Consider the following 69,623-nt stretch of genomic DNA (forward strand, 5'->3'; position numbering starts at 1 on the left):
TATAGGGTTCTCTGCCAAGGCAGACCGTCTTTCTATTCTTTTTTTATGACCTCTACGACTACAAAACAATCATTTATCTGCTGTTACGTCAGACTGGCTCATATTTCAACAATAGACCCTTCATTATAATCTTAGTACATTTACTTAACTTAATGCAGACATGGTTTATTTCCTCAAAGTTTGCCTGTGGAAATCTTATCCTAGAAGGGTCTTTCATTTTTAGAATTACTAGGTGTGCTAGAACTTGAAAGGTTGTTTGTGACGTGTTTCAGCTCGCTAATTTAGTCTGAAAAGTTTAGAAAATGAGACAAGATGGTCTGAATAAGAGCTACTCTGCACTCTGATCCTGGAGCGTTTAAATTCATGGAGTCATGTAAGCCAATGCGTGCTGGGCATATGTATGACACAGCAACAAAATCAAAAACCTAAAAAAGTATTCAAAGGGTTGCCTAGTGGTTAGTGAGCGCGCCCCGTGTATGGAGGATGTAGTCCTTTAAGCAGGCAACCTGGGTTCAAATCCAACCTGTGGCTCCTCTCCAGAATGTCATTCCCCGCTCTCTAACGCCCCGAATAAATCTCATGTAAATAAGTATGTATATATATATTTACAGATGTGAAAAGGTAAAACATTAACCCCCCCCTCCAAACCCTCTTACTTCACCTCCAGGGTTCTGAAAATAAATATCTTCTGAAGTGAAACTGAATCATCAGTTAAGTCTTGACCTCAGGCTGGGTACAATATTATGAGAAAAACAACAAAAGTTCAGGTGAAAACAAATTAGTTTGTGTTGTTGGCGGGTTTTTCATGTTTTCAAAAAGGCTTCTGTTACCAATCATGTCGCACCGTATGAACACAATCGTGTAAAATCCACTCTCTCTTTAGGTTTATTAGGATTCCACACAGTTCCACACATACTCAGTATTTACATAGGTACATGTTGCTTTACATTACCCGGTGTAAGGTCAGGTTTGATCTGATTCTGGGGATAGAAGTCTATCAGACAGGCTTCAAGGGTGTCACAGAATTGAACAATGCATTTAACATGTGACAGAACAACAGAAGCTTCATCCGTTTTCTGAAAGCTTCTTGTACTGAATGTATCGGTCCATTGGGTTCAAGCGTGCTGCTCTCAGTCCATGTCCTCTTCAACAGTCTGCGTCTTCACCTCGACTGCTTTAGGAGCGATGTAGGAGCCCATCCCTGCCGCTCTCTCTGCCTCTGCCTGGGTGTACGGCTCCTCTCTGAGCTGTTTCAGCCTGCGTGGTGGAAGAAGGAGGGGGAGCTTAAGAGCCAAACTATGTCACAGTGCTGCTCCAGCAGACAGATTCATCTTTCGAGTTGGAGTCAGGAGAGATAAGTGGACAACATGGATTATGCAGACGGATATGGTGCCTTACCTTTTTTTGTGCTGCTTAGTTTTGAAATGCTCCTTTAAGGATCTCATGTCCACAAAGTATCTCCTGCAAGACATGATGTGACACTTAAAAACGATAACTGCAAAGACATTTTTTAATATAGACTTCATTGAAAGGTAGAAAAAAAACATCATAGCAGAAGTGGCAAAAGAAGGTTTCTTCACAGCGCACAGTACTGAATGATTTCTCAGATTACTTTTAAAAATCAAGCGTGTTCTTGAGGGGTGTTTTTTTTTTTTTCCCCATCTCAGAGTTGTCTGCTCAAGCTTTTATTCTGCAGTGTCTGTGATATCGAGGGCTCGTTTGAAGAAGAGATCTCGAGCACTGCAGATATCAGAAGTACAAAAATAAGACGACCAGTCACATTAAAGCAAATATGGAGCGTTTCAGAAGAGATGAGATATCTCCAAAATAAAATACCTCCAGGGTCTCTATAATATTCTTTAAGTCCTGTTTCTAGTTACACACTTAGCAGTATGTGACTTTTTATTATATTGTCAACAAGTTTGCACAGTCCTGTTCTCTTCAGGTTAGGATAATACTTTATTGATCCCCAGAGGGGAAATTCTGGCGTTGCAGCAGCACAGACAAGTAAACTCAAAATACAAAATACACATTAAACAGAACAGATTAGATAAGATAAATAAAAATAAAAATAGGGGGTATATACAAGTACAAAATGAATGATGAAGTTAACTATGCAGGGAATTGAGACAGTATGTGCAGAGAATGACAAGATAAAGTGACAAGTGATGATTAAAGTGAGGTTAAAAAGGTAGAAAACAATCAGACATATCTGGTTCTCTAGAGATCTCAAACTATTCATTTTCATTTAATTCAGGTGTCAACTAAAACTAGACTAAATAAAGACACAGCACGACTTCAACCTGACTTTCATTTCCTCTCTTCTTGTTCCTCATTCATTTCTCATCCACCCTAATCCGTCCATCTCTGCCATTAATGGATCCTCTCTTCCATCTGCATCAAAGGTGATCGCTTCTTTGCTGTCCTAGCCCTAAACCTCTCACATTAGAGTCCAATCTATCGGATGTGCCGTATTACTGAGCTGTCGAAAACAATTTCTTTAAGACTCCTCTTTGTAGGCAAGAACTCCTTCCAATGCACTGGTGTCCAAACTTTTTTTCTTGTGTTCCAAAACTGTCGTGTTAGAATCGCTCGCGGGCCACAGGTTTTGTTTTTTAAAATATAGTTGAAAAAATAGTAAAGCTTTGTAGATCAGAATCAAAAGGCTCGCTAAAGAAACCCTTTAATAAAAGATAAATCAAATATTTTGATTTCTTCGTTCTACTTTATTTGTTTTTTTCTCAGAATCAAACCTGTAATGTGGTTTATGTTTTTTGGAAAAGCTTTCTGCATTTAGCTCAGGTCATTAAATGGTTAAACAACAGTCCGCTTGTTTGCAAAAACTGTGCGTACGTTTTTCTTTCTTCTTGAAAAAAAGTAAAATCTGTAGATTAAAAAAAAAAAAAAAAACAACAACATACATGTCACTGAACATTTTCTATTTTAGGAATATTGTTCAGCCCTTGTTAACATGAAAAAGAAAAATAAGATAATTTGCCGATCTTAATCGAGGCCTCGAGCCAAAATCTTCTGATTCATAAGAGCAGTCGGACGTCACTTCCGGCTCGTCAGAGTGACCACGCCCCCGTTTGGGTGAAAACAAGCCCTGAGGATGTATCGCCGGTAGATTAGAAAACACTGGTAGCCGTGAGATTAAACGCGATTGCGAAGCTTTTTGTACTTCAAACTATTTTAAAAACACAATTTAGTATCGGGGTTTCATTTACAAAGGACAAGGGAAGGTAAAAGAAGAGCTGTGTGTGTTTGGACTGAAACTAGAGAGGATTAAAGTGGTAAATTGTGGGACCGCTGTCATGGTCCTGCTGGCTTTAAGGCAGCGATCGCTCCGTGACAGAAGAGAAGACTTAACAGATTCTTCACACATTTATTCACTAATGCATTATTTAAAAATAAAGATCCCTCTCGGGTAACACGGTTAATAATTACTCACCAGGTGTTTAAAGTCAGTATATGACTCCTTATGACTCGTTTTAGCAGTTTGACGGAGAGAGACTGAACAGACACTCACGTACATGGTTAATTTTAGACCGTTGTGATGCCGATCTCTGTTCAGAAATGTCATATTTTAAATGTTTACATCACTGGTCATCAGATTTAGGCTCATACTTAGACTTTAAATCGGTAATGACCCCAACTTGTCTATTAACCGCCATTCATTCAGATGGACTGATTTCACCCAGAGAGGGGCGGGGCCGGCATCGTTTGGGCAAAAAGTACCCGGATGGGTTGCTCTCATGAATTCTTCAATTGAAGTCACGGGCCGCAAAAAATCCCCTCAAGGGCCCGCGAATGGCCCTCGGGCCGCACTTTGGACACCCCTGTTTTAACGCTTCATTACTGTGTTATGATTTAGGTTTGTTTTGGTCTGTCTTCTTTATTTCTTTTAGTGTGCTGTGAGTATTGATTTAGTTTTTATTACATGTTTATGTGTGTGTTTTTTTAAATGTTAAATTAAAGTAAACCAGTTTAGTGCAGAGTCATTAATCACAATGTATTGTTAGAATAAAAACATGGCATTGAGTCCATTAGACAGACACAAAGTGAGACTTACGCGCAGTGTAAGCAGTAATGTTGTGCACATCCAGTCACGTCGTAGTCCACCTCCTGGTGCAGCAGCTTGGAGGCTGTATCAGGCTTCATGTCTGAGTGGATCTGGTCCAGGTCTTTGGTCCGACGCTTGGTCTTCCATGTCTTTGCGATGTTCTTTTTCTTGTCACTCTTGTGGTTTCCTATTTGTTTGGACTTTCCCATGGTGGATCCTACAGGTAGGTAGAGATCAAATTAGAAACCTGTCAGAACGCAAGTACAAATCCAACCAGCTGACTCCTCTTGTTACTTTACTGCACGGTGACTAGAAGACAGAAAGTCCGGATTTCTGCAGACCTCGAAGTTTAAATTAATATCTAATCTTGAATGACTCCCAATAAGGTTTCACGATGTTTCCTTAATCTCAGGAAACATCGCGATAAAGCAGATTAACTCCTAAAAACACACCAGAGTGAAATTGTGTTGCTTTGCTTACCTTTAACACGTGTGGCTACGGGATGAATTTACTTCGAGCACATCCGGGTCAGGAAATAAATCAAACACTTCCCTGTCTAACCAGAAGAGGGCGCCAAATACAATGTAACAAAAATAAAGGCAAACATATACAGAGATATATAAATATACAATTCTGTCGATTTGCTAAATCATCACCAGTGTGTTATGCATTTTAAATAAATGATTCTAACTTTATTGAACACTTTGTCAGAGTCCTGTTATTATTTTCATTTATATTTAATTTTTCTTCCTTTACCCCTTTATTCTTAAGTCTCTTATTTATAGGAGTTATTCGAGTCTGTAAAATGTTGGGTACTGTCAATGTAAAATATTTTTCACAAATAAAGATAAAATCTCTGGTACAATACATGTTGTTGTTGTTGTTGTTGTTGTTGTTGTTGTAAATGATGATGATGATATCTGCCTCATCATAATGAAAGTAATACCTCCATATGGGTCAACCAGGAACTACAAAACACAAAAGTCAGTTGCATATGCTCATACTTTTTGCTGCCCTGACTACCAATAAATCTTAAAGGGGGATCAACGATTGAACTGTTTGATCGTGTTGTTTAAAATAATTGCATACCTTGCCTCAATGAACTGTTATTTTCTTTATATTCCCTGTTAAGTGGAAGAATCAGGTCACTTTTTAAAGCTATAGAGAGTCTTACTTTACTTTCTGCTCGTAATTGTTATTGTCAACTCGATTTGTTTTGATCAGTAGTTAAAATAATCTTTCTTAGAGATAAAGAATCATTTCTCTAAGGCTGGGAAATTAATCGAGTTTCAATTTCCTTCATGATTTTGGCTCCCCACGATCATGATAACAAGATAATGGAGATTTAACGATTACTGCTGCATGCTGTGTTACGTAGTTTTGTTAAAAGGTTTCATCATATGTGGTAAAAGTTTTTGTTGTTATAATTCAGCAACAAGATTGCATCACCACTACCTCAAAAACATAGTAAATGTATTAATTTATTTGTATTGTTTTTAGATATTGTTATTGTTATATATTCATATAGGCTTAATTGTCATTTTCTCCCTTTTTTGATGTAGGCTATTGCTTGTTTATCAAAGTGTTCAGAATTTTAACATGTTTTATACCAAACTGTATCGTATTTAGGTTTGATAAATTCACAGGATTCAGATGTGCGGCTGTGGTTCAGTGGTATAGTTTCCGGAAGGTTGGGGGTTCGATCCCCGGCTCCTGCAGCCACATGTCAGATGTGTCCTTGGGCAAGACACTTAACCCCAAATTGCTCCAGCTGCTTCGGTGGTGGGCGTATGAATGTGTATGAATTGGATTAGTTAATACTGATGTAGTCTTTTCATAGCAGCCCTTGCGATCAGTGTGTGAGTGGATAGTTGGGACCTGTAGGGTAGAAGCGCTTTGAGTAGTCAGAAGGCAAGGCAAGTTTATTTATATAGCACACTTCAACAACAAGACAATTCAAAGTGCTTCACACAAGACATCAAAAGCATCATGACAGAGGAACGAAAAGAAACATTAAAATAGAACAGAAAATCCCTGGAATTATTAAATCTGAACATATGTTCAAATAAGAATAATTCAAATGAAATTAATTGAAATAAATAAAGTAAAAATATAAAAAAGTTAAAAGTTACAGTGCAAAGTTAAAATTTAAAATCTTATTAAAGCTGTTTAATGAAAGGCAGCTGTGAACAGGTGTGTCTTCAACCTGGATTTAAAAGAGCTGAGAGTTTCAGCAGACCTGCAGTTTTCTGGGAGTTTGATCCAGATGTAAGGAGCATAGAAGACTAGATCAGCGCTATACAAGCTACATTTTCCATTTACCATTTAAAAATCAACCAGTAATCATGTTTTTAATTGTGATCTAAATAAAAAAAAAATCAGGTACAACTTGACATAAAAAACCTACCAGTCATTATTTAAAAAAAAAAATTTACCATTTAAAAATTAACCAGTAATAATGTTTTTAATTGTGATCTGGTGGTACAACTAAACACAAAAACCTACCGGTTATTAAAAAAAAAAAAAAAATCCATTTATCATTTAAAAATTAACCAGTAATCATGTTTTTAATTGTGATCTAAATAAAAAATAAATCAGGTACAACTTGACACAAAAACCTACCAGTTATTATAAAAAAAAATTCAATTTACCATTTAAAAATTAACCAGTAATAATGTTTTTAATTGTGATCTGGTGGTACAACTTGACACAAAACCTACCAGTTATTATTTAAAAAAAAAAATCCATTTAACATTTAAAAATTAACCAGTAATAATGTTTTTAATTGTGATCTAAATAAAAAAAAATCAGGTACAACTTGACACAAAAACCTACCAGTTATTATTAAAAAAAAAATCCATTTACCATTTAAAAATTAACCAGTAATCATGTTTTTAATTGCGATCTCAATCAAAAAAATCAGGTACAACTTGACATAAAAAACCTACCAGTTATTATAAAAAAATTCAATTTACCATTTAAAAATTAACCAGTAATAATGTTTTTAATTGTGATCTGGTGGTACACCTTGACACAAAAACCTACCAGTTATTATTTACAAAAAAAAATCCATTTACCATTTAAAAATCAACCAGTAATAATGTTTTTAATTGTGATCTGGTGGTACAACTTGACACAAAAACCTACCAGTTATTATTAAAACAAAATCTATTCTCTAGGCGTCCCAGTCCAGCCCCCTCTTACGGTCTGCTCTGCTGTTTAAAGAGAAAGTTAAACTGGCGAACATCAATATTCCGACGGCACTTGAAGGCGGCGTCAGACTGCACTGCATACGCGCCGTGGCGGAGAGGGAAGATGGCGGAGAATAATGTCGAACCGGAGCACGAATGGAGCGACCGGGCCCTGGACACGGCCGAGGATACCCTGGTTGCGATGGAAACCTTACTGGCCACCCTGAGGGCCTTCGAAGACGTGCTTAGGCAACAAGAAATATCCACGGCATCCTCCACGGACTACTGCGACAACTTCTGTCAGGTAATGTGTACATGCAACAATCGGAGCTAATAATAGCCTAGCGTTAGCATTAGCTCACTGAAAGGGGGATTGTTTTTTTACTCGCAGCCCGAAAAGCTAGCGAAGCTTTCACGGCTGCCTGGCCCGTTAGCTACCTGACCAAGTTTGTGGTTCGTGTGCAATTGCACCGTGAGTGTTTTTGCTCCTAATTGCCTAATTCAATGCAAAAAAGCAATACAGCCATTATACAGCTTAATGTCAATGCATCGTTACAGTGGTGGTGAAGTGATTTGTTGCAGGCTGCAGCGTTGAAATAAAAACGAGTGGCTTCGTTTTATTACAAAGCCTAGATGGCCAAACAGGAATCATTAAGATATTAGCATGCACATTGTTGTATTCTGCAGAATATGCATTATTGCATGTGTGTTGGGCGGGGCTGCATCGTTGTTAGTATATCCAAATTAGCTCCTCTGTTGGGGCGTACAGTGTCTGCAAAATGGCAGTTTGGTGGTTTTCAGTCTGTTCTGCACCTGTTTATTTTTTTATTTGTTTTGTTATTTAGGTCTGAGTTTAAGTATTCTCACCTCTGTTCAACATATGACAGTGTTTCTGCTGTGGTGTCATTTCTCTGTCATCAGTAACATACCTTTATGCTAAATTATGAGGGAAAAATGGGGATAGGAACTTTAGTTTCCACAATCTACAATCTACAATCTACAACCCCTTATCTGAACCATTTATTACTTTATTATAACATCTTAAGTCAGGAGTGCATGGTTTATAATCACAGCTCCAAGTGAAACTACAACAAGCAAATATATTTGCATAAATACAGATTAATCAAATGCCTACCACACTGACAGTGGAGTGTGCTGCTGAAGGATAGGATGTTTACTTTAGGTGCACTGGTGAATTAAAAAGTAAGCTTTTTTGTCAAATTTCTAATCTTGAGTAAATTTAGATTCTGCTTGATTTTGAAACAACCGTGTAAGCATTGTGTTGCATCTATTTTTATGTTGTAAGTCGGAAGCACTCTGGATGTAATTAGCACATTTGAAAGAGGTCTCTGGTGGTTTATGAGACTGTGTTCTGGCTCCCTTTGAGAGGATGCTGTTTATTTAGACTGAGGGGAGTTCATTTGGTGCCTCTGTAGACACGAGCATCAACACCAGCGAGGTTTCTGCTGTCTGGCAAATGGGACTCCTGGGAGGATGATAGTGGTGGTGATTGTCATGTGTATCTCTCATACAGGTGATGCACTACTGCACCCCCCCCACCCACACACACACACACACACACACACACACACACACACACACACACACACACAGTAAAGACAACATTTACCTAAAAACCCAGCTGAGACCTCTTTTAAAAAAATAAGGAATCAGATCAGAACTTTTTTCTGCATCTCCACATTTTTATTTTGTTATAATTATGGGGGGAAAAAAAAAACATGGTTGCATTTTGTTGTAAAGCAAATGTACTAAAGAAGCTCTTGATTCATTACATTATTAGATATTATTGAAAGTGTCTACTTTGCTGTCAAATGTTATTAGTTGAAGTTTGATAAATAGAAAGGATGTGACACTACTCCTGTCCCCTTGCTCAAACTTTTGGGGGTTCAGAGTTGTCATATGCTGTTCTGTCAAGTCCCCTCAGACTCAATCAGGAGAACCTCACACCTGACACAGTGTCAGCTGGGATCAATCAGGTACAGACTAGGATCACCCCCATGTGGAAACCCCCCCCCCCCCCCCCCCCCCTCTGTTTGCTGTTTTCTAAGTACTGTTGCTCGATAACTTTTGCCTTTAGTGATTGTTTGAATGTCTGTGTGTTTGTGTTTATAGGCACTGATGCACTATGCTGGGAGCAGGAACTCCATGGAGCATGGTCTTCCTCTACTCGAGGTCTACTGTCTGTCCATTAACTGTTTTGCTGCTGCCCGATCCCACCTCACAGCGGAGTCCGACAGAGTGGCCCTAGTTTTGAAGAGACTAGCGTTGTAAGTACTAAGACACCAACATCTATTACATGACAACACATTCTCCACATCCTTCGACTCAAAGAGGAGAATCTGTCAGAAGGAACAGCAGCATAGTCTTTTCTTCGCCACACTAGTTTGAGTTTTGTTAATGTATTTTGTTTGCACCCTTAACCTTTTGTGTTGTGTTTCATTTGTATTTGGATTGAAGGTGGAAAGGTTGGGTTCTCATGCATCCTCCATTTACATAACTAGATGAATTAGTGGTGTTAAAAGTATGGCTGCACAATCTCTAAAATATTCAGGCTTTTTGTTTTTAAATGACAAGTTTCTCCCAAATTATCTCCCATAAATATCCGACTTAATTGAGAATTCATGTCTCATTATTTGTTTAAAAAATGACTGTCATGGATGTTCACAAGGTTCCAGAGGTTTTGACATATTTGTAGTTTTCCTGACTGTGTAGCAGGTCGTGCTTAGTGGATGTTCTGCAGGCTTGAGTTTGATCAAAAACCTAACTTAGAGAATACACAATGCTTTTGGTTTGGTGAGGAAATTCTCTTTTATGATGTAATATATATTTTAGATTAATTAATCCCACCTTTTAACACTCTGTTGTTGAACATGCTACACACACATGCAGGCAGAAATACACACACATGCTCAAACAGGATCCTATAGCCCTAATGTGCTCCCCACAGCGAGTGCTTCTGAGCTGTTGGGTGTTCAGAGCCGTGCTCAATGGCACTGTGCAGTGCTCAGGAAGTCAACTGGCACCTCTACAACTACCAATTTCTAGTCTAGGTCCACGCCAGGACTTGGAACTGGCGACCCTCCGGTTCCAAACCCAAATCCCTTCCGCCCCCTATTCTTTTCACATTGAAAGATCCTACAAATCGTCATTTACTTTTGATTATATCTTTCTATTTTCTTGATCTGTCAGGGCTCTATTTTAGGAATAACACCTCACCTAATGGGTGATAAAATATTCTAATACTTTAAACTGGAATACATTTCTACTCAAGATGCTCTGATCCCTAACTGAATCACATTTTTTTGTCATTTGCACTGAAGAGAGAGTTTTATATTATGACTTTGAGTAACATTTATTGAATCATTTAGACCTCCAATCATCATCATCAATCAGTCACAGTTGTTCACCAGATATTGTGAATACAGTATTACAAACATAACTTCACTTTGAGGGGATGAAAGGACCCAAAAATGTAAGAACTCAAATTCAATCGGTGGGGTTATAACCTCAGTCAGGTCTGTGTTTTTTCTGCCCCTGAGGCAATTTGTTCCATGAGGTCTAACACATCGGAGTAATATATGACAAAGAAGCAGTCTCTTCTCAAAGCTGTAACTTACATTTTATCAATAGTAAGAGTTCTAAATCAACAGTGACTCATCATATAGTGAACCCACATGAAGGACACAGGCTCACACTGACTGACAGAGATTGGTTGTTACTTTGGATTAGATGAGTTTCACAGTGTGCTTTAAGATGTATTAGAGGGTTCAGGCTGCAAATGACAGGCCGTCTGAAGGAATCTGCTGATGTGAGGTAAATTAGGTCGGTCAGAGAGCCCACGTGAAGGATGGGGGTTGTTCCAGTTTATTTTTAAGCTGAATAAAAAGTCTTTCATGAAGAGCTTTTAATTGAGACCTTATATTAGATCCAGTAGAATGTGAAATATGTGAGGTGTCTGCTTATTCTGCCTTCTTTCACAATGTTTGAAGAAGCATCCTGAACAGTAATGCAGATCTTAAAATGACTTTCACCATCAGACAACATGACAAAACTTAAAGTCTGTTTTAGAAGAGATGAATACACCCAAAGTTCACACTTGTAGAGACTCAGTTTTCTAGATGATTTATAAGCATAATAACTTGAAGAGCCCATGGTGATGTTGTTTCCCTTTTCTTTCAGGAGCTGTTTTGAACTGCTGCTGTCAGTGCCTGAGAATGAAATCCCATATGAAGCCTGGGTTCAGTTCCACCAGTCTGTTCAGGTAGAGCTCCATTCAATACATTGTTTGCTGACCGGTTACAGATTTTAAAATCCTGGAGGAAAAGTGTCAACAGTTACAAAACCATCAAATGCCATTTTCGTATGTGAGAAACAATGATTTAGAATCAGGATTGTTTTTGTCCTTGGTGAATGTTATCTCAAACCAGTCGATAGGAGGCTGTTGTGTCTCATATTAGAGACAAGGTTAAGGATTACCGATAGATAATACTCAGAGTTATCATACATGGTATTAAAGCCTGTGGGATATAGATATACATGTCTGATAATGTGTGTAATTTCTCTAAGAATTCCACTTTCTGATTATTCTCCATAAACAATAAAAAGATAAGCTGTGAGGGGCTCAACATAGCAAGGTCACCTCGGCACAAAAACATGAGAAACTGCTCCCGACGCCCTTCTTAAAGCTCACCAACTGGTGTTCACAGTCTGTGCTGTAGCCTCACCTTGGTGTCAAGTTGTGTACTTGAAATGAAAGTAAATGTAAGTAAAGGCATGAAGTGTCTTTCTCATCAATGTGTGAAAACAGCTTAGTATTGATGTGAAGAGTATTTGGGTCTCATGGTTCAGAAAGTGCCTTTTGTTTCATCTTAAAATTGGCTGCGTCTTATACACTGGTGCTACCAATAGCTGTCAATACCGCGGGAACAGCCGCCACCATCACACACTCCACATGCCTAGAAGCAATTGAAAATGCATCCCCATTCATTGTGTAACGCAGCCTGTTTGCACACTGTGCTGGGAGAGATAGCGACACAGACCAGACCTTTTCACATCTTTTCTTCATCACGAGGTCATAATCATTCATTTACAGAAAACAATGATATATTGTTCCGTATATAAACCTTGTCGGGCGCTCTTTTGATTATATTAAAGTTAAAGAGTGACCAGCGGAGTCGGGCAGGGAGCTCGCAAGCTAGGCATCTGTGCTTCACAACTTTCACTGCAGGCTGAGAGCTCGACTATTGTACTGAGGGGTGCAAACTCCACAAAGTGAAAACAGATGGAACTAAAAGAGCGATAGAGCTGCACAGAAACTGCACGTTGTGGACTCCGCTGAACACGATAGAAATCGTCACGGAGAACGTTAGTTTAAACTTTTTTTTCTCTTTGAGAGACCTTCAAAAACAGACTGCGTCTTATGTACCGGTGTAATTTATATTCTGGATTTATGGTAATATAATTGCCTTATATTAACTGAAGAGTTTACTGTACGCTACTGTATACTGTTAGTTAAATATCCATCTGAAGACAGCTGATGCACCATGAAGTGTCAGAGGAACGCGTCATCTCTCTGACATTACGTCTTATTACTGTTGTTCTCTTTGCTTTAAGATTGTGTCCAGCTCACTCTTAAACTGTAACTGTGTTATATTTGTCTGGATTCTTCACATAAATAATTCTGTTTGATGTTATTATTAAGAAAATGTTCAAATCTTTGTCAGCACTATTGACAACAAAGGAAAGTAATTTTTAAAAGTTGGCAGCTTTAGCTGAGCAGTGATGAAGTTTCATTCCCAGACATGAGCAGTTCAAAGACTGAAATGAGGCCAAGCTAAACCCTTCATCTGCTCTAAACAAAGATGGGTCCAACTAAATATTCCACATGACAGTATGAGAGATGCTCTTCCGCTGACTCTGTGTAAGAGAAATATCGATTAATTTGTTTTTCGATTAAGTGAGACATTTTTTGTGTTACTTGCAGATTGCCCATGATACCTTGCTACAGTATGGCAGCACAGACCTCCAAGCTTTACTGCAGATCACCGGAGAAGGAGGAGCGTGGAGCAACCCTGTCCTTACCTCCCTCCTCACCGGCCAGCCCACCAACACAGAAGAAGGTTTGATCAAGTTTCATGTGGACATGATTTATCCTCACATTGCTCTCGTGATAGTTGTTTTTAAAAATATATTTCTCTCAATAGTTGATGCCTACATCAGCTTGGAGGGCGAGGGCTTCATGGAGATGCGGGTGAAGCACCTGGAGAAGATGGGCGAAGTTGCCAAAGCAGTGGTGTTGGCTAAAGCTTGCACTGAATGCAGCGTCATCTCCAACCAGGCAACCTTTCGTCAAACTTACGTCTCCCTGCTGTGTCACCTGCTGCCCAATGAAGAAGCCATCATGGAGGTAAAGCAGCACTCTGATTATGTGTAGAGAAACGCTGACGTTAGACTCACACTTACTGACGTTGAGCGCTCACCTGGTGATTCTTCAGGGATTTAGTGTTTTGTTTCATTGAGGAGTCAAGTTGAAAAGGCGGCGTGTTTTTAGATTTCGGTATGGAGAAGTTATACTATCTGTAATGTCGTTCCACTCCTGGATCATCTGATCATAAGGACAGTGAGTGATTCACAATGAAGTGTGAAATTAGATTTGTATGTTATTACCCTGCAGATATTTATTCAGCCATCTTCCCTCCAACACCTTTCCTATGTGTTTTATTGCTGTAACATTTTATGTCTACTTTTTTACGCTCTCAGAACAGATTCATAAACCTGCAGCTTTACAATATGTTCTAATGTATTGCCATGATTGTGAAAACACTGACTTTTCTAATGACACAAACAAAGAAACTGCACTTAAAGTATTATATTTAAGGGTATATCGTCTGTCGTGCTGTTCTCGTGGCACTCAGTTTTGTATTCCCACCCTGAACAGATATCCAGACTTGACTGTAAGGATGTGCTGGAGATCACATGCAGTCTTGAGACGGAGGGGGAGGAGAACACGGCCTTCATCTTGTGCACAACTTTCCTGACACAGCAGCTACAGCAGCAGAGCCTTTACTGCTCCTGGTGAGTAATCTCTGATTGGACTGTATGAGTTGTGCGTTATCTCATGTTGGCTTGTCTTGATTAGTTTGTCATCGTCGTGGTTATCCCAGTCAGTCAAGCAGAGTGTCTCTCTGATAAAAGGAAAAGTACAACAAAGACTTGATTGCTCTTATTCTTCATCCAAAGGGACTTGATTCTGTTGTGGAGTAAACTTCAGAGGAGGATCGACCAATCGCTGATGTCTCTTCTGGAACGATGCCTTCAGCTAGGTGCCATTGCCAAAACCGTCTCACATTTGCTTTACCTGGTCCGCGTCATTCAGACTGAGGTGAGTGTAACAGCTATAGGAGTTTTTTTTTTAAGTACGTTAACACATGTTACATTTATTAATAAGGAATAAAGATGGAATTGGGTTGGTGCTATGATTCTAAAAGGCCTCACTTGAACCAGTCAGTTCCAGGTACGCAAGAAAGAAAACTCAGAAACTAAACTCTCTCTTACTTTCAGTTAGTCCTGCTTCTCAGTCACATCTGGTGTGTCTGGAATATTAAACAAACCCGCCCATTAACATGTTATAAAAACTCCACTATGGTACGATACGGGAGAAGACAAGAACACAGTCATTGTGTTGTGCGACTCTGATGTTAAGTTTATGATAAAGGAGACAGGACATTTAGAAAGGGAAACTGGAAACCTGAGCGGGCCTGTCCTCAGAGTAGATGCTATACTGTTTAGTCAAACTTTATTTGTTTAACGTCATTAAAAGTCCAAGAAATATAAGCATCTTCTGCTGTCGTTGGTACTTAAGGCGCTGATTCCTCATCTGCTAATCGTATCTATGAATACTCATTTAGTTCCGCACTATAATCTGAACGGTGCCTAAAATGAGAGAAATGTAGCATTACCTTTTTTGTGCTACTGACAGAAAGTAGGTTAAAAGTAAAGTATCATATGGAGCAGCATATGGCTGTAAAATGAAGACACTATGAAGACCATCTGGTGTGCTTTGAAATTCAGCTTTTATATCACTGCACTCTCAAGTTTAGAGTTTTAGCCACTTAATGTGAAATACTGATCAAGTGATATTAAAAAAAAAGTCTCTCCTCAAAACAGCTTCTTACAGCAGCTGTGTTGGAAATCTGTCCATTGAACTTCTAAACTGAATGGCATCTGACCAAACTTTCCAAAGTGCAAGAAATCTAAATGTTCTTGAATGACGAAACAATTTTTCAGAAAATCTGCAGGACTCAACAGCGTGCCTAACCAGCTCTTAAATAATCTAGTTGTTAAAACCTGTACACTTCAATCCTGTTTGTTATGAACAAGGACAAGTGTAAGTCAGAAATGAACCATTTGTTTTTGTGTCTTGACCAAGATCCTAAGTATTCTTAAAAGTTCAACATGTCATTGAAGATCAAAATCAAATCTTGTCATAGTCCGTGTTTTGTTGTTGTTGTTCAGAAGTCCAGGATGGGAATTTTTAAATCACATGGTTTTAATTTCTTCAATTAATTTGCATGTTTTATCACAATTAAACACTTCCTTATGGTTTCTGAGTGTATTGAGACTCTTATTTGAAGAATTAGTCAAGGTTTAATGCTAATCGTATATCATTCTCTTTGCAGGCGGAGGACACTGGGGTACCTGCCTCAGTAGAGCTGTGTGTCAAAGCCCTTCAACTTCCAAAGCAGGATGACTCGGAAACCAGAATCTCCATCTGTAAGATGGTGTGCAGCCTTCTCTCGGACGACCTTGAAGTGTTGCGTGCCTGCCGGCTCACAGAGTTCTTGCTCGGCCCCAGCCAGGAGGCCTTTGGATGCCTCGAGGAGCTTTATAAACGCCCAGACCAAAAGCACGATGAGGAAAGTGAAGTTATTCCAAACTCGCTGCGCTGCGAGTTGCTGCTAGCACTTAAAGCCTACTGGCCTTTTGACCCTGAGTTCTGGGACTGGAAAACTCTGAAGTATCACTGCGTTTCCCTTCTGGGGTTGACGCCAGAATCAGACGGGGAGGAGGAGGAGGAGGCGGCGGCCGTGGACAAACCTGAACAAGTTAAACAACAGGAGCCACAGGGAGTCGCTGTGAAGGTGGAATCATATCAACAAAAGATTAATGGAAGTCTGGATGATCATGAGGAGAGAAAGCAGTCTTTTAATTCACCAGAAAGAAAAGGAGGAGAATCAGAGACGAAGAAACTCAAGTTCCGCTGTCAGATTTGTAAACGGTCGGTCACTGACACCCAAATTGTTCACCACTCCAAAAGACATGCAGCAGACGGCTTCCACCCCTGCCCTGTGTGCTTGGAAAAGTTCAAGAGCAGAAAGGATCTTGTTCCTCACATGAAGCAACACATTCAGAGAGGAGAACAAATTGTCTCAAACAAGGACAATGTAAAGAAAGAGGATGCACAGAAACCGATGGAAGAAGAAGATGATATTGAACCGGGTGAGATAACCATTGACCCCTCTGTAATGCTGTACTACAAATCCACACACGATCCCGACGTGCTGCACCACATCGTGGAACAAGCTAAAAGTGTAAAGGAGAAGAGCGCCGACGACGACGAGCATGTCACGTTCGAATACATCGAGCAACACTACAATCTGCAGAACCGGGACGAGTATCAGTGTCCAGGGACCGGATGCACTCGGGTTTTTAAACATTCCAAGTACTTGTACGTCCACTTAAAGTCGGACCACAATGGTGACGACAACGTGAAGTATTTCCATCAGATGAGAGACAAGAGGGAGAAGTGTGTTTTTTGTAGACGCCACTTTGTCTCCGCTTTCCATCACCGCAAACATCGCAGAGTTCACTACGGCGATCAGCCTTACACGTGTGTGGTTATGGGTTGTGGCGCCAAGTTTAGCACTTCCAATGAGCTCGTCATGCACAAACACACTCACGGCTTTCACCTCAACTACCAGTGTGAGCTCAACGGCTGCTTTGTGACTTACTCGGACCTGGGACAGATCTATCACCACGAGGCACAGCACTTCAGAGACGCTGCGTTTACTTGTGTTAGCCCTGAATGTAAAAAATACTATTTGTCCAAAAAGGAGTTCTTAAAACATTTATCCACGCACAACATCACCTTCTCGGAGGACGACTTCGAGGCTCAGAGGAAAGCGAGGAGGAAACTTCTGAAGCAAAAGAGGGCTGCTGAAGCGACAACCCAACTCAACAAGTCAAATGACACAGTAGAGATTGTAAACGGAGATGTCCTAAACTCTTCATCAGCAAGTGGTGCCTCCTCTTCACAAACATCTGAGGACAAGGAACAGAAAGCAACAATGACCTTGGTAGCCGTGTGTTTTGACGGAAGCAAGTTCACGTGTGGTTTTGAGAAGTGTGGCATGACTTTCTCCAGAGCCAGAGATGTCCAGAGACATCTGAAATGTGCCCACCCAGAACACCTTAAACTAGAGAACAAAGAACACAAGCACGACAAAGAGCGGGGATCTAAATCCAAAGGGATTAAGACTGAAACGGAACCAGACAGTGAGGAAAGGGACAGAAATAAGCTCTCGGGCCCGTCTCAACATACTGAGGTCGTCAAAGAAAGAAAAACATCCACTCATCACAGAAACAATGAAACAAACTCGTCAAACTCTCAAACTAAAAATGATGCTCTGAAAGATTTAGTCGTCGGGCTTGGTAAACTGGATCTGAATGCTTCCTCTCACAGTGATCAAAGTGATTCCCCTCAGTCCACCCCAGACGCTGACGCAGCACAAATTGCTCTTCATCAGGCGATCATGGCTAAGCCTGCTGTGGTACTGCTACATAGAGGAGCTTCAAATCTGCTTGAAGAGAAGTTACAGGTCAAAACTGAAACGTCATCTGCTGTCGAAGAAGGCCTCGCAGAATCTTTGGCCACAGCTAAGCCTTATATCTGTGAGGTCAACAATTGTGGCTTTAAGACTGCTCAGAGTTACAGCTTACTGCGTCACTATCAGACCATACACGGTCGTTCACTCAAAGAGGCCAAGAGGTTGACCTCCTTGGAAACGACGTCTTTTAAGCCTTACGTCTGCCACTTTTGTTCCAAGAGTCACAGAGAGAAGCACGTCTTGAAGGCCCACTATGTTCAGGTACATAACCTGAGTGAGACTTTCTTGAACAAAATAAGCAACGCAGCTGTAAGCAAAGAGGGAAAGCAAACATCTCAGCCCTTGACTAGTGCTCGTTTAAAAGAGAAAAAGAAAGAGATCCCAAAGATGCAACCCAAACAAGAGACAAAAAACTCAGCCACGATGAGTGAAAATGGACGAAGCAATGACAGTCAATCTCCATCCGAGGAGGAGGAGGAAGGAGAGGATGAAGCGGAGAGTAAAGAGGAAGAAGATCAGCCGAAGGGGGAAAACGGGGATGGCACTCAACAGCAGGTCAGAACTACAAGGCGACTGGTCGCCAAAAGTAACCTCTGCTATATATTGGATAAATTCAGCAAACCTTTTCATTGTGTTGCAAAAAACTGTGACGCTGCGTTTTCCACGCAGGGAGGCCTGGTGCGCCATCTTCAGTTGGTCCATCGCTACAATCGCTCTCAGCTTCTGTTGGAGAAAGATTTTGATTCCCCTCAGTGTCCAGAAGTCAAAAAAGAGCCCCCCAAAAAAAGGTCTCTCCCAAACTTGGATGAACCTCAGCCCCAATTCAAATGTCACTTTGCCAACTGTAGTGCCGTCTACCACCTTAAAAGCAGCCTGGCGCGCCACACTCGAGATTGCCACTCGCATCCTTCAGAGCTTATACGGTGCAAGTATGAGGGCTGTACGAGCGTGTTCAGCCACGACAATGCACTTAAAAAACATACACTTTACAGTCACTATGAGTACTATGATTCACTGGTGGTACGTCTACAGAGCACTCACAAAAAGTCAATAACTGGATGCCAAAAGAAGCTTATCGTCACTCAACAGAGTCCTAAGGAAGGGGAGTCCCAGGCAGAGACCTCAAGTCCAGGTCTCGATGTGTCTGCGGACTTCAAGGAAACAAGCGAGGAGGATAATGAGGCGAGAGCACGAGCAAGAGAGAAAGAAAAGAACAATGTTTTTTTCAATTGTTTCGCCTTCAGATCTCATGAAGAAGCACTTCAAATGTGCCAAGACCGATGTTTGCGCGTGGCCTACCCGTGCATGGTGCAGGACTGTGACTCCGTCGTCACCTACATGGGAAGCCTACACCGTCACTACCTGAGGGTTCACCGCATGCGTCAAGGGGACATCATGAGGAATGAAGAGAGGCTTGTTTTAAACGCCGAGCAGCTTGAAGAGCTGATTCAGAGGAAGTCAGCCAGGCCGTCAGTGACAGGATCGTGTGCCCCTAATGGGGTGCACAAAATGGAGTATCAGTCTGATCCTGAAAACTCGGGGGAGCAGCCAGAACCCAGGAGCTTCCACTCCATTAAGAAAGACCCTGAGGAAGAGGATAATCACGATGCGCTTGGATTTCCAGAGGAGGAAGACGAGGAGCTACCACCTGTTGGGAGAAATGGCGTCCTTGTGGGTGCAGACGAGGTGCTTTATGGTGAACCGAGCACCGGCGGGCCGACTGAAGACTCCGCTACAGCAACACCAAAAGGTCAGAAACAGGACGAGTGGTTGAGCTTGGATCAAATCAAACCTCTCCTTCGTCCCCTAACTGTTGACCTCTCAGCACCGTGCTCACTGCCCTTGACTGCTGAGGAGGGCTTCCAATACCTATCGAGCACCAAGGACGCCGGTAAAGGGTTGAACGGGGCGGCGCTTTCACCCGCTCTCCCCGTCCGCCAACCACTTAAAAGGAAAAACGAACTGTCTGAACAGCCTTTAAACTTGAAAGACCCTCTGCCTCGCGGCCCCTCTCCTCGCCCTTTTGACATCACAGCGTACAAACCCATGGGCTTCGAGTCCTCTTTCCTGAGGTTCATACAAGAGACGACCCCGAAAGAAAACAACGAGGTGGTGGCGAAACGGCGGGACGCTTTTAAACGCGGTTGTTCTGTGAAGGAGAACAAACAGCTGGGAATATCTCACAACGGCAGCAAACGCGCTCATTCCCCACTGCTGAAGCCCCACACGCTGACTGGAGACTTCACATCGATCCAAAACTTGAAGTCCATCTTGGACAAAGCTCTGGCTGGGTGTGGGGACCTGGCCATTAAGCAGCTTCAGTACCTCAGACCTGTGGTGGTCCTGGAAAGACCTGTGTGCACCACCACTCTGCCGGACCTCTTCCCAACAGAGACTAACAACAGCAAGCTCCTTCTTGGAAGTTAGTTTATGTGAGCACCTTTTTAACTTAGCTACAGCAAATTACTTTGTATTTTCTTAAACTGTGTATCAGTATTTTCCTTTTCTTCCAAAATAATAGTATAACGATGTTTTGCTATTTGTTTTTTTAAGTTGCCAAACTGATGAATTTCAAACATTAGCATCAAGATTAAAAAAAAAAAGAATTAACTTCAACAGTGCACATAAAATCAGAGTAAACTGTTTTTTAGATTTCTGTTATGAAAGCATTCAGATCAAATCTGTTCTGTTAAACTTTTGATCACACGTGTAAATAATGTAGGTCTCCAAGATTAATGTACAGATTTTCAGATTGTTAGAAATGGTCAGTAGCGTATGGCAAGGCCTTTTCCAGTTGTGTGAAAATATGACTGAAATTCAATTCCTTAGTACCAAATTCTTAAGGAACATGCTTATTATTTTCCACCTCAGTTTATATAATCAGTGTTGGGATGCAGTGGACAGGTGTTGGCGGACATGTATGTAACACTTTCTAATACAATAAATGTGGAAACAATATATAAAGCTCTTACTTTCCAAATTGCGTCTGTGACACCTTTTTGTTTTGGTAGCATCTTTGTTTGAAGAAGCACCTTATTGGCTGAAATTAATAAACAATAATTTGTTTTTGTTTACATTAGGCCTTTTCAAGTGACATCTTTTGATTAATAGTTACTGATATGTAATATAAGAATTTATTTATTGCTTAAGATTTCAGTCTTTCACCTCTAAACGTAGACTTTTCTATAAGAATCTTGAAATATCAATAAGGAAGGATTACTCTTCAGGGACACTGGATGAAATGTACTTTGGTTTGAGAATAAATGCAATTAAGAGGACGTGTTAGAATGCCACGATCATGTACTTTGTGTAGGTTCAGAGGCGCTGCTTGGGGCCCCAAACCAGTAGGGGGGCCTCCAGAGGGTTGATCAAATTTAAACTAAAGCAGCGACCCATAATGTGCAAATTTTGCAGTGACTGTAAGAAACCTCCCCAAGGGGCCCCCATCTGACAGCATTCTCTCATTTCCCTGCTGAATGCTGGTTGGAAGGCCCCCAAACTGATTTTTGCCTTGGGGCCCCAGCGGACTCTATAATCGCCTCTTCGTAGGTTGCTGGTTATATATCTGGAATGTATTGGAAGTATAACACGATACTTTATATGGTGTACATTACAAAAAAAACTGTTGCACATCATAAAAACTTGCCCAAATGGAAGCATAACTCATGCTAAACTAAGAATATGATATCTTAGTCTGCAGTCAGCGAAGTGTCATCAATGTATTTGATCATCTGGACAGATCTAGAAATGGAGAATGATTTCCACAGAATATCAGATTATCACGGCGACACTGCAGGAGCTAGTACTCCAAATCAGAGGGTTGAAAGTTTAAGCGGGTTGATGCAGAAAGAAGAAAAGGAGTACATGGGGAAAAATAGAAGCTGAGGCCCTGTGTGTTTTGGAGCACCTGGATAAATCACTTGTGCAGCTGTGCTTTGGGAACATTATTCAGGTGAGGTTGAAACTCTGGCCTAAATGCACAGCTTCTCCATCCCCTGAATAGATGGCTGGTGTATTTATAATGTTGAACAAAGCACAAACAAAAGTTATCTGAACAATGCCCTTGTATTCATTTATCAGCCCTGATAAGAAGTACTCCAATTTACTGTCTCCTTTATGTATTCAGAGGAAGAATTGGTGAAGATGTAGAGCTAAATAGGATGTTTAAGTTCTGCAGGCCTGTTTCATCTACAGCAGCAACACCAGAGCTGTATAATCTGAAAGAAGCCTTTATATAAGCAGCCTGTTAAAAAAAGTGGATACAAAGTAACTTTAGAGCTAAATCAAACACATTTTAGGGATTAGATGTGACCAGCTGTAGCCTACAGGCCCACTGATTTATTATACCAGAGCAAATTGGTAATGGCAGTGCCAGGATGAAGTGACTCATGCTGCGTTCACACACTGCAAGCATTAATGCTCAATTCAGATTTTTTTGGTTTGGATGTGAACATTACTTTTTTAAACCTGACATGCATCAGACTCCTTTGGTAATCCACATTATGAAAGTGGCCCAAGTCTGATTTGAAAAGGTCAGATTCTTTGTGACTTGAGCTGTTTCACATAGGAGCAAAAAAAAAAACATGGATTCAGATGTACATTTGACTGCAGTGTGAACACAGACTTATTGAACTATTAAAAATGGCTTAAGGTTAACTTTTATTATTAAAAAAAAAAAAAGATTTAATATTCAATAGAATTCATGCACCTTCTCTGTGAATGGGGGGAGGTGTTCGGGGTGCTCCAGACAGCTGTTTGCACCTCATTATCTCTCACCTCCTCTCTGTGTACTATGGACAGCCTTCATACATTTTTAACTAGGCTAAGCAATTAACAGCACTGTCCATGGTTCTGAAACAACAGAAATAGTTGATCATATATCGTTGCCATTCATTTTATTGTTTGCGTTTTTTTTCTATACACTTAAAATAAATACAACTGAAGGGGCTTACGCTTTAAACTCACATAGAAAATCAGGATTAAAGTGATTTCTTTTCGTTGTTTGTCATTTTTTGTTGACTGTAAAATTCTAAATGTACAAGAGATATGATTTAATCAGATTCAGTCACACTTGTCTTGACCTTAAATTGAATAATTTTCCTTTCCAATATGGAGCCCGTGCGGTGACAAAGGCCGAATTTCAAGAGATAGAAACGCATGGCTCAGTACTTTACTTATTTCAGAACTTGTTTTTAAAAAGAAAAATATTATATAGCTTACTTTCAATACCATCAGTTAGCTTCACTAATAAAAGGAATAAAACAACTAATTCAGAGAACATTTACAGAAATAAATCACAATGTCAGTAAGGGTAAAGTCAAAATCAGGATCTCACCCGACATTGAACACATTGTGTTTTAAGTGTCACCTTAATTATTATTATTATTATTTTTTAGCAGGTTTCCTTCTTTCATTGTGGCTTTTGGTGGTCTGAAACCCCTTCCCCTCCATTACGACCCCCTCAATCCACTACACTTGACCCCCCACAGTTCGCCGAGTCGGGTGAGGAGGCTTTTATAGGTTTGGTGACGTAGTCATTTCCTCCTACGTAGGCGTGCGCTCCACACACTGTTAGAGTTTTTTTAAACGGAAGGGCTGACACTATGCACATTTCTAACACAATATTTCAATACTTTGCACTCAAGTGTCGAGATTTGGACTTGAATTGATCCATAACACTACTTAATACTCAAATACAGAGGTTTATAGTTGGAAAAAAGTGGTTTTAGGGTTTAGTTACTCTTTAAGTAACGCTTAATAAATTCAAACCCCCCAAATTAAATCACGCCGTGACTCCACATGGTCTCTTGAAGATATTAAACCGTGGTTACCCCCTTAAAAAAAAATACTTGTATGAATCGGTTTGAATAAATTAATAACAACTGAAAAAGATTGTCCCCCCTCGGATCTAATGTTTAAATGTGTTGTTTCGACGGGGACCGATTGCGCTGCAACACTTCAGCGTCGGGCTCGCGTCTCGCATGAATGGAATGATATTATTGGTTAAAGCCTCGACTTAGGAATGGAAACTGGATGTCACAAATTTCAGAGTTAACATTTCGAGTCGGTGTCTGTCGATGTAACGAGGGGACGCTTTGCCCTTTAGGTTCAACTTTAAAGAGCTCTCTGTTCGTTTGTGTACAGAGCGGAAGCTAAGTAGCTGCTAGCCTCAGACTGCAGGCTTCACGGCGTTGACTTAGCCTGCTAGTCATCCCTGCTTCAGGATCATAGACCAACAACAACAACAACAACAACAAAAAAACAACAACAGAGCAAAGATGGTTGAATCTATATTTGACCTCCCGGTGGAGAAGCAGATATTTTATGCTGTGTTGGGGTTTTCGTGGACAGTGTATCTCTGGGAGGCTTACCTTTCTTACAGACAGGTAAGTCAAACATTTCTCTGTATCAAACTGTAAGCAGCTGAATTATCCAGAGGAGGGACACCGTTAAACTTATCCACCACAGAAGCATGTTTTGTTAATCTTGCATAAATCGAAGTTATAGAGCACAAAATCTTTTTCACACCTTGCAGCCTTTATATTTATTTATGTTTATTTTTTTTAATCTATTTTTAATCTGTATTTATTTATATATTTATTTATCCATGTATTTACTTATCTATGTATTTATTTATTTATTTATCTATGTATTTATTTATTTATCGATTTATTTATCGATTTATTTATCGATATTTTTATCTATGTATTTATTTATATATTTATTTATCCATGTATTTATTTATATATTTATGTATTTATATATTTATTTATCCATGTATTTATTTATTTATTTATCTATTTATTTATCGATGTATTTATTTTTTTATTTATCTATTTTTTTATCTATGTATTTATTTATATATTTATTTATCCATGTATTTATTTTTTTATCTATGTATTTATTTATATATTTATTTATATATTTATTTATTCATTCATTTATTTATTTATTTGTTAGAATAGAATAGAATTACTTTATTGATCCCAAACTGGGAAGTTGTGGCGTTACAGCAGCAGGTTGTCCAACACACAATATGAGTAAAAAAACACAATGTTAGCAAATCTAAAACACAATACAATATTAAATACAAAGTCAATAAGTACTAAAAATATCAAAACTAAGAATGTGAATATATACAACCAGGATTTAATTTAGCATTACTCGTCTTAAATATGAAGATTAAATGTAAATGTGCAAAAACAGAGTTGTAAATGGACAGTATTGACATAAGTTAAAGTGCATGAGTGTAAACATATTATAAGCAGAAACTATACAATATAACGGCGAGTAGACAGACAAATGAAGTGAACATGAGTGCAGGGATAATTTGTAAATTTAACATGTGCAGAACAGATTACAGTATGGAGAGACAGATATTATCATGATGACATCAGGACATCATGTAAAAATGTCAGATTATAGCAGAAGTGCTAGTTTCCATCTGTTGTCCCTAGGCAGGTAACAGAGAAAGACAAATTACAAATAAAATACAAAGGCACAAGTGACACAAGACAATAATAGAGGTTAAAGGTTAAAGGTGGTCACAGACTTGTTTGAGGTGTGTTTTGAAGGTTGCATATGTTTGAGTCTCTTATTGTGAGTGGGAGAATATTCCAATATTTAGTTCCTTTGACTGACAGAACAGTGTGTCTGAATGTAGTGCATCTGTATGGGACCTCACAGTCTCCCCGGGCTGTGGCCCCTGGTGCTGATCCCACTGGCAGACTTCAGCTTTATAAAGTCCTTCAAAGGAGGAGGAGCATTTTTAAAATGAACAAAAGTATGAAAATTTAGTAAATTATGTTTATCTAAAACAGTGCAATGGTGAAACGATATATAGCAGATACTCAGTAAACCTGCACACATGAATATACTGTGGACATACATTTTTAGGTTCTTAGAAATTGTCATTGGTTTATTGCTCTGCCTTTCTTTACAAATGTCTCACATGCTTAAATGTATTGAGTATGTGTTTAGTTGTTTGCCTGTTCAGTTTAGCAAATTCCAGTTTTGAGATGCCGTGGATGTATGATTTTTTTCATTTCCTTTTCATCGTGTTCTTTGTTTGATAATGTTTGAGTTCAGCAGATCTTCTACCTGCATGCTAGTCTAAATGAAATCAGATAGCTTATTTTTCCCTTTCCCTTTTTTTTCAGAGGAGCATATACAGATTGACAACGAACGTGCCACAGGAGCTCGGCAAGATTATGGATTCTGAAACATTTGAGAAGTCGCGTCTTTATCAGCTGGATAAAAGCAACTTCAGCTTTTGGTCTGGACTCTACTCCGAGACTGAAGGGACGGTAAGACTGATTGTCAAATACTCCAGGGTTGTTTATCTCCTGAATGTGAAGTTAAACATTTCATCATTTATGATAATGCCACATAGTTATACTGATATTAAAGTGGATCATGTGATGCTTAAAAAAACCTTTCAGTTGATCCTGCTCCTGGGTGGAATCCCGTTTCTGTGGGGCGTCGCTGGTTCTGTGATGACTCGCTTCGGATTGGGCTCCGAGTACGAGATCACGCAGTCACTTGTGTTTCTGACGCTTGCCACCCTGTTCAGCGCCTTCACCGGACTCCCCTGGAGTTTGTACAACACATTCGTCATTGAAGAGAAGCACGGCTTTAATCAGCAGGTACTCTAACTGAACGGCTTTGGACACTGAAATGTGGCCGTTGTAGTTCTCTTCTTCAACCCGACACTTCCTCTCTTCCTCTCAGACAATAGGCTTCTTTCTGAAGGATGCTGTGAAGAAGTTCGTTGTGACCCAGTGTATCCTGCTGCCCGTCACCTCACTGCTCCTGTACATCATCAAGATCGGTGGGGACTACTTCTTCATCTACGCCTGGCTCTTCACCCTGGCTGTGTCTCTGGTTAGTGCAAACGCTCGACTCACCATCTGAAGAAAAGAAAAAGTAGAAAATTACAAGAAAACATGTCGTTTGTTTAGCAATTTGAAAGAGATTTTTAAAGTAATACAAAGTGCTCTTCTCTCTCCTGTGTCTTCAGGTACTTGTGACTATCTATGCGGACTACATCGCTCCCCTCTTTGATAAATTCACTCCTCTGCCAGAAGGAGAGCTGAAGACAGATATCGAGTCCATGGCCAAGAGTATAAGCTTCCCCCTCACTAAGGTGTATGTAGTTGAAGGTAAAGCGTATTTACATTTCCTTTATGACATCATGTGATCGTTACAGCGTGATGAGACTGTTGCACATTTCTACAGGTTGTTGAAGTCGTCTCAAATGTTCTCTGTTTTCCAGGTTCCAAGCGTTCGTCACACAGCAATGCGTACTTTTACGGGTTCTTTAAAAACAAACGCATTGTGCTGTTTGACACTCTGCTGGAAGACTACTCGCCTCTGAACAAGACCGGAGAGCCTCAGACGGAGCAGCCAGAGGCCGAGGATGCACCGAACGAATCAAAAGCCAAGCCCAAGGTCACATAGCTTTAAACTTCATTCAGAGGAGTTTGAACTGGATTGTTCAGAGGTTTAAATAAGAACTTTTGACTAGGGCCCGATTGATATGGGATTTTTGGAGACGATACTGATATTGAAATTGGGGGGGGGGAGGAAAAAATCTGATACCGATATATCGGCCGATTACTTTCTAAGCTCTATCTTTGATCTGTAGAGATGGATAAATAAAGATATACACATTTATAACGTTTATACTTCAAAAGCAGTTATCAAACACTTACTGTACGTGCATCACCGCTTGACTTGACACTCTGGAGAGTCATAATGCTTGTTTAGCGCCCTCTGCTGGTGACAGAGAACTGTTGGTTTAATACAATAAAAATCAAATGTAATGCTATTTGACTGCTGAATAAATCCTGCTATATCGGCGCATATCTGAGATAAAATTCGCTGATACCGATATTCACTGGATATGCTAATATCGGCCAATATTATTGGCTATTGGATTTATCAGTCGGTCTCTACTTTTGACTCAGGAGTCAAAGGGTTATTGGATAGTTCTTGGCTATTTCGCAACCCAGCACTAAACTAAACCAATGTGCATACTCCTTTTTAACTTCTTTATCCAAGAATAACTAAATAATGATGTGACAATTTTTAGTAAATGCACAATCTTATTATGTTTATCACATTTCCTCCAAAATTTCACACATTTGCATTTTGAATTTTGAACAAACCATGCCTTCATTTGAAGAAGAAGCGCATGACCATGCAGTCGAATTAAGTAAACACATCAATAGAAATAACACAATAATCAGTGTACATCAAACTAGTCCAGGAGGTTGAATGGCCTTTTTTTTAAAATTTACATTAAGTATTCTTTTATCAAAAGCTTCTTTGTCTGTTGATTTGTCTTTAATGTTGCAGTTCAAAGTGGCTGTAGGGATCCTTGTAATCTTATTTTAATTATTTTCCCTGTTTCTGTAATGTAAACCTGAATTTCTCTTCCAAATACTTTCACAGAACAAGAAGCAAGGATGCAACAACCCAGAGATCCTTGCAGTCCTGGGTCATGAGCTGGGCCACTGGAAGCTGGGCCACACCGTGAAGAACATCGTCATCAGTCAGGTGAGGGATCTTGTCTCAGCTGGTTCCTTTGTCAGTGTCTGTGAGCCTGATTCTTCATTCAGTGATATGTCTGTAACATCTGCTCGCTCTGTTTCTTTCTGCAGATGAACTCCTTCCTGTGCTTCTCCCTGTTCGCTGTCCTGATTGGACGTAAGGAACTGTTTGTTGCTTTCGGCTTCAATGACAGCCAACCCACATTAATAGGCTTGATGATTATCTTCCAGTTCATCTTCTCCCCCTACAATGAGGTGAGTATTTGACTATTTTTATGTTAGTTTTATGTCCTTTTTATCAAGCTTTTAATAGGTTTCATGCATTGTATATGCCTAACACACTTAAGCTTCTTGTTTTCTTTCGCACACAGCTCCTGTCCTTCTGTCTGACCGTCCTGAGTCGCAGGTTTGAGTTCCAGGCCGATGCCTTTGCTCGCGCCATGGGCAAAGCCTCTGAACTATACTCCGCACTCATCAAGCTCAACAAGGACAACCTGGGCTTCCCTGTGGCCGACTGGTTGTTCTCCATGTGGCACTATTCCCACCCTCCCCTCCTGGAGCGCCTCAGAGCGCTGGGCAGCATCAAGCAGGACTGACGGGGCTGGAAGGGGGAGGAGCGAGCGCTGCCTCCTCCAAAGGGCCTCCGCAGACCGCTACTGGCCCTCTGATGCACCCTAGTTTTCTTTTTTTTGTCTTACCTACCACCCCCTTTATTTTTTTAATCTTCTTTGATTAATTACTCTGCTTGCCATATTTTCATACTTTCCTCTCTGTTCCCTTTTGAAACTTTATTTTAAACAAAACCAAAACATATCAGCACAAGCCAGCCTAAAAAAAAAAAAAAACCCTTCGATTAAAGACTCGAGAGATGCCTTACATGCACTCACTGAAAGCTCCTGGGCAATGTGTGTTTAGCAAGAGCTATTGTCAGAGCACAGGTCACATTTATGCAGATTGAGTTGAGGTTTGTTTTTTAAATTCTTTTTTATTTCTGGGCAATTTAATTATAAATTTATTCTATGAAAAGATGGAATTTCCCATTTCAAATCTGAAATAATTCTAGCAGATTTACGTACTTTCTGTTGTGGTGTTTACATGACACAAATGTTAAAGGGACAAGAGTATTTTTTTAAAACTTAACTTAGTTAATCCAACCGTAAAACAAGTTTTTACTTACTGCAGATTGAAAAAAAAAAACCAGCAACAACAAAATGACATCATGGGTGGGAGATGGACAACTTGCATGCTCATGACAAGGCTTTTTGCAGATACACAGGCCAGACTGTGATTCTCCTCTCAGGTGAATCTGTTGCTATGGAAATATTTTCAGGTGAGCTCAATAGTAAAAACATCTGTTATGTCAAATTCACAGTTTTGCAAAAGAAAAAAAAAATACTTTGTCACTGGGGCAAAATTCAGGGCCTTTTACCATTTCTGTTTTAGGTCAGATAATGGACGCTTGATGACCAGAGCAGTGCGGATAATTTTATTTTAATTTAGGCTAGACTTGTGATTTTCATTTTTTACTTGCAGTTGGGGGGGAGGGCTTGTTTTACTTTTTTTCTTAGGCAGTTTCCAACCATACCTGTACATATGTAACATTTATGAAAAAGAAAAATGGCATATGATGTGACTTGTGAAAAATGTTGAACGTGGTTTGAAATTTTAAGTTGAACAATGTTTCTTAGTTTCTTCTCTTGGTTTTGGGCTGAGTGAGCTCAGAGTTGCCTGACAAGCGAAATATTCATAGGAAAATTGGGGAATGAAGTCTGCGAGGTTCCTTTCACCACTTAAGTCAGTGCTTGGTTTGTTCAATGAGGGAACTGTGTACCGTCTTTGCAGCAATGAATAAAAATCCTTCAAAGCATTTCTAATGGTTAATGGATGTTTTACTTAAACTTAAACAGAGTTGAAAATAAAAGAACAGTAAAGGTGTTATGTTGTAAGGGTCATGAAGCATGGCTTTATCATCAGTTTAGCATATGCTTGAACACATTTCAGATATAAATGATGAGTGTTTAAGGACAACAAGAACTCATTATGGCATTTTATTTGTTGACAGCTTATGTGTGTAAGGATTTCCCTAAAACACATTTTTAAATATGAACTTTGAGTGCATAGTGAGACAAAAATTAAACAAACTTGAGGAAAAGAATCAGAATCGGATCATTTTAAATAAAATGAATAATCAAAGACACTTCAGTTAGATTTTTATGGAAACAAAAAGTAATTAGTAGCATTGTTTTGTTTTTTTAAACGAATAACAAAATAAATGTTTGTATTTTTATAAAAAGATACAATAGTTTTTAGATGTAGTAGTAGTTAATTTAGGGAAACAAACTCGCTGAATCATGTCATGATAAAACTTGATTGCATTAACAAATCACACTACTTCCCTTATCACCGGGTTTCTTTATTTATTTTTTTCAAAATAACTTTATTCAAATAAAATAAATGTACAAATAGTTCCTAAAAATAGACAGAATCACATATAATTCACATTGAAGATGGATTACAACAATATAAGAGCATATAAAGTTCATACAGGAAAGCATAAATGGAAGAATAAAAACGTCTCACCGTGTTATTGGACAGCTGTAACGTAAAGAACGTGTGACGTCACCCTCTGTCAGTTTTTCAGGAACATACCATTATGAAAAAGGGGCATCATCTTACGACTTGTCTCGTTTATATGAACATACATGGTGACTTAATGTTTTAATATATCAACATATGAATAATGTTTCCCGCCTCAATCTCTCATTAGACCAACGTGTTGCTCGTCGTGTCCTCAACCCCCCCTCCCCCCCTCCGTCTCGTTAATAATGGCGCCGTCCTGTGGCGTATTTGTGAGGACAAGGGCACGTTCCCCTCTCACTGACAGTCGCGTTGTTTTCTCGTATGAGAGGAGAACATGGCGAGGTTTTTGAGGCCTAACATCCGGACTTTTGTCACTTCTCAGCTGAGAATGAATTCCGACCAGGTAAAAAAAAAAAAAAAACACGAGCTGGAGACACATCAGCTGAGTGAAACGCTGCATTCTGCAAACCATGACACTGTGTGTGTGTGTGTGAGTGTGTGTGTGTGTGTGAATCATAATCAATGAATATGCAAAATATAGTTAACCTGCTTTATCACCAGTGGAGCTTCAACTCTTGTTCAATTTTGGGGGGGCTTTCAGAGCATTGGTTAGAGCGACAGAAAAGCACCAGGGATGTGTCAGGGATGATTTTGCAAGGATTTATTTTAATATCAGAATAAAAATAGTACTTGATACCTGTAAAGGTTAGATATTAATTCAGGCTCTATGAATAGGTTTGACCTCTGAGGTTTTGGTTGCGTGGCTGTCACAAAACATGTTCTGGTCTGTTCCAAAAACCTCTGTGTCAACACCTTGTAAACAAAGACGCACCTTTGACTTTTCTGTAAAGGCAGAAATAAACCAACTTTTGACTTTTGGATTAGTGTGTAACAGATTAAGTTGATTCTACCTTGATTCAAAAGAGGCGGGTCTTGATAAAAAAAGAAACTAACGTTGAGGAAGTAATTTTTTTTTAGGTTTTTTAGGTTCTTTTAAGGTCTACAAACAGAGTCCTGGCAGGCCAAACAAAAGGCAGCTCATTAGGCCTCGCTGATTGTGTACTAAACATTTCTCTTGTTGCTGCGTCCCCCACACTTTCGCAGCTTGGAGAGTTCGGTAAAGGTGCAGGGAAAGGTGGCGGCGGTGGAGGGTCCATCAGAGAGGCAGGCGGAGCCATGGGGAAGAAGCAGGCCGCTGAGGAGGAGATGTACTTCAAGTATGATTGATCTCTTTAAGTAACCAAATGTAAACTGACATTCACATTATGATGATCGTCTCTCACTGTTTTTGTTTTTGTCCTCTCTGATGTTACCTTACGTACACCGCAGGCGCAAGGAGCAGGAGCAGCTGGCTGCATTGAAGCAGCACCACCAGGAAGAAATCGACCACCACAAAAAGGAGATTGAACGTATGCAGCGGGAGATTGACCGCCATAAGGGAAAGATCAGGAAACTGAAGCACGATGACTGAGTGGAATCTTCCTAATAAAAAGTTACGGTGTTTCCACTGTCCCATCCAGACACCTATAGTAATTATTTTTGATTGCTGCATGCACTTTGTCACCGAGACGGTCATGAATGTGCAGGTGATTGTTCTGTAAATGCTTGACGGTTATTAAAACTATTCATAAAATATTGATTGTTTCCATTACATGCTGTGACACATTGTACAACTCTTTCAACCCTTTCCCCTTTTTGTGGGTAAACTGTACATTGCAGCCAAATGGCCAAAGTGGAAAAAAAAAACCCTATATATTTAATGCAACAAATGAGAGCAACTTTTCTTCCTGTGTGATGTTTGAATAAATCTGTACTGTAAATTGAAGTGGTAGCTTTTAGTGCTGTTGTTTTGTGACAACTCGTTAACAATCCATTTCTCAGAATACATGTGTTAACGTCAAAAGTAGGAAATCATTACTTGACGTTCTTATTCTTTATTAGAAATGTCACTGCAGAAGGAACTCGGTAATAAAAGTGTCATGAATACAATCACCACCCAAATTAGGAATGATGACAAACATGCAAAATGTAATTTATGACACAATCCCAGGACTGTTTAAGAGACATTTCCCCTCTGGTGCTTTAAAACAATCATTAATAAAGTCAACAAAGCAACCACATATACCAGATGACATGATGGGAATAGCTAGATAGATGAATAGATACTCAATTGATCTTAAGAGATAATCAAAGAATCCAGTTTGCAGCAATACACACATCACCAAACCCCCATGTAAATATTAACCCAAACGATGATTGAAAGAAACCCCTTCATAGATCAGAATTAAACCTGTACAAGTAATAATTAGACCTGTACCACAACATTTACATTTGTCCTTCAGGAATAAAAGAATGTCTGTTTTTGCACATTTACATTTAATCTTCCATATTTAATCTTCCTATTTAAAACTAGTAATGCTTAGTTAAATCCTGGTTGTATATATTCACATTCTTAGTTTTGATATTTTTAGTGCTTAGTTACTTTGCATTTAATATTATATTGTGTTTAAATTTGCTAACATTGTGTTTTTTACTCATTGTGTGTTTGGACAACCTGCTGCTGTAACGCCACAATTTCCGATTTTGGGATCAATAAAGTAATTCTATTCTATTCTATTCTATAAGAATAGAAACCTATGTACAAATTGAAACATAGTTAAATTAGATCTGTACAAATGGGAGTAGACCTACAGCTGTACAGCAGTGCACATTTTAAATGAGGTTTGCTAATATATTATTTGTGAAGATAAACAAGTGTCAAACTACAGGCTTCTCTTTAGGACAGCTGAAAGATGAAAAATGCTTTCGTCCGAGAGTCACACACTTTGTGTTTTCCCCTGCCATAATAGTCTCTTAGTATAAAAGTCTGGAGTTCCTAATTTATCACACACAAATAAATATCCCTTGTACATTATCTTTAATGAAGTTCAAGTTCAAGTTATCTTTATTAGTCAAATGCACAACATAGCAGGCAAAGCATCACAGCTGGCAATGACATTTTTGTGTTCCAAGCTCTCCTTAACAATGCAAAAATAAAAAAAATAGTATAGAAGATAAGAGTAAAAAGAGTAACAACATACAGTGCAATTAAGAACCAAAAGTTTAAATAAAACTATAATATATGTACAGTATATATATATATAAATATGTATGTACAGAATATATATATGTATATATAACAATAAAGTAAAGTGTAGTGCAGTGGCATACAGTGTGCAGTAGTATGCTTGTGAGTGCAAGAAATATTGTGTGTGTGTGTGTGTGTGTGTGTGTGTGTGTGTGTGTGTGTGTGTGTGTGGGGGGCAGGATCTTATGGTTTAGGAGTTCAAGAGTCTTGTGGTGCTCGGAAAGAAGCTTAAATAGACAATACGGTACAATACTTAATAATAATATTAAGTATTGTACCGTATTGTCTATATATTATTGTTCCCTTTTTTTTCTAGATCCTTGCTTGTGTTGTACTTACTCTCTGCTGTACCTAAATATAAAATATAAAATAAATAAATAAATAAATAAAATAGTCTGCTAAGTGAATCGTAGAGTTAATTAAATTAAAAAGACTGCGGCTGCTTTCAATACATTTCCGGGTTGGAATCTGACAACATACATTTGGTAGGACGAAAAGCAACAAGTAAACATAATTGTTAATAATAATAATAATAATAATAATGATGATAATAATAATAATAATAATAATAATAATAATAATAATAATAATAATAATAATAATAATAATAAACAACTGAACTTCCCCTCCTCCACACAACGGCGGCGACAGAGCGCTGTTTCGCAAGGCCCGCACGAGCAAGAAAAAAGTAACCAGTCGTCACTTCCGCCTGCCCCTGCCTTTTACTCCGAGCAGCCCCGTGTGTCTTTCTTTTCGCGCATCATGGCGGACCGGTTCAATAAGGTGGGCAACTGCTGCGGAATCATTATCCATTTATCGTCGTGTTAGTGGAGGATATATGATGTTTTAAGTTATTAATCGAAAGGAAATAAGGACGGGGCATCTAAATGTGATGCGTGTTGTGTTTGCTGTTTCTTTAAAGGCTTCAATTTTAAGCGTTTTTGAGACGGGGTAGCGGTAGCGTGCCTTCATCATGGCAGCTCCCTGAACCACCAACGCTGCTAGCTTAAATACCTCGAGTGTTTCTCTTCATTATGTCAACGCGTTGGTTATTATCTCATCTTACATTAACATTTATTTTCCTATTTGAGTCTTTTATTATCCAACCTCATGGGCTTCACTCGAGCTGAAACTATAATTTAAGCCTTTAAAAAGTTTTTGACGGTGATGCTAAGCTAACGTCATCAGCAAGTGTAGCGTCCATGTGCCGTGTATTACAAGGCTCACTGAGGTGTCTTTAATTTAAATATTATGCGTTTCTGGTTAACTCTGCATGTGATTTCTGATTAGCATACTAACATTAATTTATAAATAGATAAAAAAAACAATAAATCTGTATTAATCCCCCTTTTCTCATTCATATCTGCAGGTTCTGCTGCTTGATGGCAGGGGCCACTTGCTTGGTCGGCTTGCTGCCATTGTGGCTAAACAAGTCCTCCTGGGTAAGTCATGAATCTATTTGTGCATGAAGATTAGTGAAAAGTATAGCTGTATGTGTAATGGCCACATGAACTACAGTAACTCATAAGTTATCTGTCTATGATGATATCTCATTACCTCCCTTGCTTGAGTTTAACGACCATGAGAAAACTCACATGCACTACCATCTGAGACAGTTTGCCAAAGACAGCTTGCATGCCTGTTTTTCTTTTTGTGTGTGTGTATACACTCAAAAGATTAATTGTTTGTTTTTCTTGTTGTAGGACACAAAGTTGTGGTGGTGAGATGTGAAGGAATCAACATCTCCGGAAACTTTTACCGCAACAAGCGTAAGTATGTTGCTGCGGTCCACCTGTGACTCCTTCTGATTGCTGTCAGTGATGATGATTCAACGTAAATTATTTTGAGTTTAACTGACCATGAAATATCTTACATGCACTACCATCTGAGACGCCAGCGTTAAGCTAAAGCAGCGCTCCTCTCTGTACAGTGTTGTGAAGTATTTACAAATGTACATGTTGTGACTTTACAGTGAAGTACCTGGCTTTCCTGCGTAAGAGGATGAACACCAACCCCTCTCGTGGACCTTACCACTTCAGAGCTCCGAGCAGGATCTTCTGGAGGACTGTCAGAGGTGAGGATGTGGCACCACTACATTAATTTATCTCACTGCTGATTGATTATTGGTACAGGATTAACATAATAAAGAAAATGACAATCTGTTATTAAAGTACATTTTATTTAAATATAATTTCTTCATACAGAAGAAAGTTTATCTATGGTTGGCGTAGCAGCCCTTGACCAAGACAACATATGAGGAAGCGTGGAGTTCGACTGATGCGATTTATTTCTTCATTTTCGAGCACTGTGAAACTAGAAAAAAGGCAAAATGAAGCCAAATTTAACATTCAGGAAACAGTGTGTTCAATTCATTACAGATATATAAATGTATAAGATTCATTGCTAAGCAAACATTTCAGTGCAACATTTTACTTTAAACAAACAATAACATCCACATCACAACAGGCCTGATTCAAACACACAACGCATCACATTAAACACTTAACACAATATTGCACGATCCCTTATAGTAGCGAACCTCCCAATTCATTCATAAATCATTCAATTAACACCTTCCCAAATTACGCATGTGCCTCGCTCCGCTTGCCAAGGGTGCAGACTTTCATCTTTGGACACAGCGACCTCCTTCATGCGTAATGGTAAACCATAAAACCCTGTTTTAGTATCGTGTTTGGAGCAAACAAACAATTGACCATTACAAACAAATTAGCCGTGCACATACCGTAACTCTGCTGGTGGCTGTGGTTTGGTGTTAAACTAAGAATCATCAACCTTACAAAGATTTTGATTTCTAATTATTCCAATACTTTTAGCATAAAGCATCATAATGGTGTTAAGTTTACCCAGCACAAGTTGTTTCTACTTGACAATGATGACCCCTATCCCGAAACTGATCATTTATTGATGAGACAATTTTATCGGATCTGATTGCTGAGTTGAGTAAGAATGATCATTTGTGCTGGGATAGATATAAACTTGCTGTAGCTGTCATTGTTCCTTTTGGAAAATGTATTTTACTAACAAGACTCTTGTTCCTCAGGCATGCTGCCCCACAAAACAAAGAGAGGCCAGGCTGCTCTGGAGAGGCTGAAGGTGTTCGATGGTATTCCTCCACCCTATGACAAGGTGAGCTTCTCTCATTAAAAACACAGGGCCACATTACACACATGATGTGCCCTGGTTTCAGATCAGCTGTCTGTGATGTTATTCCTAATCCTTACCTACCTTGTTTGAATTGTGATTATGAAAAGTCTTAATTTCTGAGACATGCTTATCCTCTCTATGTAGAGACAAAGTGTGTTCTTCTTTTATTGACTTTGTCATTTATTCCACAGAGGAAGCGCATGGTTGTTCCAGCTGCTCTTAAGATTGTGCGTCTGAAGCCCACTCGCAAGGTGAGCCCCAAACATTTGATTACGAGTTTACGATGTTGGACTTCAAGTTAATTCACACTTAAACAGTTCTGACTTGACGGTGATGAGCACTTTATCCCGAAACTGATCATCTATTGATGAGACAACTTTTCGGATCTGATTCCTGAGTTGAGTCAGGGGCCATTTGTGCCTCACCTTGAAAACCCATAAGTGCATTTTGAATGCTTGAACAAAGAACTTCACAGATTTTTCTTTTTATGAAGTAATTTAAAACAAAACCAACTTTTCTGTTGCAATAACTTTGGACTATATTTCTAACTGTTGAAATGAACAATCTGGTGAGCTGGGGTCAGTATTTTACTTGCGAGGCACATGAAACATATTGACTTTTTGATATTTTTTTTTCCACACCCATTAGTTCGCCCTCCTTGGCCGTCTTGCACATGAGGTTGGCTGGAAGTACCAGGCTATCACAGCCACCCTGGAGGAGAAGAGAAAAGAGAAGGCCAAGCTCCGCTACGGAAAGAAAAAGACAGTGAACAAGCTGACCAAGCTGGCAGAAAAGAACGTCGAGGCCAAGATTGCAAAATACACAGACGTTCTTAAACAATACGGAGTCCTTGTCTGAGCTGTTCTGGCCAATAAAGATAAATACACGTTCATAGAAAGTGTCCTGGCGTTTTTCATTCCTCTTCAATGAATGGCATTCCACTTAAAATACAGCTGTTACATTAGATATTTAAGTTTGGTCCGGCACATTTCTTTGTAAATGTAAGTTGCATCACATATCTGCTCTGGTATAGATCCGTTTGATGTTACTGACGAGCAAACATTTAATTCAGACTCTTAGGTCACATGCTTAGCCTTAAAAGCACTTAAGTCTTCTAATAGCTTAAGGTATCTCACCCATGGGGCTGTAAAGGTATAGACTAGTTTTTAAATAAAAGTGCATCCTGAAGTCAACCTCTCCAAATCAACCCCAGGTTCTGCTGCTTGATGGCAGGGGCCATTTAGTCGGTCGGCTTGCTGCCATTGTGGCAAAATGGGTCCTCCTGGGTAAGATGAATTTATTTGGATTGTGTGTGAAGAAATACTGCTTTATGCCTAACTCAAGTTTTCTTAAAGCCCCAGATCTGACTATTACCTCCTTGCTTGAGTTTAGATTAATTGTTCATTTTTCTTCTTGTAGGACACAAAGTTGTGGCGGTGAGATGTGAAGGAATCAACATCTCTGGAAACTTCTATCGCAACAAGTGTAAGTAACTTATTGCTGTTCACTTGTGACTCCTTCTGATTGCTGTCAGTGATGATGATTCAACGTAAATTTTTTGAGTTTAACTGACCATGAAATATCTTACATGCACTACCATCTGAGACGCCAGCGTTAAGCTAAAGCAGCGCTCCTTTCTGTACAGTGTTATGAAGTATTTACAAATGTACATGTTGTGACTTTACAGTGAAGTACCTGGCTTTCCTGCGTAAGAGGATGAACACCAACCCCTCTCGTGGACGTTACCACTTCAGAGCTCCGAGCAGGATCTTCTGGAGGACTGTCAGAGGTGAGGATGTGGCACCACTACATTAATTTATCTCACTGCTGATTGATTATTGGTACAGGATTAAGATCTGCATGTGGCACAGGCATTCTCTTTAGCTTGAAACATGCAGTAAATCTGCAGCTGTATACATTAAGGTGGAGTGGAAGCCCTGGTGGCTAAGAATGTGCAACCTTACAAAGATTAATATATTTAATATAGTTTACCCAGCACAAGTTGTTTCTACTTGACATTGATGACCCCTATCCCGAAACTGATCATTTATTGATGAGACAAATTTATCGGATCTGATTGCTGAGTTGAGTAAGAATGATAATTTGTGCTGGGATAGATATAAACTTGCTGTAATTGTTACTTTTTAAAATGTGTTTTACTAACAAGACTCTTGTTCACCAGGATGCTGCCCTCACAAGGCCAGGCTGCTCTGGAGAGGCTGAAGGTGTTCGATGGTATTCCTCCACCCTATGACAAGGTGAGTTTCTCTCATTAAAAACACAGGGCCACATTACGTGATGTGTTTGGCCCTGGTTTCAGATCAGCTGTCTGTGATGTTATTCCTAATCCTTACCTACCTTGTTTGAATTGTGATTATGAAAAGTCTTAATTTCTGAGACCTGCTTATCCTCTCTATGTAGAGACAAAGTGTGTTCTTCTTTTATTGACTTTGTCATTTATTCCACAGAGGAAGCGCATGGTTGTTCCAGCTGCTCTTAAGATTGTGCGTCTGAAGCCCACTCGCAAGGTGAGCCCCAAACATTTGATTACAAGCTTACAATGTTTGACTTAAAATTCACTCGAATTCAAATGTAGAGCTTATTTGGCTGTAAAATCAACAAATGTGCTGAAGTGAAATTTAAAATGCTTAAATAAGGAGAACAGTTCTGACTTGACACTGATGAGCACTTTATCCCGAAACTGATCATCTATTGATGAGACAAACTTTTCGGATCTGATTGCTGAGTTGAGTAAGATGGATACAAACTTGCTGTAATGGTTGTTTTGAGAATATGTATTTTACTAACAAGACTCTTGTTCCTCAGGCATGCTGCCCCACAAAACAAAGAGAGGCCAGGCTGCTCTGGAGAGGCTGAAGGTGTTCGATGGTATTCCTCCACCCTTTGACAAGGTGAGTTTCTCTCATTAAAAACACAGGGCCACATTACACACATGATGTGCCCTGGTTTCAGATCAGCTGTCTGTGATGTTATTCCTAATCCTTACCTACCTTGTTTGAATTTTGATTATGAAAAGTCTTAATTTCTGAGACATGCTTATCCTCTCTATGTAGAGACAAAGTGTGTTCTTCTTTTATTGACTTTGTCATTTATTCCACAGAGGAAGCGCATGGTTGTTCCAGCTGCTCTTAAGATTGTGCGTCTGAAGCCCACTCGCAAGGTGAGCCCCAAACATTCGATTACGAGCTTACCATGTTTGATTTTAAATTCAATTCACACTTGAAAACAATTCTGACTTGACAGTGATGAACACTTTATCCCGAAACTGATCATCTATTGATGAGACAAACTTTTCGGATCTGATTGCTGAGTTGAGTCAGGGGGCCATTTGTGCCTCACCTTGAAGTGTTAAACAAAAATTCAAATGTGCATTTTGAATACATGAACAAAGAACTTGGCTTTTTATTTTTTAAGTAATATAAAAGAAAACCAACTTTGGACTATATTTCTAACTATGTTGGAATGGATTATCTGGTGAGCTGGGGTCAGTATTTTACCTGTGAGGCACATGAAACATACTGACTTTGGTTTTCTGTCACACAGCCACCCTGGAGCAGAAGAGAAAAGAGAAGGCCAAGCTCGGCTACGGCAAGAAAGAAAGTGACCAAGCTGGCAGAAAATCATGTCGACGCCAAGATTGCAAAATACAGAGTCCTGTCTGAGCTGTTCTGGCCAATAAAGATAAATACACATTTATAGAAAGTGTTCTGATGTTCTTCATTCCTCTTCAATGAATGGCAGTCCACTTAAAATAAAGGTGATAGAAGATGCCCGGCATGTTTCTTTGCATATGGCAAGTTGCATTGCATATCTGCTCTGATGTAGATCACTCTGATTTTACTTACAAGCATTGCATACAGATGCTTACATCACATACTTAGCCTTAAAAGCACTTAAGTCGCTGTGCCCCTCTTCTGTTGCCACTTTTCATTAAAGGAGGTCAAATTTAGAGGAAAACCTAGAACTTGAGAGCATCCTTTATTTCTGCTCTACTGACAAACTTCCTGAAATGGCCGATGTTGTATAAGCCTAAGTCACTCAGGGCCTGTAGAGGTCCAATAGACATGTTTAAATAAAAGTGCATTCTGAAGTCAAGCTCTAAACCTCTGCAAATAAACCTTCCCAAAGCATTTATCTACTTTGATGTACGACTTCCCGCTCTACACTTTAATGCTGTTCCTGTTTCTTTAGGTTTTGCAATGGCCATTCTGTATGATAATCAAGTGATAGTGTATCATGAGAATATTATTTGGGGAATAATGTTTATTTTGTGCATATGTCCCGCTCTTGAGACACACAGACTGAACAGTTAACAGGATGATGAAGCAATGATACATTAATTTCATTATTCTCAGTTTTTAGCAAAATCAGGTAAAGTGGTGAACAAGTCTTACTGCAGTTGAACATTTTCACCAGCAGGGTGCAGTGTTACTCTTAACTTGGTGTGAGATCAATTGTAGACATTTTCTAACTTTATAAATTAAGAGAAATCCACGTTTAAGATGATTGTGATTAATTTTAAGAGTTGATCAAAAGGAAGATTTAAGAATGTCTGATTGTGTATGTTTATGAAATAGTCATACTTTATAGATAACATCTATTAAAGATCTGCTGATCTCACAATCACACATACAGTATTTAGCAGCACTCGTACACTGAGGGAAATAGTTTCCCTCTTTTTTTTTTTTTTTTTTACTGCTGCTAAAAATTGTTACATGTGCCACTTTTACCACATTTGACTTGTTCTTTCACACGACACCATTCACTGGTATGTGCACTACTCAAAACAATTACAGTAACACTCAATCATCACAGTATAACACCAAGTGAGATATCAGTCTGTCCTTTTAGGAAGCACAGGTGATTGTGCATCAATTTCACCAGCTTTTGTGTGAACAGATAAAATGTAGAGGAAAAAACAGGTTAGACGACCCCCAGAAAGGGAATATGTTTGCATGTGGTGGCCACAGACGACCATTCTCTCCTTATCCTTCATGACTGATTCCTCTGGTTTTGTATTCTGCTAGTGTCCTTGTCACTTACTGGTAGCATGAGGTGGTACCTGTTGCCCAATCAGTTTGCACAGGTAGTCCAGCTCCTCCATGACGGCACATCTGTACGTGCAGTCACTAGAAGGGTTTGCGGCGTCTCCCAGCACAGTCTGAGAGAGGCTGGACCGGTATCAGGAGGAGCCCTGTCACCCACCAGTGCCCATCATTACAGATGATATGATAGATGTAGATATGATATCATCCAGCATGACTTTGGTCACTCAGACCCCCATGGCCATAGCCAACGGTACTGAAATGAAATCTTCAGAGGGATTATCAGACCTTACGCTGGTGCAGTGGACCCTGGGTTCCTCCTGGTGCCGCACAATGCCTGTCCTCATGTGGTCAGAGTGTGTAGGCAGTTCCTGGATGACCAAAATCTAATCGAGAACTTATGGGACCTTTTGTATCAGAGCATCTGAGGCTGCTCACAGACTGTCCAGGATCTCACTGATGCCCTGATCCAGGTCTGGGAGGAGATCCCCCCCAGGACACCATCCACCGATTCATCAGGAGCTTGGTACGACATTGTTGTGAGGGCATACAGGCACGTGGGGTCCATACACACTACTGAGTCACATTATAAGTTTCAGCGATGTGTGTGTGTGTGTAGTTTTATCAATATACCAGAATATGAAAACTTCAGATTCAGCATTTAACTCCTCTGTTTCTCAGAAGTTGAATTCTGACACTGAGACAAAGTCTTGAGGACATCCTTCAACAAAAACCTCTCCATGCATCCATCTCAGCGCTTCCTCCAAGTACCCTGTGAAGTGATTTGTTGCGCTTGTGCATGCACCATGTTTGTGCCATTTCTCATTTTTGAATGAGGCTAAAAAATGTGGTTATTTTCCAGATTAAAAGCATAGAAAGATTTTCTTGTCAGACAAGACAAAAACAGACAAACACTTCACGGTTTTATTTTTTTCTCTCGCTCATAGATTTATATATTCCATAACACGTGTGCCCTCCTTGAAACATGGATGAGGCAGCAGGCCAATCTGACGCCTGTCTACCTGTGTTAAGGAGCGACATCGACTCTCCAGCGAACAGATGGAGAAATCGCTGTGACTGCCCTAAAAAATTTGATTTTTTTTGGATGCTGCCGCCTGCTGTAAGATCGCTCCCTAATCACACCATCTGAGGCCGATTGAAAAGACCGTGATTGTCTGTAACTGCTCCTGCGGCCCTACAGCCTATTGTGCACGCCAACAATTACAGTCCTCCTCCTCCTCTTCCTCCTCCTCCTTTGGCCCGGCTGATGTTTGATATTCACTTTCAGAATGGGAATGCTCGTCTGTGTGGGAGCCAAGACAACACAGAGTCTTGTAAAAATGGATGAGATTTAAAGGCGAACTGAAATTTCAATTCTCCCTGCTCTCTGTGAGCGCGGTGAAGTGTGGCAAAGGTAATACGGGGGGGAGGGGGGGGGGGGGACAAGACCAGTTTTAGTGGCACCATCTCAGCCCCTGGTACTACGTCTGATGTCGACAAAGGCCTGATATCACTTTGTCCCCCCATTACTCAGCGTGCACTCAAAAGTCACAGCGTGTTAGTAATGAAAATGAGTTAAACGTGTTCCTATGAGGCAGCGGGATCTGACTGGATTTGGAAGATTTGATTGGATTTCTCAGTACTCTCATTGTCTCTGACTCTAACTCGTGCTTAAACTGTTGAGTCATTACGGAACCAAAGATAAGCTTTTTAAGATCAGATTAGCACGTACAAAGCTTCTGTTCAAATATCATCTAATTTATCCCTTACAACAACAAAAAAAAAATCGCTAAATTCTGGTATGTGGGTGTTTGCAGAGGCATCACAGAAGAAGAACAAGACTCCATCTTTGAATTGTCCGAGTGAAGTTCTTTTTTCCAGTCTCTTCTGATGTCACCCTTGAATGGGAACAAATGTATTCTAAGCCTCACAGGCTGGTTTTGAGCAAGTGTAACAGACAGATAAGGAGAGATAAAGATTGAGTTGGAATTCGGTCAGACGTATAAAATCCTTAGAGGAGAATCTGAAAAAAAAAAAAGTACTTGACTGAGAAGTGATATGCAGTCATCCATAAACCAGGAGCTCGTACGCAACACAACTGCTACAAGAATGTAATCTTAGTCATATTTTTCATTTCTCCCCTCAGAAGTGTGTTCTAAAAACCAATAATACGTATTCAGTGATATTGCTTTATATCACTGTTGTAGTAGTAGTAGTAGTAAGTAGTAGACACTCGACGGATATAATTTATGTACAGTATAAACAGTTTGGGGCCTAGCACCGAACCTTGTGGAACCCCGCAGGTAACTTTCAACATATCTGAATCTAAATTTTTTTATTTGAACATACTGATATCTATTGTTCAGGTAACTTTTTAACCATGCATGTGCTGTTCCTCCAACACCATATCTCTCTAGTTTTTTCAATAATAATAATTCATGATCAATTGTGTCAAATGCTTTTTTTTAATCTATAAATACGGTTATTGTTGTTGTTGTTGTTGTTGTGCAGTGAATTAGCCTTTTGTCATGTGGTGGGGCGGGGTTGCGTTGCTCCTGTTGAGGTCAAAGTTTTGGATGTCTCTAAATTTCCTCAGCCAGCAACCAAAAAATAGCTGCAGCGTTTTTTGGGGTTGTTGGAATATTACTTTTATTTTGTTTATGCAAAAACTTTTCCACGTTAGTGTTCCCGTTGACTGAGCTTCTGAAGGCCAATGCCAAATTTGTCTGGTCTTCAGAATGTCAGCAAGCCTTTGAAAATGTGAAGTGCCTGCTCTGCTCTGCTCTGCTCTGCTGTGATGGGATTTCTGTTTTCTCTGTACATGTCCAGACATCGCAGTGAGATTTAGAGTCGCCTGCAATAAGGATATGACAACACATCAGTGCAGTCACAGCTCACTAATGAGGTTGGCCTTACGATGACAAATAAGGTCACTTTTGTTGTGTCTTCTTCAAGTGTTTTTTGTTTAGCAGAGTTGGTGTCGGCCCTCCTCTGTCTGTAACTTCACATTCTTGCTGTGTTCATCAGATGCTTTTCAGGATAAATAAGAAGCCTTTCGGACCGTCCAGCAGAACTGGCTTAGCAAGACACAGTGTTACATGTGTGCTGTTAATGTCATTTATCATCCAGAGTCATCTATAAACGACCTCCACTTAAGCCATCTGAGTCTCCTGGATCTTTCTTGTCCAGTATCTACAAATTTCCTCAACAAACACCCCCCGAATAATAACACTGCAAGAGGTAAGATACAGCCAATACCAACACAAGGCGCAAAACACCAATACAAAGAAAACAACATAAATCAATCAACTTTGTCCCATTTCATCACTTTCAAACAGTTTACACCATGATCCAGTTCATAAAGCAACACATTATAAATAAAGTCTGAGTATCCGTTTGAACTTTTCTCCTCCTTTCCCGTGCTTACAATCATTTCCCGAATGTTAAAGTTTGCTTGATAAGTGTTGGTGCAGTTAATGTCCTCATGTTGTGAACACATTTTAGTGTATCTTTGTTTCCTGTTGTATGCACTCAGATAACACTCAGGTAGTGAATCGAGTAGAGTGCTTCGATTTCTTCTTTTGTCCTGGTCTCTTCAGGATCACTGCTTGCACATGCCGGCTTACTCGCCTCCTATCCCCAGGATTGCTTCCAGCCATCCATGTCTTCCTCAGTCCTCCCTGTTACACCGGCTACTTACCTTCACCTGTCATCGTCGTTCCCTCCTACAGAATTAGAATCAGAATCAGAAATATTTTATTAATCCCAGAGGAAAATTCGATTGTTACAGTTGCTCCAAAATATACAACATAGCAGTAAAAATATAGTAATCAAAATATTAATCAGATTGAATAGGAATGTAAGTAAGATATCAATAATAGGTACAAGAAATATTTACACAAATAAGAGTCAGATGGAATATATACACACATTTTCAATATTATTGCACTGTTTGTTTCAATATTGCACGTTGTTATCATGGACATATTATTCATTATTATTATATTGCAGTTTTAATAAATAATGAGTTATGGTGGAGGTTACAGTTTTTCAGTTATTTTTTATCTATTTTTATTGTTTATTTATTTTTAACTTTAATTTTTTATTCTTTTTATTTATTTTTTAAATAAACCTCCTTGAATAAACCTCCTTTCACCAAATCTATCAAATAAAATGTAAAACCTCTCTTGAGTGAGTCTCCACCTGTTTGTCCTGGCTGACGGTAACACACACACATTTCACCCATTCATCTTTTTCTGGTTGTTAGTTTAGGGTGACCATATTTTCAAACTGGGACACTTTAATTTTATTGCAAACCCACATGTATAGATCCACAGATCTGTGACCTGCACTAATCACACAAGGTGGAAGGTAAAGCGGCCCTCCTGAGCAGCCCGTTGAAGTTCATTGTCACTGTCGTTTTCCTCACTGAAGCACAGATTGTAACAGAGCTTCCTCCAGCCTGTACCCACCATTTGTGTTTGCTCGTTTTTATAATGGCTTTGTATGGAGACACTTTCACCGCGGGTGACTGAAAATAGACACTTGCAAAGTGTCCAAAACGCGTCATATTCATTGCCTGGTACTTTTTTCGAAGGAAGCTGTCACTCTCCCGACGCCCTTTAGAAAACTTCCTTTTCGGTGTGACAGCTGGTCCTGTTAGTTTGATAAACTAGGCTAGCTTAGCAGCAGCCACAACCCCGAGATTGATTGAAAACATATGCAGACAAGATTTATTTGTGTGCCTTTAATTGAGAGACAGGACAGTGGACAGAGCTGGAAATCAGGGAAAGGAGCCACAGGCCAGAGTCGAACCTGCGCCGCCCGCTTGGAGGACTCACAGCCTCCATCCATGGGGCGCGCGCACTAACCACTGCGCCACCGGCGCCCCACAAATCAGCTTTTTATGTCTTTCTTAGAGAGACAGGACAGTGGATAGAGTCAGAAATAGGGGAGAGAAAGAGGGAATGGCGAATGACATGTTGCCTGTACATCCATCCATTCATCCATCCATCTGCCTGGAAATTTAGAAGTCTGCCTGGTTATAACCGTTCAATTGAGTATGTACAAAAAAAATGTATTCAGGAGAAATAGCAATGTGTATTAGAGTTTGCTTACAACTGCACTATGCACAAACACGCATATTTCAGCCTACACAAAAAGCAGCTGATGATATGTCATAAGTACCTTTCAAAAAATCTTTTTACATGATGTACGAGCTGTGCAACGCTGTGAAGCATTTTCAACGCAGGAGATGAAGAAGCGTATGCCGGTGCCTCGTATATTCATATATATTCACTGACCTCTGAGTGTAATTGAAATGATCAAGAATGTTAGTGCTACAAGTCGATTTATTCAGGCATGCCAAAGTCATTATATCTATTTCCAGAGCAGAGCAGCTGTACCTTTCAGACAAGAGAGACGGCAGCGGTGCGAGGGAATGCTGTTGGGCGCGGAGAGTCACAAATTGGATTCAGAAATTGAGATCCAGGGGAAGGCGAATGACCAATCACAGAAACTGTTATCGTCTTCATTGTAATGAAGCACCCTGTGTGTGGGAACACACTCACACACACACACACACGTTCACATAAGCTCAAAGTTGTTTAAAGGTTGCGTTACAATTCTCTGTGTGAGTCAATGTGCCCGCACAGCAAAGTGTCCTTGAACAACACAAGACCCTTCAGGAAGGGAAATGCACAAGGGTCTCATGGATGATCAAGTCTCATCTGATAATCATAACAGGGTGGAAGGTATGTGTGTAGATGTATATACTGTGTATGTATGTATGTGGGTGTGTAGATTAGCCTTTCCTGTAAGTATGTTCTCCATATATTTGATCAAATAAGTTATGTATTTTATATTGAAGGCCTTTTCAGGGACAGGCACTGGAAATTAGAATTCGCTATAAATGAATCAATGAGACTTTTTCCTGGTAAAATAAAGGTAAAATAAATAAATAAATAAAATAAAATGCTGTGGTGCAGTGTATTGGAAAAGTGTTGTTCAGTTCTCCGTGTATACTGCATCTGTCCCCGCCAAATAAACCAAGAAAATCAACAAAACATGTGCGATGTGTCCTTGGGCAAGACTCCTAACCCCAAGCGGTGTATGAAAGTGTATGAATGGGATTAGTTCATACTGATTGAGACTTTATATTGCCGCCTCTGCCATCAAATGTGAATGTGTCGGTATGTCCTGCGGTGTAAAAGCACTTTGAGTAGTTAGAAGAATAGAAAAGATCTATACAAGCTCAGGTCCATTTACCATTAAATCATAACAGAGTTTGCATAAAAGTCTGAGTGTATCAAATTGTTTCATGTTTTAAGCTACAACCCGTCTTAAGTTGCAGTATTGACCTAAAATCAGCTGAGGATTTTATCTACCTTGACAAATTGATTATTCAATAATCTAATCTTATTGGGTCTCAAAGTTAACATTAATGTTGATTTTAAAACACAAGGTTGGTATTTCTAGTCTTGCACTGAAGCAAAGATTTGACCTTTTGAGGAACACGATTAATAATGCACACATTATCTTCATGGATCCATCGCTTGACCTTTTCTTCATAGTCGATTGGAGTTACGCCGAAGAAGGAAAGAATGTAGATCACAAGAGAGCATGTGGACAGCTTTAACCTTCTTCATCCCCGAATGAAAGAAAGCGATTCAAAAATATATTTCACTAATATTTGGAAAATAGTCAAAGCTGCTTTAGAGAGAAATGAATAAAGAAAGAAAAATGGCTGCCATAGGTCCCACCTTAACCCTAATAACCTGCTGACTGACCCTAACATTAAACAAACATCTCAGCTGTGAAGCCCTGTTTTTCTGGGTAAAGACAGCATAGAAACACATCAAGAGACAAATATTCATGTAAGACTAACAGGAGAAAATAACGAGAATGAGAGAGGAGAAAGAAATGCCAATGTCAGTTCAGAACTGTTTCGAGCCAAACCGAAGAAAGAGTCCTAAATTGTTTCTGGACTCTTCCTTCATCTTTTTTTACATCATTGATTTCTTTAGCACTTTCTTTTTGCAGCTTCATTGATTATGTAACCTGACTTTGCACAGGAGGGTAAAAGACAGTAACTGTGCACGGTTATCAAAGTTGATGGGCTGAAACGATTTTCAGAATTGGCCTCTGAGTAACAATAAACAGTTGCTGCATATTGATTCTTGGGAAGGCATTTACAGTGTAATAATAATAATAATAATAACTTTATTTATATAGCACCTTTTAAAAACACAGGTTTACAAAGTGCTTTGACAAACAGCAAGAACAAAGCAAACTAAACACAGAAAAACATTAACAACAGTAAGAATATAACAGATGCAAAATACCAAAAATAATTAAAAACAATTCAACAGAAAAGAACCCAAAGTGCACGATACACAACCAGACATATATAACCCAACCATCATAAGAACCATCATAAGAACCATCATAAGAACCATCATAAGAACCCAGGAACACAAGAACCCAACAACATGAGCTGAGACCAAGAGGACCAAAGATTTAAAAAGATGTAAGAAACTAAGAGATAAAAGCAAATAAAAAGCAATGAGAAGGTAAGCGCAGTAAAGGAAATAAAAACAAGTGGTTAAAGGATCAAAAAACCCAAAACTATAATATTAATAAAAATAAAAATTAACTATAAATACGAAACATAAATAGACAAAGTAAGTAAGATAAGAAATTACCAAGTTAAAACACAAGAGGAGATTAAGATATGAGCATAAATACGAGATAAGACCATAAATAAAAGACAGTAAGAAGTAGAAGAAGATAAAAATAGTAAAACCAGTAAGAGAAGACATTAAGAAGACGACATCACATAAAAGCAAGTCTGTAAAAGTATGTTTTAAGAAGGGATTTAAAAGAATTGAGGGAGTCTGCGAGTCTTATCTCCTCAGGGAGGTCGTTCCAAAGTTGAGGGGCCCTGACTGAAAAGGCCCGGTCACCTTTAGTTTTAAGTCTCGACTTTGGAACGACCAGGAGGCTCCCACCCGAGGATCTAAGACTGCGGGCTGGCTCATATGGTGTCAGTAACTCTGTTATATAGCTTGGAGCCAGCCCCGTCCGTGCTTTAAAAGTAATGAGTAAAATCTTAAAATCGATTCTAGAACGTACAGGAAGCCAGTGTAATGAAGCTAAAATTGGAGTGATGTGATGTCGTCTGTTACAACCAGTAAGAAGCCTAGCTGCTGCATTTTGGACCAGCTGGAGGCGAGACAGTGACTTATTTGTGATTCCGGAAAAGAGGGAGTTACAGTAGTCAAGTCGGGAGAAGATGAGGGCGTGGATGATCTTTTCAAGGTCTCGTTGGGTTAGGATTGTTTTAATTTTGGAGATGGTGCGTAGATGGAAGAAGCTTGATCGGACAACTGTTTTGATATGGGATTCAAAGGTGAGATTGCAATCGAATGTTACTCCTAGATTTCTGGCGGTGGGTTGGACATTGGTGAATAAGGGACCGAGGCTGCTCTTTGAGATATGAGTGGTGTTTGGCGGGTTGAATACTATGATTTCAGATTTAGAATTGTTCAGTTGGAGAAAGTTTTGCGCCATCCAGCAGTTGATATCGCTTAGGCAGTTTCTGACAGCAGCTAGGCTCCTAGGGTCCTCAGGTCTCAAAGGAAGGTATATCTGTGTGTCGTCTGCGTAGCAGTGAAAGGAGACATTGTGGCGTTCAATTATTTGGCCAAGAGGCAGCATATAAATGGAGAATAAAATGGGACCTAAAACCGAACCTTGCGGTACACCACAGGTAATGTTAGAGGTAGAGGGGGAGTAGTTACCGATGGTGACCGCGAAAGTTCTTTCTAAAAGATAAGAGTAAAACCAGCTAAGTGCAGTATCCTTTAAACCAACCCAATGTCTGAGACGATCAGTTAAAATTGTGTGATCAACAGTATCAAAAGCTGCGCTAAGATCTAAAAGAATTAAAATTGTGCCCTCCCCTCTGTCTGCTGCTAAAAGAAGGTCATTGGTTACCTTGAGGAGGGCAGTCTCTGTGCTGTGACAAGCTCTAAAACCGGATTGGAATTTCTCAAAGAGGTTATTTTCAGTCATAAAAGATAAAAGTTGTGTTGAAACCACCTTTTCTAAAACTTTTGATAAAAATGGAAGTTTTGAGATTGGTCTAAAATTGTTAAAATCAGTGGGATCAAGGTTGGGTTTCTTTAAAAGTGGTTGGACCACAGCATGTTTAAAAGCAGAGGGGACTACACCTTCCGCCAAGGAACTATTAATAATGGATAAAATACTGGGTCCAACTGTGTTAAAAACCTCTTAAAAACCTCTTAACGTGTAGCGTGTATGACTCCAAACACAGGAGGAAATGTACACTTTATGATATTACATCCAAGAGTGAAGAACACATTGCATTTTTTTCTCCTCGGATAAAGATCCTGCTATGTGCTGTAAAACAAGAGCCTTAAACGGCTGATCATCCAATGAGAAAGCAGTCACATGTGAAACAAATACATTTCACGTGGAGTTAATGCTTTTTCCAGAGGCCTATGGAAGGCTTTACTGCTGCCCGTTTCAGTGTCCCTCAGCATGAACCGACTTTTTACTACTCAGTCCTAGTGCACAGCAGAGCTCTCGGCAGAGCAGCACGTAGGCCATTAAGGCCCTCAGATGCATCCATTTACCTCCGAGCACACACATATACATGCACAGGCAGGAATCATCCTGACTGATGGAGCTCATCCAGAACAAATCCCCTCGCTAATGAATCAATCTGAACCCGGCGATGGAAACTGTGAAATCATAAATGATTTTTTTTTCTGTTGTCTCAGCTTTGACGAGGCCATTTTAAGCCCTTCTGAGATGACCTTTAATGAGACAAATAATGAGCAAGGCTGTTGATATCGGGGATACACTTCCAGTGAATTCGCTCACTGAAAAAAAAATCCACTCATCTTAAGTTTTGCTCAAATCATTTCAGGAGAGTTTAGAAAAAACACCTCCACATACAATATTTCAGGTGGCATGAACTGTATATGGGTTGTGAACATTCTTGAGAAATTTCTGGGATAAACAAGTAAAAATATGCGTTCACATCCTCCTTCTTGCCAAACACTTAACATGCATGCACACACTTGGGAATAAATTGTTTTGAGTAAGATACAGAACTGCTCTGAAGAAATCCGTCAATGCAGGAATCCCCTGTGCTCCGTATCCACCACTGCACTGCAAGAGCAGACAATCCCTGAGCCAGCTCTTTTCTTACACTCCCTGTTCACCGAGGTCGTGCTAAGCCACGTTAAAAAAATAAAATCACTTCTTCCAGCCATCTGTTTTCCTGCTCAGGCAGCTCATATCTGCGTACACTGGATGTGCGCTTTAGATGTGACTGTGCTGACGTCAATACCGTCCTTATGCTGAGTGTGAGGAGTGAGATTGTTTTTCTGCAAGTTGGAGTTTAAAGACACTCATTCTGAAAAAAAAAGAAGCAAAACACTATTTGAATCACGTCATTTGCATAATATCCCAGGTGCATCATCAACTTCATCACCATCAGCAGCGGATTGTTGCTTTTTTAATTGCATCACTGTGTGCAGGTGTTTATGATGATGTTGAATATAATGAACAGGGCTTATAAAAATATTTTGAATACTCAATATGCTCAGTCCAACAGGACCAAACATTACAATAATCATGATAGAAATAGGATTTGAGTCTGAGTCTAAAGACTTACAAGAAAGGTATTTCTATTTATTCAACTGTGTTCCTTTATTAGCCGTGAACTAATTGCATTTCATGAATAATCTGTCAGAATATGTTTCTTTATAAATCTCTCGCTACAAATTCGAAGTGTTTTCTTAACAACACATCTTGAGCTTTGAAGAGATAACAACAATTAATCCGATAAAATTGGATTTGAGGTGAAAATTAAACTTGCCCATTATAAGAATCAGAATCAGCTTTATTGGCCAGGCATGCTCACACACACACACACACACACACACACACACACACACACACACACACACACACGCACGCACACACACACACACACACACACACACACAAGGAATTTGACTTTGGTGAAATCTTTATGTACAAAAGTTTAACATGAAATATCAACAATAAACACAAAGTATGCAAAGACAAATTTTGTACAAGATGATACAATGACAGACACATAATTAATTAAGTATAAGTAGTGTATAGTTAACGATACAGCAACGCAGGGTTACACTTATAATCAACATCATCTGAGGAAAAGCTGTTACACTTGCATAGTAGTTTTATGGGAGCAACAGTTTTTCTGTGTTCACATTGTTTTCGCAGGTTGAAACTTTAGTTTCTGAAAGAGATGTTAATGAAGCTAATTAAAACAGAGACGACATCATGACTCGCGCTCTCTATTCCACTTCAATCAGTAATACATCCCATTACTGAGCCTTAAGATCCTCAAACTGCTGTTTACCTAGACTTTAAAGAATTTAAAAAAATCCCATCAGACAGTGAAATGTATCTGTATTCAAAACCTGTTCAAAATCGGCTTTTAATTAGACGAGATGTGAGGCGCCAGAGGAGAAGAGGCACATTTCATTAACAAAGCAAATAAAGCAGGGAGAGCTTTTGAAAGGCTTTTGTAGTTAATGAGAAGAGTTTAACTGACTTCTACCGGCACAGAAACTGGGTTTCACTTCTACTCACTATAAAGCCTGTCAGCAGGCAGAGACAGAGACGTTTGCATACTGAAAGCCACACTGTGATGAACATCTCTAATGAGGCTTTCAGAGCAGCGGCGTTCGAGAGCGACGGTGTATCCTCGTAATCTGAGCAAAATACTGTGCACCTGCAAAGTGGATAAAAAAGCCTGAAAGTATGTTTTCCGATATGTTTTTCTCATTTATTACGAGTAGGAACATGATATCCGTAAGAAGAGATAAGGACGAGCGAGGCAGCGCTGCCAGAATCATAAATTGATCATGATAAGCAGTAATGAAAGTCAGTGAGTTGAACATTCAGTATTGATTTTCTCTCCTGTAACACGGTGTACATAGTCGCCTTTAGACATATTTAAGCCTCCCCTTGACAGTCACTGATGGTTGGATGAGAGCCTGAAGTGTACCTGGGTGCGTAGCACACTGCAGTCACAGGGGACTCAGCTTTTTCCATGCTCTCGCTGTAGCTCCATTAATCAATTCTCCAATCAGCACAGGACTCAGCTCACTACAGCTTCTAAGACCTACTACCTCTTCCCCCAGATCAGTTCTCCTTGTATCCTTTCATCTCTTTTTTTCCCACCATTTTTCTTTTATCATGTTCTTTTCCACACTGTTCCATCTTTTTAATGATTAAACTTTGAGACACAAGTGTTCAGTGTTGTACAAGTTGACACTGGAGTGTGATTTCTGCACTGGCCGTGTACAACTTTTAAAAAACACACAGAGTTTCTGCTCTTAAGATACTTTACTTTTAGGGCAATTTACAAAGAACTAGGTCATTCTGCATTCACATCATGTTCCTGCATGTCAGTGTAAATCTTCATGTACCATGTAAGTCACTAATCATATCTTCCTGGGAGCTCCTGAGCTCTCTCGTCTCGTAGGTTCTTCTGAATTGTTGGTGGGGACGGCCTGCTGCTGTGGACCCCCCCCCCCCCCCCTCCTAACTTTACTAAATGTTGCTTTGTTGGATTCATTTTGTGTCTCTGTGGATAATAAAACAACGAGTAAGGTCTTTTACCTGCTTTTTGTAAAGTGTCTTGAGATAACATTAGTTATGAATTGGCGCTATACAAATAAAAAATAAAGAAATGTTGGCTCATAGCATGAGTCAGTCTGAGCCTGTTCTCTAAAAATAAGTTAAATATGTACTTGAAACTAGAAAATGACTAGCGGACGACATAAGCCTAGTGATTAGTGCACACACCCCATGTACAGAGGTCATGGTCCTCTAAGTAAGCAGCCTGGGTTTAAATCAGCTCTTTTCCTGCACGTCCTTCCCCCTATCTCTCTCTTTGCCCGATTTCTGACTCTACTGACTATCCACTTTCCTTTTCTTTAAATAAAGGCATACAAAGCCCAAAAATAAACCTTACAGAAAATACAAATGTCTAATAAACTGAGATGTCTTTTTAGTTTCTAACATAATGGTGTATTTGTAAAAAACATTTAGGATGACATTTATAGTAAAAGTGTTTTTTGTTTTGGTCCGGGTGTGTGGTGCTTAGATGGTAATGATGCTATAATCTACTATTAAACCATCATGAGTCTTTCATTGTTTCTTGAACCATTAAGTCAAATGCATTTCTTAAGCACATTTAAACATCAAGCGCTGAGCAAACATCATCATCATCATTAAACAGTAAAAGGACAAGACAGCAGACACACGTCAAGATAAAAAAAATAAAAATAAAAATGAATTAAAGGTCACATATTCTCCTCCTTTTTCAACCAGCGTAAATAAGTTTCAGAGCTCCTTAAAACATGTCTCTGAAGATTGTTTTTATAAATCCACTCAGATCCTATATTTGATCATGTCTATAAACCCCTCTATTTCAGCACTGCTCAGAACAGGCTGTTTCTGTGTCTGTACCTTTAAATGTAAATGAGCTGTGTCTGACCATGCCCCTCTCTGGAAGGGCTTGGGTGGCTTGGGCTCTTGCACCATGCCCAGTTGTTTACGGTGAGAAGGCAGACTCAGAGGACAGAACAAACACCTAGCTGTGGGAGTGTCACCCACCTGGGGGAGGGGTTACTGCCCTTTGTGATGTCATGAAGGGAAAATCTCCAAACAGCCTGTTTGAGCACACATTTTCTGAAAAGTGGAGCAGGCAAAAAATGCAGAGGATGGACTTTTCTCGTAATTAGGGAGCCAGCTAGGGACCCATCTTAATGTTATAATACCATGATAAAGTGTATTTTGCATAATAGATGTTCTCTAAGAGAAACTTTTCTTTTTTAGAAGCTCATAGGCTTACACAATATGTTACAACCAGTGATACATGATGAATGAATCATTTGGTTTGAAAAAAAAAAGAGAACACTAGAGATTTCAAGTTTTTGCAAAACGGGGTCAAACAAAAGCAACAAAAAGATCCTTAAAAAACAAACATTTGGAAAAAGTACTGTTATAACAAAGTGCAGCTGACAGTGAGGTCTACTCAGTGGGTGGTTTCATCTGTAAACAGTAAACACCATCACAGCTTATTTGTTCTGAAGCAAGACATCGAACCATAACCAGCCTTAGAGACGCTGCCCTGCAGGCTATCCAGCGCTCTCTAAACAGATGTGTACTTGATGTGTGTTGATGTGTGAGCAGTGAAAACAGATATGTATTTAAAAACTTTCAAATTTTTGGTGCTGTGATGAATTTAGAATTTTGAACAATGTCTGACGGGATTTTAAATTGTGAAGTAGATTTGTATTTTCCTTTATTGTTTGAATGGGATGCTTACTTGCTATTTACTTCTCATTATTCTACAGCTTCTGAGTAGCAACATCCTGCTATGGTTGTCCTTTTTCTTGTCATAAGGAGAGACATTCAGAGCGTGAGCAAAAGGCAAAGACAAGGAGACATTGGAGGTTTTCCTACCAGAGTAATTGGGACTTTTTGAGTGAAATAAAGGGATTGAATTATTAAGGAAGCCAATTACCTTCCCAACCTTTTAGCAGAATGGGCCTTTCCCTGAGTGGAAATGGAGATTTTACCATCAAAAGAAAGTGAGGATTTTGTGAAAGTAATGGTCGTTTCTGGTTCCTATGTCGATGCTTGAATATTGGTACTTATAAACATATTCAAATCTTTTTCAAAACAAGACAGCAATAGCCCCCCACCCCCAGTAATCCCATGAACTTTATTGGACCCTATATAAATGTACCTGTCTTTAATTAACCCGAGCTTCGACACTTAAGAACACGTCTAAATAGACAAATCAGCAAATAACAGTTATAATTTATAGCTATTGTCGTGCCCTGTATCCATTAATAAGACTGCATCCATTCTAGGAAGGTCCTCACTAGTGCTCTGTTAAAAACAAATCTGGAAACACCTGACGCCCCTCGTAGTTGCTAGTCCTCCCAGCCCCATAGCCTGGTCAAAGGTCCTTCCAGGTGTATCAAGGGACATTCTGGTCTATTCCCCTTTACAATGCTCCTCAGATATCACTGCTCTTGGCATGTATTTCCAAAAATGATCCTTTTACAATAAAGGTACTTTCCTTTTTGAGGGCCAAGACTGAGCTGCCGCTTCCATTAACTTTCTGAAAGATTCCAATAAAGTTGAGAGTAATCATTGCACTCGATTGAGTTCTATGCAGATGACTCCGATATTCAGAAATCATTGGTCTCCTCTATTTCGTCTAAAATTGATCAATTCAGTATCAATTTAGTGGTAAAATACAGCTATAGTATCTCCTTTACAGACTTCTATATTAACACATGATCAGGCTGTGGTCAGAAACAACTCTCCTCTCCTTACTCAAAAGGGACAGGAGAAAAGATAGAGAGCTGTGTATGATTGCTTACCTAACTCTGGAATTATTCATGAAGTTCCTCTGGAAATGCCTGGGAATAAATCACTTCTTTCCCAGCATTCTCTTGCCATGTCCCCTGTCCTCCTTCATCTCTCTGGAGTTTTTTCTTCTTCAGGAGTGTTCCCTCAGAGCAGGAGGAGCTCACAGAGAAGATAGAGAGTGAGAGAGAGAGAGAGGGGGGACGAGGGCAGGAGAGAAAATAACGAGAGAACTCATTGCACTCGGAGGTGGAATTAGTTATCAACTCAAAAGCACAGTACATCTGTTCAGTGGTGCATTAGCAGGGAGACACTGGGTAACAACTCATTGAGTAATGGACATAAATTAACAGAGGTGTAAAGAAAGAGCAAACATTAGCGTGAGATATAAGATGCAGAGTGTGATTTATTATGAGATGAGAGAGGAACATCATTGCTGTTAAAAGTGGAAAAATATTCAGTGGGAGAAATAAGAAACTACTGCAAATACTTATCTTATATCATATCTTATTCAGATCTGTAAATCTAGCTTTTCTTAAGGCTATAATAACTTTTTCTTAAGGCTTATGCTGTTCGCATGAGTCCAGTTCAAGAAGATTATGTTACTACAAATGAAAAAAACAAGTTACATGATTAAAGTTATAAAACAATACATTTTTATAAATCAGGAGCCGGGCTAGCTTTTTCCAAAAGTGTGCAGCACTTCCACCATATCCTGGTCCTGCTGTTAAGTCCTTCTCATTTGGTTGTGTGAAGCGTATGGAAATGAGGAAACTTCTAATGCTGACAACCTTTTATCAACTCCGTCTGGGGAGGTGCAGAGTTTAGAGGGTGTCTAGTTGACACTGGCTAAGCCAGCTCTCCTTGGTGTATTGTTGTCCCACAGTAGATACCTCCACAAGCCAATTAAGGGGAATCTGAAGTGCATTAAGTCTGTGAGAAACCACCTTCACAACCCCTTTGTCTGTCTCTGCCAGCGTTATATCCATTTACTTCAAGTGGATGAGAAAAGGGGGGGAGGATATTTGATCACAGATTGCAGGTGACAGGGTGACAGAAATGGAGTCATTGCAGGTTTTATAAGGTAATGGTAGCAGCAGATAATCCGATGCGTGTCAATGGATGACTTGTAACCTGTCTGACTCTTAAAACTCCCAGTGACTTTTCCATCACCATGTCTCAAATCCCATCTAGTCTTAAATCTTTTCTAATCCCTGCGTCAGGGACCAAGCAGTGAGGCAGGAGGAAACAAGATTTCTGATTCTGATTCTTTCAGTCAAAAAGTGTTAATTTCACCCAAAATTTTAAATATATACAATCACGAACGAATAGAACACCAATAAATGAAGGTCAATAACCCTACTAAAGATGATGAAATAATAAGGTATGAACTGAACACAAAGATCCAACAAAATGAGACAAAATGGAACCATGGTTTAGTAATGCTTATATAACATCAACAATAATGATAGGTTAGGCTGTAAATTAAGAACGTCTATGTGAAGATAAAGGAACAATCTAACGTCTACATGAAGACCATGGTGTGGTCCACTGATCTCAACCTTTAACAAAAATAAGTCACCAGTTGGAGGATGGAAAAGTAAGTGAACAGTCATTAACCTTACATAAACATTAATAAAAACTGTTTTGTCTTAATGACATGACTTAGCTGTGAACCTCAAGACATGTATCTAAATGAACATCTTTATCAAGCATTTAGTAATATTAGTTAATAGGCGTAATTAACACGTAAACCCTTAATTAATGTTAACAAGAGACATTTGTTAAGGGTTTCTTAATGTTCATTATTATATGAATTCACTTTTAATTAAGGCTTATTATTGTATTAACTAATGTTAATAGCATCCTTAATAATGAGTCAATAATCAATATTATCAATCATCAGTATTAATCAATACCGTAGTTAACATGAACACCCTTAATAAATGATTACTAGACACATTAGTTGACTGTTAGTAACCATTAGTTCATGCTTAATAATGCATTAACTAATGTTAATTAATGTACCGTTATTGTAAAGTGTTACCGATACAAGACACAGATATTTAAAAGCCATTAGCTCACCCTGCACGGATAAAGGCCAAGTAAGAATGAGAGTTAGAGAATTTTCTTGCTTCTGTGTGACCTCAAGAATGGGTATTTAGTGAGAATACGCATTAGTAAGCTAACAGCCTCCTTTCACCCAACCAAGGTGGGCTATTGAAGCCTGGAAAGGCACAAGTAAAATGCATTTTTCTTTTATCCAACCATGTTTATTCTCTGCATCATGTCATTATATCAGCGTTTATTCTAATGCTTTGTTGTCAGTCTTTTCAATGTGGATGTCCTCAGAGACTAAGAAACTGGTACAAGCATAAAGGCCAGCGCAGTAAGCTATGCCAGCCTGACGCTCCCTGGAGGCCAACGTCGCCTGAGGTCAGACCTAAGAAAACATTGTTATATAGCCTTTAAAAAGAAAAGCAGGAGCAAAATGCAAAGCCCAGCCCAAACTTTAAGAGATCTGTCGGATTTTCTTTGCAAAATCTCATTCAGGTGCATCTGACCAAAGGTTTTCCCCGGAGTAGCAACTGTCCAATCCTAGATTAGTGTCTTAGCCTTTAGCATTTTGGATTTTTCTACCTTTCAAAGTGAGGTATATTATGTGGCAGTATATAGAGAAGAGATATCAGTGCATAAAAAGTGCGAGGAGGAAGGGTCTTTGCCTTTCTAAAACCAAGAACAATGGTGTGTGCTTAAGCTCTTATACATCCTTCAAACATTAGCATGCTATCTAGCCTTCTGCGAAGAGAAGTTTTGCTAATGCTCTTTCCAAAGCAAAGGAACCGTCATGAAGTGAAGTTTTGACCTTGGTTTCTAAGTTGTAACAGAAAAAGCAAGACTTGAGAAAAAGCAAAAGACCCAGCTCTTTTATGAACATCGATGCACTTGATATGACATTGTATTGGTCATGACGCTGATAATTTGATGATGAAGATGGTTTTGTTTGATAATGACGATATTTAGGGATGGTTTTGATGCTGATTAGAGTCTCAAGAGCGGCTGCTCTGCCTCTGTGCGCTGCCTGTCAGCACCTGTATGTCCAGTCAGATTTAAAGCTGTTTGTTTGCACTTACTGACGTTACAAGCCTCGCTTGTGTTGTACTTACTCTCTGATGTTTGTTGCTGTGGATAAAAGCGTCTGCCAAATGAACTGTAGAATTGTAGAGTTGCCTATAAACAGAGTTTAAGATAGCTTCAGCATGTCTGTCAAAACTATTGGAATTGGATTTGCAAAATCATCTTACGTCACTTTTTTCATTGTAGATAAGCCACGTTACCAAAAATGGAACCATTTCATAACAAAAAGAAAGTATGATCAAATGTCTTTGTTTGCAAGAGTCGGTCGTCTCTCAACCGGAAGATCGAGGGTTCAATCCTCAGCTCCTGCAGACACATGTATCCTTGGAATAGACACTTCATCCCAATTTGATACAGCTGCTTCGTCAGCGACATGTGAATGTGTGTGAACCGGATTACTTATTACTGATGGTCACATTACATAGTCTCTGCCATCAGTGTGTGAATGTGTAGGTGTATAAACCGCTTTGAGAAGTCAGAAGACTTGAAAAGCTCAAGTCCATTTACCAGTTAACTGACTTGACCTTTTATGCTAATTTATGTTTAAGCTTTCCATTTAAATCATGATCTAGACATAAAATCTGGCTGCTGACATGACATTAAGTTTCAGCTTTGGCTGGATGTCAATTGAGGGCTTTCAATTACTCATTAAACCTCTTTATGGCTGTAGCTTTAAATCAAATCAACCACAAGTCATGGCTTCATATTCACTCAGAGGGTTAGCAATGATTAGCTTGCTAACTTTAGCTGTTACAGTCTGAAAGTCATGTTTGTAAAGTCAACAGTTTAAATATAAAAATGTCACAGAATTGGAATAAGAGCCTCCTCTCTGATAACAGGGATCCCTAGTTTTAAATAAGTTAAATGATAATTTTAACTGTTGAATCAGAAACATGTTATCATTTTGAAGTATACGATAGCTAAAGGTTTTCACTGGTCAGGAGTACAGGGAGGGACGAATATGGATGGAAGTCTCATCGCTGCATGGCAGAGCAGCATCCCCCTGAGCTGTACGGTTTATATCTTTTTCTATTTACAATCTCTTTCCAACATTCAGTGCTCAGCGCAGGAAACTGCTGACTTGCAGTCATCACATGCAAACTGAAAACTCGACACAGCCTTCAGCGATATGAGTTACTTGCAAATCAAGATCCCATCTTGAAAAAAAGAAAAAGAGAAGCGTTCCACATATAACCAGACTTTGCATGAATAAATCTCACCCTGAAACTTTTCTCTCTCTTCAAGTCGGGGTGAATTTTGGAGTCCCTTCCTGTAACTTCAAACTGTACTTTCCCCTTTTTTTTTTTTGCTCCATCCACAAACGCTTTTGATGTTTATCTTTTCCTTTTCTTCAGGTCGGTAGCAAAGGCCCCCGAAGACATCAAATGCTCAGGCGAAAGACGCAAGAAAAAGATGGAAACTGGAAGATAAAGTAAATGTGGGGGATATTGTGTGTGTGTATATGAAGGTGGGAGAAGCAAACGTTGGAGGAAGGGTGCACAGGGCAACAGCAGACTTTAATCATCAGCTGTGAGGAATGGAGGGAGGGCCTTGAACAGATTTATTGTACGTCTCTGCGGGTCCGGGTATAAACAAATAAGTATGATGACGACAGGTGCAGGTGATCATGTGTGTTTCACTCCCTGTCTCTCTCTATTCTCTGCACGCCTTAAAATCCCTCACGCTACTCCTAAGTGAACTTGCAAAAATTGTGACAATTTGTTCCATTTCAACTTTTCATTGACTCTTCAGTGAATTCCCCTTGAGGTCTTTATCGCTTGCTTTTGAATGAATCCTTCATACATTTAGTTTGGCGCTTCAGTGTAGCTTCACTCCCTCAGCTCTCATACTCTACTGCACTTGGAAGAGATGGGCTCAATATAAAGCTGCAATCTCTTGAATATGTCAAAGGGGATAAATCCCTCATGCTGGCAAGAATAACATCGGTCTTTTCTTCTGTCTGACAAAGAGACGGCTCGGAAACTGTAGTGAGAGCAGAGGAGGAAGTAACTGTTGTAAGCGTTATCCCAAACCTCGCTTTTGTTGGATTTCTTACCTCCGGCCTGATGAGACATGAAGCCACATTAGTTCAGACTGGTATATCATTGATTTGACGCTTCACTGCTGAGGGCGGAACATGAATGTTTCTTGTTTTGAGGAGTTGTAGTACAGTGAAGTCTGGGTTCATTAGGGGAAATATGTCTTTGAATTCATAAATAAATGATGAGTAAAGGACGATTTAACATCTGCTGTATTGTATAGTACAGAGTGAAACATAGATTGCTGGAAACTGAAATGTTATTCAAAATGTTGTGATGAAAAATGCCATGTTCTTTAGGATACAACTGACCCCTCAACTTGTGATAGTTTGGCTGAGTTGAGATACGGATCTTTGATCAGTTTTAAACAATACAACCCTTAAATTAAAATTGCTCTCATAAAAGTGTCCGAGGGATATTTGTATTTATCATTTCCTGTGTTGACGGCTACAGTAATCTGACATTAATTTCAGATGACACAAGCAGCATAGAAAACAGAGTAAGAGTCCAATAAACCCGTCCAATAATTCCCTTTTAATCAGTGAGGTTGTAGATTGTTTTTCTCTCTCTTTGCCAGAGCTAATAGGTTTCTCACCTTACTTATCTGAGTGGTAGCCAAGAGGAAAGAGGGGCGAGATGAGGAGAGAAAACCCCGGATTTAGACCATAAATCACGACAGCTGATTGTGCTCTGCAATGCAAACATCTCAAATTGCTTTTCTGTCTCTGGCGTTCTCATTAGCACTGCTCTGTGTGTCCTACCCTCTCCCTCCTTTCCTTCTGGATTCTCTCTATGTGACTTGATTTGAAACGAAGCAGGGACAGAAAGCTACATTATCTCTTTCTTGCAGTATATAGGGAAACTATACCTCGGCCCAAAATGTGAATAAATCGCTGCCGATAACGCGAGTAGTTGAGACGTAATTGCAGGATTTGGGATGTCTTCCACATTGATGTAAATGATAGCGACTGGAGTTCTGAAACTGCAGTTTGTGTAATGTGAAACAGGCTTTGATACCTCTGAACCACACACACATCATACCCCCGAGCTAGACAAGGATGGGTGTGAGATTAAACGCAACAATTTACACAGCAGGATAAAACCAAGGCAGGAGCTTATGTCAAGGCAAGAATGTGTGAATCATATTAAAAAACAAACAAACATGATTTTAATGATTAAAGGTCGACTGGGAGGCATATTTTGATGATGTAAGCATAGCTTCCAATGTTGCAGTTTGAGCTAATGGTTGTATGTAACTTGTGATTGCAATGGGTGACCGGAGGCATCAGCGCAATCTGCATGCAGCACAGCACCGAATGGAAAACAGGCTGAAGACGAATGAAACATTAAAAGCCTGAGGGCGCCCGCATGCGTTTGACCTTGAATAATGACGAATCACATTAGCGCCTCTCCTCATAAGACAGTTTAACGGCCTGCAAACAAAACTCCAGAGGCCAGTCTATCAGAAGCTCTCCGCAAGCTCTGCAGATCCCTAATGGCTGAAGCAACGACGCCTCAGATTTCAGCTTAAGTTGCAGATGACTGTATGCACTCGTGTAAAGTGTGGTCATTGTTTTGATGAGGCAAACTTGTGAAAATCAGACGTTGCATGTCAGGGCTTGGTTGTTGCAGATTTGGTGAAACAGTTCTCCCGAGGAGAGATTTCAACAGGGGGGAGAGTACACAAGCTTTGCAACACCCCTTGTGGATAGATGTGCCCGTTTGCAAGCTATGTGTGATCTGTGAAACACGTGCCAAGCTGCACTTCCAGCGCTGTAAAGTAATACCTCAGCCTCCGGGTCAGCCTGGATCAGAGAATCTTTGGGTCCGAGTCCAGTCAGCAGTCTGAATCCTGCTTGAGTTTGCTTTGAAGCTGAAAACATCCGGGAAGATTTTAACATAGAAACATAAAGATGACCACAGTAAGACATTTGTTCACACATGATAAAGACTCAATCCCTCGCCTAACATTGCCTATTTTTCTTGGGAAAATGTTTAGTGTTTGTCTCCACATTTGCATTTGATTTAGGGGGGCTGCTGCGGCTCAGTGGTAGAATCGCTCATCTGTAAACTTGAAGGTCGGGCGTTTGATCCCCAGCTCCTGCAGCCCGACGTACGATGTGTCCTTAGGCAAGACACTTAACCCCAAGTTAGTCCCTCTGTTTCGTCGTCTGTGGTGTATAAATGTGTATGAATGGGATTAGTAAATACTGATGGACACTTTACAGAGCAGCCTCTGCCATCAGTCTGTGAATCTGTAGGTGTGACATGTAACTAAAAAAAAAGCGCTATTCAGGCTCAAGTCCATTTACCATTTAAGGTTTCAACTATCACCAAACGTTGAAATTAGTGGATCTGACTAATAGCTGAGACTATCATCACTTTAATAAAACTAATTTCACATTTTATGAGGATTCCTGTATGTATACATGTCTGCATTCAGGTTTGCCTTGATTCAGACTCTTTTATGTGCATCAGACTGTTAATGATAATGCTGCAAATTCTGTTGACTACTCATTACTTTTTATAAGATAATAAAAGAGGGTTAATATTTGGCTTAATTTTCTGGTGTACAACAATGCCACTGCAAAAAAGAATCAAGTGTGCAAGGTAAAAAAAACGTTGCCTTAACATTTATTTTTAAGTAGCAAGTCTGTGGAGATGGTAATCATAAAGATGTCACAAAAACTGTGATTTTGAGGGAATTTGTTTTGCACAACTACAGACAAAAGGAAAGAAAAAAATGTAATAATGGTTGAACCTAAACCTGGAATGTAGAAACCTAAGGATGCACAAACTGCAGAAGTATAATTTTTCACAGATGACACTACACTTGTTCGACGAATGATATACAGGACGGCTTGTGGTGTTAATATCAGAGCATGTCAGATATACATGAAACCCCCCGCCTTGAATCACATCACTTTCACATTTACCCGCCTGTGCCGCAGCTTGTCTTACAGAAGACACGTTCACAGGAAATGTGTTCTCATATCCTGCCTGACAATTCAAATGATGGAGGCTGTGACGGACTGAAGGGAAAGAAAAAAGTCATTCAGTAGGATTCATCTGTGAGCACTGCGGAGGAAAATGTCTCCAGGAGGTTGAATTTTTATACCATATCAATATTTCTCAGCCCAATAGGTCCTCTTTTTTTTTGAAAAGTCGGAACCAGTGACTGAGCTTAAAATGTATCAATTTAAAAAAGGAAATCGTTTTAGATGATGTGACATTGCCAACAACATCCCTAAAAGTGAAGATTATAATATGTCTGCTTCTGTAAATACAATATACACGTTTTAATAACAATGGGCAGAAACGCAAACTCACTATCTTTCCAGTACAGTAGTTAGCTAAAACTTTATGAGAGACCTTAAATAAAACAGGGGAAGAGTATGAGCCTAAAGTCTAATCTTTTCAAAAAATGTCTGCCTCTCCACCCAATTAGCTTGCATGGCTGAGAGTCTTCCTCTTTGCCGAGCTCCTGACAGTCTGCCGGCTCATGAAATATCATGAAATGAGCATGTCTTAAAAATGCAAATCGTGTTCCTGCATAGGAAAGTAAAAAAGAAATGTGTGTTTCTGCAGCAAGAAAGACGAGGCACGTCTGGAGACAGGCAGCACTTTGTTGGATTTCAGATGTGCATTTACTTAACCATTGACTTTTTCGCCTCTGGTTTGCACTCTTCACAATCAGTGTGGGGAGAAAATGAATGGATGGAGACCTTTGTGACACTAACATGTCGGTCATGTGATGGGCTCCATCAACAAAAAAATCAATCATAGAGCTTGTCTGAATCTCTACGGAATTTAACGGCAGTGGCGGTCCTGAAGGAGCCGTGTAGATGTGAGAGAATGAAAGCATACCCAATCAGACCTGACGCCTGGACGACTCAGTAAATTCAACATAGCCAGATTATCTTTAGGTTATCTGGCTTCATTTTCCCTGACAAGAGAGATCGTACTTGGCAGTCACATCACGCTGGTTGTCAAGGTGATAAAACCCGGAGTTTCTATGAGTGCGCTCACATGACCAATCACAGAAATTAACAAGTACTGCAGTCAAAATGAATCAAATTAGAGAGAGCTATCTCCAACCGCCCCCTCCTCCCTAGAGTCGATACGCAAAGCAGGTTGCCATGTCTTGGACACGGAAGCTTCAGTGTTTAGCCAGCTCTGCATCGGTCTTGAAACCTTTCTGCGTTCTTTCCTCACTCCATTTTTCAAAAAACCATCTCCAATATTTATCCTAGTTTGATCACGTTTCTGCTCGTGGAGCTTTTTAGAAACAAGTAAAGGCTTCTTCGGTCGGGTAGAATCAGTTATATCTGAACCAGTTTGTTTGCCCGCTTCCATCACTGATTGATATGAAGCTGATATCAAAGTTATGTTTAATGATCAGATCATAAACGTCATCGGTCTGGTCAATGCCAGAGCATTCTCGCTTTTTTTTGTCTCACTTCATGGACTGCTTTCCTTCATGTGTGCCCTCTATTATTACTATGGCTCCTCCTACTTTCTGTTTTTGGTTTACTGCTGTACCAAAAAAAAAAAAAAAAAACATGAAGAAAGCCACTTGTTCGCCCGCAGGATGCTGTTACACTTGAGCACGTTTTCACAGAGCTTGTTCGAACCATTTCTGGATCCTTCATTTATTTGATCCCTGTGGTAATTACGACAGCAGATTCATTGATTCTTCATGGTGTTTTTTTCTCTGTTGGTAATCCCATTTTCATCCCAGTGTGACAAATCGGTCCATGATTTGGTTTATTTTTATTTGTACCTACACAACCTGTCATGGGTGATGCTTTAGCAAGCCTTTGGAAACACACACGTCTTTATCAGTTATCTTTAGAGCAAAATCAAATGTTGATGCACATTTCCACATCATCACCTGATGGTGTATGGCTTTCAAACATTTTTGTTATACCGTCTTTGTTTTTTTTAGTATTTAGTCTCTTTCAGCAATCATTATGAAAGGCCAGTTAAGCAAAGGAGTCCTGATGAGATGAGTCAAATACTTAAAACAATAGCACTGGACATGACAGTATGGGCATGACATTTTTAGCCTTTTTGCTAATCGGTCATGCATTTTCTTTTATGGTTTACAATACTCACTCTACTCTGTGATTGCTCTTTGGATGTTGGATGTGATATACTGTATGTGTGTGTGTGCTGGGTATGTTTTTATGCTGTGCTGTCATTTATGTAAACTATATACCTGATGCTTATTACCAGTTCTGATCTAGAGTCTGTTGTGGCCCTCTAACCATCGTTCATCACCATTATGTCTGCCAGCCAGCGCTTACTCCTCGTCCTCTTTTTTCCTGTTTCTTTCATTGACAAACTTCGGTTTTCCCATCAATAATACATGTAATGCTCAGCAGGGCAACAAGAGTGCTGTTAGTGCATTTTGTGTCACTGCTTTGGTTTAAGTTTGTCAGCTCTCAGGGGCCCCCTTACTGGTGTTGGGCCCCAAGCAGTTACCTGTCTTGTCTGTTGACAAGCAGCGCCTCTACTTATTACACAACTGAAGTTCTTAACAGATATATAAAGTTATTTAAACTTCAAGTTGAAGAGATGTATTCCTTTCCTTTCCCTTTCTCTCAAACTGCTGTGTTTCTTGGCTTAATTAGGTGTTTGATTATGTTTATGTTTGATGGGAAATGTGAAATAAGAATTGAAGAATTCTGAAAAACTCTGCCATTCACTTGAGAAAGGACAGCTCCTTCTTCTTCTTTTCTTACATCTTCACTGCAGCAGCTCTGTTGTTAGGAGTCGACCTGCCCAGCTGACTTATTAGCTGCCGTTATCACAAGCTGTAAGAACAGCGCTGCGACTTTTCTCTGCAGCATGAATAAAGCTGTCGTTGTAAATAACGGTTAACTCATAAAACTGAAGCTTCTACCCACACAACCCAGACCAGACCAGACCAGTATCCTTGTTGTCTTTCATTCCAGTCTGTTTACACCTCAAACCACAGACCAAACAAAGATGCAATAAGTGACACAGTTAGAGGAGAAAAGTCAATAATTGAGAAGTTTTGGTGACTTGCTTTTCTGTGCTGCACAAACCCACTGGGGGGAAATCAAAACATAGTTTGACTGACACTCATAATTCCCCTTTTCTGTGCTGGGAGGATTTATTTATCTTCTCTGCTGCTCTGCCCAGCAGAAAGCTGAAGATAAATAACAGCAGGATAACATTTTGTTAGTGTCAACTGCAAAGAGAAAGCATCCTTCATAAAGGACGGAAGACAGAATATTTTGTGAAGGTCAATCAGGAAAGGCAATTTGTGTCCATAGAAACAAAAG

At 39.6% G+C, this 69,623-nt stretch overlaps 6 protein-coding genes and 10 non-coding genes across 16 annotated transcripts; 15 read left to right on the plus strand and 1 right to left on the minus strand.

Annotated features, from left to right (window-relative positions):
• Nucleotides 1-862: 862 nt before the first annotated feature.
• znf593 (zinc finger protein 593) lies at nt 863-4,635 on the minus strand. The gene is made up of 4 exons (XM_020642709.3): nt 4,544-4,635; nt 4,073-4,280; nt 1,399-1,461; nt 863-1,257 (listed from the first exon to the last, which is right to left on the minus strand). The coding sequence occupies exons 2-4, from the start codon at nt 4,270-4,272 to the stop codon at nt 1,131-1,133; spliced, it is 390 nt and encodes a 129-aa protein (XP_020498365.1). The 5' UTR covers nt 4,273-4,280; nt 4,544-4,635; the 3' UTR covers nt 863-1,130.
• Nucleotides 4,636-7,341: 2,706 nt separating this feature from the next.
• Nucleotides 7,342-21,141, plus strand: rlf (RLF zinc finger). The gene is made up of 8 exons (XM_065966418.1): nt 7,342-7,558; nt 9,388-9,542; nt 11,455-11,536; nt 13,259-13,394; nt 13,479-13,681; nt 14,213-14,349; nt 14,515-14,656; nt 15,954-21,141. Exons 1-8 carry the CDS (start codon nt 7,379-7,381, stop codon nt 20,586-20,588), a joined length of 5,670 nt encoding a protein of 1,889 aa, XP_065822490.1. The 5' UTR covers nt 7,342-7,378; the 3' UTR covers nt 20,589-21,141.
• A 2,955-nt stretch (nt 21,142-24,096) lies between these two features.
• On the plus strand, nt 24,097-30,581 carry zmpste24 (zinc metallopeptidase, STE24 homolog). The gene is made up of 9 exons (XM_020642723.3): nt 24,097-24,547; nt 26,321-26,467; nt 26,603-26,806; nt 26,892-27,044; nt 27,181-27,322; nt 27,436-27,611; nt 28,617-28,721; nt 28,826-28,969; nt 29,086-30,581. The coding sequence occupies exons 1-9, from the start codon at nt 24,440-24,442 to the stop codon at nt 29,308-29,310; spliced, it is 1,404 nt and encodes a 467-aa protein (XP_020498379.1). The 5' UTR covers nt 24,097-24,439; the 3' UTR covers nt 29,311-30,581.
• Nucleotides 30,582-31,538: 957 nt separating this feature from the next.
• atp5if1b (ATP synthase inhibitory factor subunit 1b) lies at nt 31,539-33,119 on the plus strand. The gene is made up of 3 exons (XM_020642703.3): nt 31,539-31,697; nt 32,399-32,511; nt 32,624-33,119. The coding sequence occupies exons 1-3, from the start codon at nt 31,629-31,631 to the stop codon at nt 32,763-32,765; spliced, it is 324 nt and encodes a 107-aa protein (XP_020498359.1). The 5' UTR covers nt 31,539-31,628; the 3' UTR covers nt 32,766-33,119.
• A 2,002-nt stretch (nt 33,120-35,121) lies between these two features.
• On the plus strand, nt 35,122-38,484 carry rpl13a (ribosomal protein L13a). Its single transcript, XM_020642705.3, has 7 exons — nt 35,122-35,204; nt 35,791-35,863; nt 36,125-36,190; nt 36,394-36,495; nt 37,483-37,568; nt 37,778-37,837; nt 38,235-38,484. The coding sequence occupies exons 1-7, from the start codon at nt 35,184-35,186 to the stop codon at nt 38,442-38,444; spliced, it is 618 nt and encodes a 205-aa protein (XP_020498361.1). The 5' UTR covers nt 35,122-35,183; the 3' UTR covers nt 38,445-38,484.
• LOC114920731 (small nucleolar RNA Z195/SNORD33/SNORD32 family) lies at nt 35,954-36,038 on the plus strand. Its single transcript, XR_003809034.1, has one exon. It is a non-coding gene; the product is annotated as a small nucleolar RNA Z195/SNORD33/SNORD32 family (small nucleolar RNA).
• On the plus strand, nt 36,232-36,316 carry LOC114920737 (small nucleolar RNA Z195/SNORD33/SNORD32 family). Its single transcript, XR_003809040.2, has one exon. It is a non-coding gene; the product is annotated as a small nucleolar RNA Z195/SNORD33/SNORD32 family (small nucleolar RNA).
• LOC114920732 (small nucleolar RNA SNORD50) lies at nt 37,307-37,380 on the plus strand. Its single transcript, XR_003809035.1, has one exon. It is a non-coding gene; the product is annotated as a small nucleolar RNA SNORD50 (small nucleolar RNA).
• On the plus strand, nt 37,634-37,713 carry LOC114920740 (small nucleolar RNA SNORD34). Its single transcript, XR_003809043.2, has one exon. It is a non-coding gene; the product is annotated as a small nucleolar RNA SNORD34 (small nucleolar RNA).
• LOC114920734 (small nucleolar RNA SNORD50) lies at nt 37,912-37,986 on the plus strand. Its single transcript, XR_003809037.1, has one exon. It is a non-coding gene; the product is annotated as a small nucleolar RNA SNORD50 (small nucleolar RNA).
• A 279-nt stretch (nt 38,485-38,763) lies between the features above and the next one.
• On the plus strand, nt 38,764-41,312 carry LOC109990545 (large ribosomal subunit protein uL13-like; the record flags this gene model as incomplete). The annotated part of the gene is made up of 6 exons (XM_065966659.1): nt 38,764-38,872; nt 39,006-39,071; nt 39,274-39,375; nt 40,413-40,498; nt 40,708-40,767; nt 41,151-41,312. Coding segments are annotated over 6 exons (579 nt in total), but the record flags the coding sequence as incomplete, so codon positions are not given.
• LOC114920738 (small nucleolar RNA Z195/SNORD33/SNORD32 family) lies at nt 39,113-39,196 on the plus strand. Its single transcript, XR_003809041.1, has one exon. It is a non-coding gene; the product is annotated as a small nucleolar RNA Z195/SNORD33/SNORD32 family (small nucleolar RNA).
• On the plus strand, nt 39,600-39,673 carry LOC114920733 (small nucleolar RNA SNORD50). The gene has a single exon (XR_003809036.1). It is a non-coding gene; the product is annotated as a small nucleolar RNA SNORD50 (small nucleolar RNA).
• Nucleotides 40,260-40,335, plus strand: LOC114920736 (small nucleolar RNA SNORD50). The gene has a single exon (XR_003809039.1). It is a non-coding gene; the product is annotated as a small nucleolar RNA SNORD50 (small nucleolar RNA).
• Nucleotides 40,564-40,643, plus strand: LOC136177036 (small nucleolar RNA SNORD34). Its single transcript, XR_010664684.1, has one exon. It is a non-coding gene; the product is annotated as a small nucleolar RNA SNORD34 (small nucleolar RNA).
• Nucleotides 40,845-40,920, plus strand: LOC114920735 (small nucleolar RNA SNORD50). Its single transcript, XR_003809038.1, has one exon. It is a non-coding gene; the product is annotated as a small nucleolar RNA SNORD50 (small nucleolar RNA).
• Nucleotides 41,313-69,623: the final 28,311 nt, after the last annotated feature.

This window comes from Labrus bergylta, chromosome 18, assembly GCF_963930695.1.
Source record: "Labrus bergylta chromosome 18, fLabBer1.1, whole genome shotgun sequence".
NCBI lineage: Eukaryota > Metazoa > Chordata > Actinopteri > Labriformes > Labridae > Labrus > Labrus bergylta.

Excerpts from the sequence above, each read along its gene's own strand:
- rlf (XM_065966418.1), top strand. The coding sequence starts at position 7,379 with ATGGCGGAGAATAATGTCGAACCGGAGCACGAATGGAGCGACCGGGCC. Across the intron at positions 13,395-13,478 it reads GCCCACCAACACAGAAGAAG|TTGATGCCTACATCAGCTTG; the intron begins GTTTGATCAAGT and ends TTCTCTCAATAG. Across the intron at positions 14,657-15,953 it reads TCCGCGTCATTCAGACTGAG|GCGGAGGACACTGGGGTACC; the intron begins GTGAGTGTAACA and ends TTCTCTTTGCAG.
- rpl13a (XM_020642705.3), top strand. The coding sequence starts at position 35,184 with ATGGCGGACCGGTTCAATAAG. Across the intron at positions 37,569-37,777 it reads TTCCTCCACCCTATGACAAG|AGGAAGCGCATGGTTGTTCC; the intron begins GTGAGCTTCTCT and ends TTTATTCCACAG. Across the intron at positions 37,838-38,234 it reads GTCTGAAGCCCACTCGCAAG|TTCGCCCTCCTTGGCCGTCT; the intron begins GTGAGCCCCAAA and ends CACACCCATTAG.
- zmpste24 (XM_020642723.3), top strand. The coding sequence starts at position 24,440 with ATGGTTGAATCTATATTTGACCTCCCGGTGGAGAAGCAGATATTTTAT. Across the intron at positions 26,468-26,602 it reads ACTCCGAGACTGAAGGGACG|TTGATCCTGCTCCTGGGTGG; the intron begins GTAAGACTGATT and ends AAAACCTTTCAG. Across the intron at positions 27,323-27,435 it reads TAAGGTGTATGTAGTTGAAG|GTTCCAAGCGTTCGTCACAC; the intron begins GTAAAGCGTATT and ends TCTGTTTTCCAG.
- znf593 (XM_020642709.3), bottom strand. The coding sequence starts at position 4,272 with ATGGGAAAGTCCAAACAAATAGGAAACCACAAGAGTGACAAGAAAAAG. Across the intron at positions 1,462-4,072 it reads CATTACTGCTTACACTGCGC|GAGATACTTTGTGGACATGA; the intron begins GTAAGTCTCACT and ends CATGTCTTGCAG. Across the intron at positions 1,258-1,398 it reads ACTAAGCAGCACAAAAAAAG|GCTGAAACAGCTCAGAGAGG; the intron begins GTAAGGCACCAT and ends TCCACCACGCAG.
- atp5if1b (XM_020642703.3), top strand. The coding sequence starts at position 31,629 with ATGGCGAGGTTTTTGAGGCCTAACATCCGGACTTTTGTCACTTCTCAG. Across the intron at positions 31,698-32,398 it reads TGAGAATGAATTCCGACCAG|CTTGGAGAGTTCGGTAAAGG; the intron begins GTAAAAAAAAAA and ends ACACTTTCGCAG. Across the intron at positions 32,512-32,623 it reads GAGGAGGAGATGTACTTCAA|GCGCAAGGAGCAGGAGCAGC; the intron begins GTATGATTGATC and ends CGTACACCGCAG.